Raw genomic sequence first — 72089 nt, 5'->3', positions numbered from 1 at the left:
CAGGAGGTAGACGATAGATGATATCGTGTAAACGACTGCGACAGGAGGTAGACGATATCGTGTAGACGACTACAACAGGAGGTAGATGATATTGTGTAGACAATTGCGACAAGAGGTAGACAATAGTATCAGAAAAGGTAAACGATAGTTTCAATTAAGTAGACGATAGGCAGTAAACGACAGTGGTGAGCCAACTTTTCCTTTATGATTTCTTGTATTTGAAATGTACATAGGTGATGTATTTATACAATATGGAATCCCTAATTTGGGAATGCAAAAATAACTTAACAAATACAAATGGTTAGATATTTGGTTGTAACCAACCTATTCCTTTGGTAAGCCCTATTCTTTTGGTAGATAGGCAAGACTTTATGTGTTGGCATCCTTAATATCCTTAACATCCCCCCTCAAACGAGAGGGTAGTTCTACTACACCGAGTTTGGATCGAAGGTGGAAGAACTGTGAGTGTGTTAAGGTCTTGGTGAGGCAGTTAGCGATTTGGTCGGAGGATGGTACATAATGAACATCAAGCTGACCATTGAGGACTTGATCATGAACGAAATGAATGTCGATCTCAATGTGCTTGGTCTACGCATGAAACACCGGATTGACGGCTAGAGCACCGATGCTGAGGTTGTCACACCATAGGACTGGAGCCGACTTATGTTTGACACCAATCTCAGATAGTAGTTGTTGCACCCAGATGATTTCTGCAGAGGCATGAGCGAGCGCTCTATATTCAGACTCTGTGTTGGACCGAGCGACAACAGATTGTTTCTTGGAGGACCAGAAGACAAGATTACCTCCAAGGAAGATGCAATAAGCAGCAACTTATTCTCGATCATCTATGTTGGCTACCAATCGGCATTGGAGAAGGCCAAAACAGAGAGGTCAGACCCATGTTGAATATAGAGGCCAAAGTGTTGAGTGCTACTAACATATCTTAGAACTCTCTTCACCGCTTACCAGTGAACGTCCGTAGGTTGCTTTATGTACTGGCTTAGATGATTAACCACATATGTAATGTTAGGTCTCATGGTGGTTAAGTACCGTAGGGCACCAATTGTGCTCCGATAGATATAGGGATTGTCAAAAGGAGAGCCATCAGAGATAGAGAGTTGCTTGTTTAAAACACTTGGAGAGGGTGCCAGTTTTAGATCTCTAAGGTCAAGGCGGTGAAGTAGGTCCTCGACATATTTTTCCTGATTCAGTAGAACTCCATTGGGGACAGTGTACAGTTGGACTCCAAGGAAGTAATGGAGTTGGCCAAGATCTTTTAGAGCAAACTTAGAGTCCAAGGCTGTGACAAGCTTGTTGATTGTCTGCTGATCGGTGCCGGTGATAATTACATCATCAACATATACTAGTAAGAGTATCAAGGCAGAAGTGCTCTGATATATGAAGAGAGATGTATCAGAATTGGCATTCTGAAAGCTCCAGCTACATAGTGTTGTTTTCAGTGTGTTGTTCCAAGCCATTGGCACTTTTTGTGGCCATATATGGCCTTGTATAAGCGATAAACATGATTCGGTAGTTGAGGATCAATAAATCCTTGCGGTTGGCACATGTAAACTTCTTCATCGAGGACGCCAATAAGGAAGGCGTTATTGAAATCTAACTGTCTCAGCTGCCACCCTTTGGATACCTAAGGCTAATAACGATCTGAATGGTGGATGCCTTTACCACTGGACTAGACGTCTCAAAGAAATCGATGCCCGGATTTTGATGGAAGCCTTTTGCAACGAGGCGTGCCTTGTAACGTAGAATGGAGCCATTAGAACTCCGTTTGATTATGAATACCCATTTATTGCCAACAACGTTCATTGACGGTGACAGAAGAACCAAAGTCTAGGTCTAATTGTTCATTAGTGCTTGAAATTAATCACTCATTGCTTTGTTCCACTGCGTGGTTTTGAGTGCATCACTGACTCGGGTAGGTTCGGTTAGGGACCAGTCTTTTTGGGTTTGGGAGAATAGTATTTTGGGTTTGAAAATGTCTGCCTTTCCTTGGGTAATTATGGGATGAGTAGACATGGGCACAGGGTGTGGGATAGTATCAGGTGAAGACTGGGCAGGGGACGATGAAGGTGAACTATCGGTGGGTTGGACGGCAGGCGATGGTGAGTCAGGTGGTAAACAATTGAAGGGTACACGATCGGTGGGTAAGTGGGTGGTGGGTAAACGATCGTTGGGTAAATTATCGGTAGGTGAACGATCGTCGGGTGAGTGATCGCTGGGTAAGCAACTGGTGGGTAGACGATCAACGGGATGGTCACTAAACGATAAGGGTAAACGATTGTCGGGTACACAATTGGTGGGTAGACGATCAGAGGAAGAAGGTGGGAAGGCTGGGTCGTTTGTAGAAGTATTAGCTTATGATTGGGTGTGGGTTGTTCTGACAGTTGGTGAGGGTGAGGTTGTGAATGTAGAGGGCATGAAGTCACTGTGCGGTGTGTTCTAACTGAGGGGCAGCCAGGAAACCGGGTGGACGGAAACTGTTTGCTTGGCTGGTCTGCAAGCTGAAGAAGACATCTGACAAGGAAAGTCTGTTTCATCAAACACAACATGCTGAGAGATGAATAGCTTGCCACTGGGGTTGAGCATTTATAGCCTTTGTGATTCACAACTGGACCGAGATAGATGCACTTCTCTGTGCGATAGCTCAACTTATGTGAACCTTAGTTTCTTTTTTAACATCACTTCCATTGGAGACTGTCCATTTAGGACAGGGGTAGGAAGGCCATTAATCAGCAGAGTTGAGTATAAGAATGAATCCCACCAATGATGTAAGGGAAGATTTCTTAGGCTAGTAGGGTTAGCCTCGTCTTAACTATATGTCTGTGCTTCCTCTCAGCCTTTCCATTTTGTGTTGACGTATATGGATAGGTGTATCTGGAAGCAATGCCAAGTTGATGACAGACTTTGTGTATCTTGAAAAATTCTCCGCCATTATCCGACTGCAGGGACTTGATCAGTGTATTGAACTGAGTTTGTACCATGGTGAGAAAGTGTTGAAAAGCTGCCAGTGTGTCACTTTTTAACCTCAGAGGATAGATCCATGTGTACCTGCTGTGATCATCAACAAAGATAACATAATATTTATACCCATCTGTTGACAAGAGAGAAGTTGGACCCCACAAATCAGTATGTATAAGTTCAAAGGTTGCAGATGCTTTTGAGTTAGAGTTAGGGAAGGCTAAAGAATACGATTTTTCATAGCTACAAGAATCACAAAAGTTGAGCTCTTCATTAGATAACATAGGGAGATTATAGCTTTTGATAATAAACTCTAGTGTTTTTTACGAAGGATGGCCAAGCCTTCTATGCCATGTAATCTTAGGCACCCTATGCTTCAAAGATATGCTAAGAGCAAACAGATCTTTATTCTTGTGCACTGGTTGTGATGGTACTCCATTTCCTATTGACTCGAGTTGACTTCTGCACCCTCTAACTGATACAGTCCATCTTTAAGCATTCCCTTCATTATCGTTTGTCCCGTACCCTTGTCCTTAACAAGACAGTAATCCGTGTGAAATTCAATAAACACGTTATTGTCTTTTGTTAGCTTAGATATACTGACCAAATGTTTTGCTATGGCAGGCATACATAACATATCATTCAATTTCAAATTACAGGCATCACTAGACAGACATACAGTTCCAACATGAGAAATTTCTAGAGTATTACCATTAGCTACAGTGACTGCTTCAGTACCTGAGTATTCAGTCCAATTGCTAAGATTGTTGAAGTCTGAGGTAACATGATTAGAGGCACCACTGTCAGCATACCAATTTGCATCAGTCATGTTTTCTTGTCTTGTCAGAAAGGGGTTACTTTCATAAGCAGTGGCTAGGGTTGTTGGGTGAGGTTGTGTGTTTTTGGTCTGATTGTTGGGGAAGGGTTGTCTCTTGTTTTTAGGAGAATTGGGAACAAAATCTCTGTTATACCTATTGAACCAGTAGAACGCTATGTGTCATACCTTCCCACAGACTTGACACACAGGTTTGTAGTTGTTTCTTCCCCTGCCTCGACCTCTACCATGGCCGCCACCACCTCGTTGTTCTCCCCCAGTAGACTGATTGCTGCTATTGGTCTTGTTGTTTTGGTTGATATGTCTAGTGTTTGTCATATTCACTAATGCATTACTGACTTGGTTGAAGCCTACTGTCGTCTTTTGGTTTGACTGATGTTCAAATCTTCTTTCATATAGGAGAAATTCTGACTGCATATCAAGCCACAACATGTTCACTCTCCCTTGGATCGTGGCCACGATGGCATTATATTCTTCATCAAGTCCTAATAGTACCTGTGAAACAAGAGCTCTTGGTGGCACAGGACTATCAGCTTGCTCGAGATTGTCAACATTCATTTTCATAGTTCAAAGGTACTTTTCCATTTTCAAATTACCTTTTCTGGTTGTTTGAAACACATGTCTCAGATAATCTTCTTCAGCCCTGGACTGAACACCAAAGAGTTGTTGAATGCTGGTCCATAGATCCTTTGCACATTCACATTCCATCACTTAAATGGCAACCTCTAGTGTCATGGAGTTATACAACAAGTCGAGGAGAAGTTGATCTATCGCCATCCATACTTCATATTGAGGATTTACCTCAAGTGCTGTCGACGAGCTGGAAGCACCACTGCCAGAGCTTCCTTCTGTGCTACGCAGAGCAGCTCTTGCTCCAGTCAATCCAGTCGGTATGCTCTCACCAACTGTAGGTTGCAGAAACATTGGGGAACAAACTTTTTGTCCGATCAGGTGTCCTACGAGTCGATAACTTCGAAGGATTGGAAGTGCTAAGTTTTCCATAAAAGGAAATTGATGCGATCAAGTTTAATGGAGGTTATCTGATTGAGGAGTTGGTTCAAGGGTGGGCCGCTGAAGTTGGCTGTGCCGAGGGTGGCTGATTGATGTTGGTCATTATTTGCTCTGATACCAAGTTAGAAAGTGAGGTTGAAGGATATGACTTGACTCATGCTGCGGACGATAGCACTTAGACAAGGTAAACGATAGCGTCAAAGATAGACGATAGCGTTTGTGGAGGTAGACGATAACGTCTGCGGGAGGTAGACGACAACTTTAAGAGATAGGCGATATCGTGTAGACGATTGCGACAGGAGGTAGACGATATCATGACGATAGCGTCAGGAGGTAGACGATAGATGATATCGTTAGACGATAATGTCAGAAGGTAGACGATAGATGATATCGTGTAAACGACTACGACAGGAGGTAGACGATATCGTGTAGATGACTACGATAGGAGGTAGACGATAGTATCAGAAAAGATAAACGATAGTTTCAATCAAGTAGACGATAGACAGTGGCAAGCCAACTTTTCCTTTATGATTTCTAGTATTTGAAATGTATGTAGATGACGTATTTATACAATATGGAATCCCTAATTTGGGAAAAATAACTTAACAAATACAAATGGTTAGATATTTGGTTATAACCAACCTATTCCTTTGGTAAGCCCTATTCTTTTAGTAGATAGGCAAGACTTTATGTGTTGGCATCCTTAATATCCTTAACATGATATAAGATGGAAAGAAAATGGCTCCCAAAATAATTCTTGTTTGTGGATTCATTAAAAATAAACATATGAGAATCGACTTTGTATGAAGAGGAATTCATACTATAGAGGTGTTCGATACTATTTCTCATTCTACTCGGTGTTAATAATATATGTCTTTTTTTAGTACAACAACAATGGAATGATCGAGTCTTCAACTTCAAAAGAAGGAATGCATGTGTTATTCTTTCTCTGTGGACAAAATTATATATACTAGTTGGGAGACACATGCGATGCATGCGGCTTAATATTTTTTGCCATAAATTTATATATTAAATTTTAAATTGTGATTTAATTGTTATTTAACATAAAATTTTGATTCAACTTTCATTAAGTTTAATTAGTAAATATTTTACATGAAATGAAGTAATTTTAAAATAGTGTAAAAAACTATATATTTCTTGTTTCAAGTTAATTTACAATTGATATGAGATATTTTTAATGTGGTTGAAAATTTGTGACACAAATTTTAAAGAAGAATAATTTTTTTTTAAATGAATACTTATAATTGAATTTAAAATTTAAATAGTTGATATGAAATTTAGAACTATAAAAAGAGAAAAATATATAAAAATATATAGATGAATAAAATTAAAATATGATGCTAATAAAATTTGTGAAGTAAAATTGATATAAAAGTGACATTATAACATATCATAATTATTATTTAATGGAGCAATTCTTTTATAGTTTTTCAAAGTAGTGACTTTAGGAGGGGAAAAAGTAAAAGAAAGTAAACTTTTTATATAATTTTTTAAATGAACCTTCTTGTCTAAAGAGAAAAAAAAAGAGGCAATAATTACATTGACTTTAGGAGGGAAAAAAGTAAAGGAAAGTAAACTTTTTATATAAAATTACATTATATCCTCTAATCTCTAATTCACAAAATCATAAAAAAAAAAAAATGAGGCAATAATTAAAATAGGAAAAATATACCTTGTATTAGGGAATAATCGTAAATTTTTTTATTTTTATTAATTAAAGAAAATGGAAAAAGAATTCAGTAACATGCCTTGTATTATTCAATGCCATAAATTTATTTTGTTAGCAACAAATAGGAGAAAATTTATATTATAGAATGAGATTCTGAAAAAAAATATTAAATAATATTAATAATCTCTTTCTAGATATTTTCTAACTCGTCTCTCTATATCTCAGTTTTACCCTATTTATCTTGTCCATAACTCTATCTTCCCTATATTTTCTATTTTATTTTGCATCTTGAATATCTTTGATAGAGAATAATTAAAAAAAATATTAGTTTTTTCCATTCTTATTTTTAAAAAATATAGAGTCTAATACAAATATCTTTTATTGTTCCTAGTCAAGATGTCGTCAAATTCACATAAGTTAGAATGAATTAAATCTAGAGGTTCAGATTCCCTAAGTATAGATTTATGCGGAGTCTTAATTATTTTAGCCTGACTATAATACTCTCGCATTTATCAAAATCATTCATGGACAACTTAGGTATCATTTCCAGCCTAATCATGTTTCTAATTAATTTCTTATTAATATGACAAAATCTAGCATGCTAAACATTCAAGGAACACAACATATAAAATGAAGTTTTCATTTTATTTATGTCTTTTTTAATCTAAACATTCTCTTAGTTGAATAACTCTTCCCTACAAATACATTATTCTTAGTAAGGGTATATAAATTTGCCTCGATTGTTTGAGTAACTCCAACCTTGTTGAGGAGATAGTCCGAGATCAAGCTCTTTCTTATCTCCGGAGTGTCCAGGACATCCTTCAAGGTGGAGAATCTTCAGTTGGAACGAACACATGCGCAGTAGAAGAAATTAAAGGATCTAAAATATTCTAATTAGGTTAATTTCAAAGAATAAACATGCAATTAAATTAAGAACAAAGGGATATAAGATATACAATCTTTGTAGTCTCAAATCTTCTCCCAACTATTCTCCAACATTAGAACGGGATGGTGGGATCCAGTGAGTGACTGTTCGTTTAGGGGCATACCTTCACTTATTATTTCATGGGCTATCTTATGCAGATTATGGGATTGGGCCTCCACATATTTGTCATCTATCATCTGGTTCTTAAGGTAACGATAGACGACATACTTTTTCGACCCGACCTCATCGATATCATACTTCTTCTGCAGGGCGTCCCAAACTTCTTTATTGTTCATTTTGTTGTAGCAATCATACAAATCATCAGTTAAACCATTTAATATGACATTTTTAAATAAAAATATTTTTATTTCCAATCAACAGCTTCTTTGATTTATTGTTCAGTTAGATCTTCATTCGAGACCGTTGGCTTCTCCGTAATACAAACGTCGACAACCTTTTTTACTGTGAGGAAAAACAACATCTTCTGCTTCCACCGTTTGAAGTTTGCACCTTCGAATCGAAATGGACAATTGAAGTCAGATGTCAAAATGTCATTCTAACTTGTAAGGGCCATCGCAACAGTGGTAGATGAAATGTCTTAAAATTGTTGGAAATGGTTGGAACTACTACCCTCCGTTAGGCAACATTTAACAGCAGCGAACAGTCAGAAATGACAGTCGTAAAAAATGGAACCTGCAAAACAGAAACTTGTTACAGGCTGAGTCATGGATCTGGTCGACCGCCAGATTCACCGTCGTTCATGAACCTACGCCTATGCAAATGATATTTGTATGCACCGAACTAACCTCTTATACTAACTAGTAGTACAAGTAGCAAGTACGGGGTCGAACCACAGAGAGCCGATTTGGATTCCTCAAAAGTTGAAACTTGTAGGAAGTAACCAGGGGGTGAAGAATTGTGAAATAAAATTGCAAAAACGAAAAGTACGCAATGCAAACGAATGTGTGAATAATCAATCGAACAAAATACTTCGCTTAGATAGTTTAATTCAATTATTTTCAATTCTATCACAGACTAATAAAAAAATACGTGAGAATGTTTGAATTAAACTTAGCCTACTCGATTAGAATCCTAATCGGTAGTCCATAAAATTAAGTTAATTAATAGGAAAAACGAGAATCCTCAACCAATCAATCAATTAACATGCATTAAGATATAAGGAAAAGCTAAGCCAAATAATTGATTCCCATCGTCTAACTAATGATTCGAGCGAGATTTATCTAAGTTAGAAAGTAACTACTTGTAATAGAATCCCAATTTAACACAATAAACTAACTTAACCCTTGCTTCTAGGTGACGACTACCTAACGATTACAAATTAGGGCCAATCAAAGCAGTCAATTATATATGCATAGGTAATTTGTCAGATTATCCCATACAAAAAAATTGAAGAATATGCTCGAGATAAAATCTCATAAATTCATAATAAACTCATAGAATTGCAATACAAGTCTCAAGAATCAAATTGGAATGAAATTAGACTAACTAACCCAAGCCAAGTTCTTACTCTTTAGCCATGAAACATGTTCGAAATCAATATAATGTTCAAAGGGGAAGAAATTATTACAGAATCTGGTGAAAAGGGGGTTGAAATCGAATTGGAACAAGGCAGTGACGCTAAAAATCCAATGTACTTAGTGCAGGAATGGTTGTCTTCATTGGCTGACCTAAATTGTCCTTTTATAAAACAGTCGTCGCGTCGCAATGCTAGGAAGAGTGTTGCAATGCTGCGATGCAAATTGACCGAGCGTCACAACACTGCCTTGATGTTGTATTACGCGCGCGCTGAGGTTGATCAATTTAACCAAATTAAGTAGCTAAACAACCCTGAGTTAAACGGAAGAAGATAGCACATTTCCAGTGCTATCAGGATCTCGCTCTCTTTAAAACGTTTCGTGGCTCTGGCCAAGTGTGCAAGCAGTTCTATAGAAGTGTCACGTCATCCTTAGGATAAAACAACCTAGAATATATAAAATTGTCTTCATCAGAGCTGTATTGGACTGATCAGAAACTCATAACATTCAGACTGACTTGCTTGGAAAACTAGAACAGAAGAAAGAAATGAGGCGAGAGAGAATATGGAGATGGAGTGTCGAGTTGGTCTGAATGCCAAAAAGGCTAAAGATCGTGCAATTGCGCAAAATGCGCGGAGCCACTGAACGTGCAGGCGCGCACCATACATGCAAAAGTCCTGACCGACACCCTCTACTTACGACACGTGGAGCGTTAAATGAGGAATTAAATAAAAGAAAATAATAATAATAATTGTATATTTTTAATAAAAAATAATCACACACACGCGACACTTGACCGACCAACCGTGGCGCGCATGTGGGATGTCCAACATATCTACATTTGTCTATCTTCTCACTCCCTCTAAAATATGGGTATCCTTTGGGGCCCAAACCCATAGCCCAAGGTGGGAGTATAAGAAGGAGATTCCTCTTCCAAAATTAAGATTCTCAACCAAAGTTTTTTTCCTTTGTAGGCAAGCTTGAGCCACTGCTTTTAAGAGGACCACCTTACCCTCAATTGAGAAAATATTGCCCCTCCAAACTGCAATAACTTTTTGGACCTTTTCCTTTAGAAATCTAAGGTCCCAACACTTTTTTCGTGAAAAATAGAAAGGGAGACCAAGGTACTTTCCCAAGTCGGACACCACTTTAACCTTTGAAATATTTTCTAACTGAACTTTGATCGATTGATGCACATTGGGACTGAATAACAAAGCAGATTTGCTAAAATTTACACATTGCCCTAAACCATTTTCATAAGTTTGGAGAATCTCTTTAATACAATTACAAGCATGAGCGGAGGCATGACTGAACAAAATGCTATCATCGGCAAAAAATAAATGAGAGACACTCGGATACCATTTATTAATACAACAACCCAACAAAGAATCATTCTAAGCCTCATCATAAATTAGAGAAGATAAATTATCCACACAAATGATAAACAAATAAGGAGATAAAGAATCACCTTGACGGAGGCCCCTTTGGGGGGAGAAACCTTTTGAAGGACGCCCATTGATAAGGATAGAAAAAGAAACCATGGAGATACAATCCATAATTCTATTCACCCATTACTCATGAAATCCCAATTTCAACATCAAACTTTCCATAAAACGCCATTCCACTCTGTCATAGGCCTTGCTCATATCGAGCTTAAGAGCCCCGATGCCTTTCTTTCCCTGCCTTTTATTCATAATATGATGTAAGCATTCTTGGCTGATTAAAACATTATCAGTGATTAGACGCCCACAGACGGAAACACTTTGAGCCTCGGAAACAGTCATAGGGAGAATAACCTTTAACTTGTTTGCAAGGGTTTCAGCCACAATTTTATAAATCACATTACATAAACTGATGGATCTAAAATGCGAAGACTTTATAGGATGACTTGTTTTTGGAATAAGCACAATATTTGTGGAGTTGAAGCTACGGACAAAGGCCTTGTTATTTAAATTTCTAGGCACGCACCAATAACTTTATGTTTGAAAAAATCTCAATGTTTTTAAAGAAAACAACGCGGGAAGCCCATCAATCCCCAGAGCCTTTATCGTCCCCATTTGGAATAAGGAATTTCTCACATCCTCCTCAGAAAAATCCTACAACAAATAAGAGTTCATCTTGTTTGTAACCTTACATTGGATCGTTCTTAGTGCTGGCCAAACACAACACATCAGAATTGAAATTAGACTTGAAAAGGCTAGAAAAATAGCTAACAAAAACAGTTTCCATCTCTTCCTCTTGAGTGACTATCTCCCTGTTCGTATTTTGAATACACTTGATCGTATTTTTTTTTACACAGTAGCTTTTCGATGAAACCATTTAGTGTTTTTGTCCCCTCATTGAAGCCAATTTTCTCTGGATCGTCATTTCCAATATATCTTTTATGTTGTTGGACGTCTCTCGAGTTTCAATTCAAGAGTGTGTATAACATTGAAATTTGGGTCATTTATAACACTTTGAATTTGGTCATTTAAAAATTTTACCTCAATCCTACATCATTTCAGAGTAATTCATGATAGCGTGTAGCAATTCCGCTTCTTTATCCTCCTTATTGAGAACACTTCTATGAGATTCATTCCAACTTTGAGCTATAACATAATCCTAGTCCTTCTCTTGAAGCCAAGATTCTTCGAACAGAAGCAGTTTCTTTTTAAACCATCTCCTATTAGTTCTCAGCTCGTCAGAACAAACCAGAGTAATTAGGTGATGATCGGAAAAATTCTAATTTAAAGGAGAAACCCTCCCATTCATGAAAAGGCTTAGGAATTCATTATTACCTAAAAGAGCTATCCAAATATTTCATAATTGGATTGCTTCTGCTCTATCTATTTGACCAAGTAAATGTGGGTCGTAAGTAACCCATATCTTGCAAATTTACATAAAAAATAGCTTCTCTAAAATTTTCCATATTCGGCGTATTTCTAACGGCTCTACCCTTCTGTTCACTTTCCCACATAGCTTCATTTAAATCACCACCAAGCAACCACGTAGAATCATCCTCATTATAAAACTGGTGAAGGAGGTTACATGTGTAAGACCCTAACACTAAATCTAAAGTGGGAGGTTAAATAGAGAAGAAAAATTCTAAGTAAGGATATTGCGGCAAAGAGTGAAAAACATTAATACTAAATTATCCAAAAGGTGACCAATGGGCCAACGCATATGGAAGGCTTAGGCATGTTAAATGCGAGAATGCATGGAGAATGGAAGCAAGAAGACTTGAAAAATGGCTTAGGACTTGCATACAACCAATGCAAAGGCATGCACAAGACATGCGGACATGGGCAGGAGGCATGCGTCGAGTGGGCATACCAAGCGCACAGGCCATGCGTCGAGGCCAAGTGCGCAGCCCATGCGTCGAGCAGGTATGCCGAGCACCCTGTCTATGCGTCGAGCGGGCAAGCCGGATGCCTATCCTATGCATCGAGCGCTGCCAAGTCTACCGAGCAGCCATGCGTCGATGCCTTATGTTAAGCGCATGCCCATGCAGCGAGACACTCCTATGCGTCCGAGCGCGCCTATACGGCCAAGCAAGCAAGTGCCTAGGTAGCACGCCCATGCGTCGATGGTCAGCGCCGTGTGTCCATGCCAAGCAGGCCAAGCAAGCATACCTAACAAGCCATGCGTCAAGGGTGAGTGGCCACCCTATGCGTTGGTGATGGCCGACTCATGAGATGGCTAAGTGGAATTTCAATGGAGGAAAGTTGATGCGTTAAGGACAAAGAGTAAGGCTAATTGATGAACGGAACTCCAAGAAGAGATGCCAATAGTTATACAATCATAAGTCTTAACAATTTAAATAGAGGAATATATTTAAGTACTTAAGTGATTTACGTGGCAAAAGGAGGTTCACACAAAATTCTAGTAGGAGGTTGACAAAGGAGATTTCATGCAATGGAGGTCTTATCACCCTTAGCAGGAGGTGGGTGAAGGAGATTACATGCAAAAAAGGAAATTTTGCCTGGTAAGTTGAGGTGAGAACAACTCAAGGCTAGACTGGAATAGGCTAAGTGTTGGCAGCTCCAAAGTGAGATAAATGGGAGTTGAGTTGTCACAAGGGGATGAGTTTGGAATGACTATAAATAGAGGGGTTGGGTGAGAAGGATTTATTCATACCATCACCAAAATCTTGGGTTGAGAGCATATTTAGAGTGTTACGTTTAAGTTATTAGGTTGCCAAGTTAATTAGAGTTCAAAAGAAACAAAGGTTGCGTTGGTGAAGCATTAAGCCAGCCCGGATGCACAGCCAGCCAGCGCATTTGGCACCTTGCGTGCACGCCTTGCAGCACTGCGTCCATCCAACAGCACACCTCGCTCGATGCATCCCGGGCGCTAGCCCACCCAGCAGCCCCACCGTGCGACGCATCACGCCCAGCGCAGCAGCCCCACCGTGCAACGCACACCCAACGCGTCAGACCCTGTGCAGCAGAACACGCCCACCCTACACACAGCCAAACGTCCAGCTACCTACCACAGTCCAAATAACCTCTAAAAAGGCTAATTTTAGGATTTTGGCTAAATTGGAGTAGGGTAAACTGGTACTTTGATTAAATAATGATATTTTGGCTTTTTTGACATTATTTATTGATATAACAAGTATTAATCGAGGAATTTTCATTGATATGGAGGAATTCTCAAGAAGGTATTCTTAGGGTGATTTTAGTGGAAAAACTTGCTTGCGGTGAGTGGTTATTTAGTTTTATACATTGATATGTGAATATATGCATATGTAAGTGCAAAATGCATGTTGATGATGTTATGCTGCTTACCATGATATTGTCTATGAAATTTCTATGGAAACCGAGATTATCCCCAGACTACATAAGTTAACATGCTTAAAAAAGGGTACTTGGCAGGAAAATATAGTCAGCCTCGGTCGGCGGGAAATAATAGTCGATGACGACCGGCAGGAAATATAGTCAAGTTACCTAAGCATGATTAGCGGAAAAAGAATTGTCGATGTGCACATTGGCGGGAAAAGTGGGTTATAGGAAAGTTTCCATAAAAATTTGTTATGAATAATAGTATGTACATGATATGAACATGCCAAGTATAGCATGGAACTTGAGGATGATGATTGAATGAACTTACACATGATCATGCATAAATTATACTGAAATTGTGATTATGTGATTGACTTCCCAAAAATATGTTTTGCAAAGTGATTATTATCTTAAAAGCATCACTCACCGGGCTTAATAGCTCACACTCTTCCAAATGTTTTCTTCTATTCCCTCCCTTCCCCCAGGTAGCAAAGCGGAGCGTTCAGGAAGAAGTCTACAAACCACCAAAACACCAGGACTTGGTGAATTCTCAGGACATGGCTCGGATCATGTGATAAATGAACATAGAAAATTGAACTATATGTATGAAACTTAGATAAATTATGGTAAATATGTTAAAGTCTTTAATAAATAAGGGGGGAAATGTTAAATTTAAATGTTATTTTGGAATACTACTGGTGTACCCTCATGCTCCCTTCCAAGTCTTGGGGCTAAGGCTAGGGAGGGGGTGTGACAACATGTGATCCACTTATTCTGTCCCTCGGGGCATCCATACATCTCAGTAAATCTTCAACACTTTCCTTCCCATTGCATCAAACTATCAATATGGCTTTTTGTGAAAGATTGAATAGATATCATCACCTCCTTATTTCATAACAAGTAAAGGCCACCACTCCGATCAACTGATTCAACTGTGAAACAATAATTAAATTTTTGCCGATACCTTATATTTTCCATTATGCTCGCACCATACTTTGTTTCAGATAAGAAAACAACTAAGGGATTTGAGTTGATCATAATACGCTTGAAATCAACGAAAGCTCTCGAACTCTCCAAACTTCAAGTGTTCCAGAATATTATTTTCATGACCTCGAAATTGTTAGCGTAAGATTCATGTAAATTGAGTTATCTAATCGAGTTGATTTTTCCACCATCATATAGTCACATCATGTTTATTTTGCCATAAGTTTTAATCAAATATGTATTAGTGAAAAATGAAAATAAATCAAATGATGGCAAGCCAAGACATATCATAGAAGAATTTAAAGATCTAGAATGATATGATCTCACGCTTTTTTTTAAGACATAGAATCAATAACATTCTTGTTTAGAATATTACAATGGATCTTTATCTTTATCTTTAAAAATATAAATGGGGGCATTGTTTCTTTAACCACTCAGGAGGCTCAATAATAATCAAGATATATGTCTTCACCCCTCTTCTAGGATTTTGTAATCTACCTCTAAATTACATAATATTTTAAAAAATTGATAAAATTTCGGTGTTAATTGTATGAGATTTCACCGAAAAAACTTTAAACAATAGATAATTTAGAAAAAGTTAAATTTTTATATAAATCTTGATGGTCGATCTCGAGTGAGATTGATAGAAAAAAGATATATTGTAACGAGTTTTCAAAAGAGTACTAATTTTGATTGATGAAAAATTTGGGAAGGTTATTTGTGAATATTTCTAAGATTCTAAATTCGAATGTTTACCTTGTTGAAAATAAATAAAACATCAAATTACAGAGTTGTTTAAGAGTGAAGAACAATTTGTTTGTGAATTAGATACTAATTTGACATGATTTCATAGCTTTATACACACAAAAAGAAATGCATCTGAATATGGGACATTTCGAGCCACTCAGACTGCAACCTCAAAATTCAAGATACATCCTAAAATTATGAAAATGAGAATATATATTTATATATATGTATGAGCTTAGAATGACTTCATTCTAAACAAACTATAATAATGTGTCGATATAGACGTCGTACATTATTATTGATTAATGTAAGAGAAGAGTACTCCGGGAATCAGTATCAACAAGGCTATTTCCAACCCCACAGTAAGCTTTGATAGCACAAGGGGAATTTTGGCCTCTCTCGGTGGTGTAAAAACGAAGGTAATCTTGATGATCAAATGGGTTAAACTGCTGAGGATGTTTGTCGTCCACCAATTCTTTAGGAATTTGAATAATCCCATCGTTGAAAGAAAATAACCCCACTGAATATCTCTCTTTGTTTGCACTCACTAACACTCTATGAGGTGGTGAGTAGATCCTCCCATTGCTCCAAGCCTGTCCATTAATTAATTAGTTAGTTAGAGTTAATTGACTTAATCAAATGTAATCTTAATTTGATAAGAAGATGAAGCGAAGAGATAGTATTTTAAAAATGAACTACTCACAAAGAATGCATCTCCGGCCATGACAATGAAAGACGAGGTTGAAGAAGAAGAAGGAGGATGGTATTGAAGCCATTTGTTATCTCTTGTTTTGATTTGCAGACCATTTACTTCATTTTGGTGAAGAATGGTGAGAAAACTCTTGTCTGTATGAGGAAATGCTCCCAAATTCATCTCCTTTTCCTTGGGGACTCTGTATTTTATCATTCTCATGAGATATTTGGTGGATTCCATATGGGTTTTTAACACCTTTCCAACCCCATAGCTTTCAAACACCATGCTCTTCACTCTCTCGTCTAATTCCGATACCAATTTCGCATACAACGTCACGTTTTCACTGCAAAGTAATTATATATATATAAAAATTGAAGATTAGATAAATATGAAGTTTCATCTAAAAAGTTGAATCAACGAAGGATAGAATTACCAGAAAGGGCGGTTTCCATGAGAAGGCCACATGAGATTGGTGAAGGAATGGATATTGGTGGGGAGAATGGGATGTTCGATGCCCATACTTTCATGGATTGGCATTAGAGGGTTTTGACCAAAGTAGCCATGGTATGGCTTTTCAGACACATTCTGAATCTTCCTCTCTAATGGAACATCGAACAATTGTTTCAAGGAATGAAACATGTTCGAACTAACATCCATTGAAACGGTGTCGTATAATGCCACAAAACATCCATATTCTTCAAGTGCTTCTCGAACTTTCTCCCTCGTTAAAACCCATTCCTTCCTTCCACTCTTCAAATTCTCTGAACAAAACTTCACAATTGGGATCTCACCTCCCATTTTCTTCTTTATTGTCTTTTTACAAATCTAATTCTTCACTTTTCTTTTTATTGCCTCTGCAAAACAATGCCACTAAACCACTCTATTTATAGCCAATACACAACTCACATCCCTTTTTTTTTTCTCTCTCTCTTTTAATAAATGTAATGTTGAAGAAATTAAAGAATAATGATAATTAACTGAAATGAAGAACGGGGTGTGCTTCTTTTGTTTTATTTTATCAAATCCCGGGTTTATTATTTATTATTTAGATATTTGACTTACATTTGAAATATGATTGATTAGTTAATTAATTAAATTACCGACCACGTATTTTTCAAACATTTTTCTAATCCAAACCTTTGTCAAACAAAACAGTTTGTTAATTTAGTTCATCGCACACAGTTTTCAGCCGTCCTGTTTTGTTTTTAATAATGAAATTAAACTTGTGAAATTAATCCAGTTTTTTTTTTGCTTACATTTTAATCCCCGTGTTTGACTTTGTGTTATAAGATAATCTAGAACGAATTTAGCTAATGAATGTTGGATTGGTTTATTATTAATTAGAAACACTTCTATTTCCAACTCTTTCTTATTGGAGATATATCTTCCCCTTAATTATTCACTTTCTTTATATGTACAACTTAGAAGTAGTTTAATCTTTAATGTCAATGATGTTAATGTTTTCCATTGAATTTTTATCGTGTCGAAAATATCTTTTGGTCACTATAGGTAGGTTTTTTATTTTTATTTTTATTATTATTATTATTTAAATGTAAAGATTTAAATATTTTATACAACGTGTTTTAATATATTTGTTGAAAATAATAGTGCGTGCATGTATTATTATTTTTTAGGTAATTGTAATGGGTAGCATTTTAGGGATAATAACCAAGTGTATAAGAGCATTTTTAAAAAATTGTAAATATAACAAAGTCTATCGATTATAGATTTGTATTGCTGATGATAGACTTTTATAAGTGATATGGTCAATCACTGATAGACTCCTACCAACAATATGTTCTATCACCGATATACTATCTAAATTTTGCCATATTGTAGTTTTTTGCATTATGCTATGTTTGTTTAGTTGTTTGGCATCTTTAACCAAATTAAAGTCTAAAACTTAAAACTTTGATGGAAATTGGTACAATAGGGGTCATCTCGAAATTTGGCCTCACTTTTTAATTTAATTGGCTCGATTTTTGGCCTTTTGTTGATGTCATCACTCTATGAATTTACCACTTTAACCCTTCTTCCTTCTTTCTTCTCTCTTTTGCAATTTTTTTTCTTTTTTCTTTTCAAATGATTTCTTCTATTTATGATACTCTTTGTTTTGAAGTGATTTTCCTTTTTTCTTTTCCGGCAATTTATGTTTATGTCACTCTTTTTTCTCATTTTTTTGGTGAGATTTCCTTTCCACCCTCTTTTTTTCAATTGTCCTTCTTTTTCAGTATTTCTTCTATTTATATCGACGTCTTCTTCTTCTTCTCAAATCAAAGATGTAAGTTGGAGTATGAATCAGAACGACAGGAAGAAACGAGAGGAAGAAACAAAAGTGAGAATTCAAATGAAGAAAAAAACTCAAAGGAAAAAACTACAAAATTGACGAAAAAAAGCTAGAGGAAGAAACGAGAGGAAGAAGCAAGAGGAACAATTCAAAATAAAGGAAAAAATCAAAGAAAAAAATGAAGGAGAACAATGTGAATTAGAGAACCAGATGAAGGAACGAGAGGAAAGAGTGAGAAATGCATCTGGCCTTGCGTGCATTTTGGAGTTAAAACAGTACTTTCACACGTGACTGACGTAAGTAGAAGACCAAAATTGAAATCTTTTAAAAGTGAGAGAAAGGACCTAAATAGGAACCATATAAATTTCCCAACTTTGATTGACTTTTTGTCTTTTTGTTATTATTATTATTTTTTTTAAGAGAAACGTTGTTTTGCTGAGATTTTTGTAGGTGCTATTTTCTTTTTGTTGTGTAAAACATTGTGCACAAAAATAGTTGTTAATAAAAAGTCATAGTGACTTATATATATGTGTGTCTGTGTGTCTGTGAATTTATTCGAGATTAAAAATATATTATATATTAAATACTAATATGAATTTAGGGTAAGTTTATGGAAGTTTAAATTTTATTAGAGAAAACAAATGTTAAATTTGGAAGGTTGTTTGGAATCCTAAATTTTTCTAGTCATCTACATAATAATAAAAAAACACAACATCAGAAGAGTTATAGTTATTACAACGGGTTGGTTTTAGGTTATTCAAATTATCTATTTTCAAATATTTAAATTCTTAGTCTCGTATTTTCAATAAATTAGTGATAAATGTATTTCTAACTTCTGTTTTTTTAAAAAAAAAAAATTAAAAAATATTTAATAAACTTTTAAAAATAGGAGGTAGTTTTGCAACAAAGTAAAAACTTCAAGAATATTTTATATAATTTAGCGAAAACAAAAATATATGTGCATGTTACCATATCTAATCATAATAACGTCGATTTTCAAAATAGAGATTTCATTTCATTTCATTTATTTTATTTTACCAAATTAAATATAATTAAAGATTTGAATTTTCGACTTTGAAGTAAATATTATATTTCATTTACAATGACTTTGATACTTATAATACAAATGACCTTTGCATTACATTTATCATATTATTTTATTTATAAACCCTATTATTTGAAGTATAGCTAATATAAACTCAAAAGTCAATGTTGAAGGGCACATTTATTATGTTAAAGCAAATGTAGAATTGGAATGTATATAATTTATTCTTTTTTCGAGATTTTCAAAAATAAAAAATAAGAAAAAAATATTTAAATAAATAACCAAATTTGATTATAGTTGTGATAGATAGACATTGAAAGAAGTCTATCAACATCTACTAGAAGCTGATACAAATCTACCACTGATAGTGTTGATATAAGTCTATTGGTGTCTGTCAGTGATAGAAACTGATAGAAGTCTATCATATTGATAGAGGTTGATAGAAGTCTATCAATGATGAAAACTGATATAAGTCTATTATTGATACTATGGTGAAAACTGAATACAAGTCTATCATTGATTGAGATTGATAAAAGTCTATATGTGTCTATTAGTGTTTTTCTTTTTTTATTATTTTTTAAATAATTTGACATTTTTTCTCTTTGTGAAAATTTCATTTTTAATTTTTTTTAATTTTATAACTCTGTAATGGAATTTTTGCTTGCTAGTAACCAACCAAAGTGTGTCCTACATATACCTTTTAGTCACAAATCAAAGCGTAACAACAAGACACATAGGTTTCTCAAAAACAACAAGAAGTACAACAAGGTATTTGACCTAATTTAAAGTTTTCTTTTTTAATATACATTTCATATATATTGTAAAAATGATTTAAAGATTGTAAAAACTTGTTGATGTCAATTTATTCAATAAATAATGCTTTATATTCTAATATTTGTTTTATTCTATGGAGCTATTTTTAGGAAAACTTTGTTACCTAAGATCTTTTGGTCACTTTATGTAGCTTTGTTAGTGTAAAGATTTTTATGTTTTTTTCATTGTATTTTGATTTAACGGTAGAAAATAGTATTGATGTATATTATATATTATTTTTGTACTCTACCGTTATTATTATTATAACTATACTGTTTATTTAAAAGTGCACATTATTTAGTCAAATTAAAGTAACGAACATGTCCCACGTTAATCTGTCATTATCAAAATCAATGAATAAATTAAAATAAAAAATATATGTTTGACAAAAAATAGAGGAAATAAAAAAGCATCAATATTTTTGTAATTTTTAATGAAATTAGAATTTCAATTTTCATATACTGAATTTGCTATTTAACCTTTATTTTTCTTGGGAACAATATGAGAAGTTTTGCTCAATGAAGTATTAAAACTTAGAACTTTGATTGAATTGTTTTTTTTTTCTTTTATAGATTTTGTTTTGGTAAGATTTTTGTAAGCATTATTTTCTTTTGCTGCACAAAAATATTTGTTGATTCATAAAAAGTCAATATATATTTATACATATGAGTAATTATTTTAATGATAAAATTATTAAAAATATTTGTAGGTATAGTAAAATGTCACCGTTATCCGTAATAGATAGAAAATTACGTTAGATTTGTTACAACACAAAAGATTTATGGAACCAGCATTTTTTCTCACACCGACGACTAGATGTTTAAGAAAACTGGCTTTTAAAGATAAGCTATAGGCCAACTCTAAAGGAGGAGGAGGAGGATTGATGATAAATGAGCTTTAGGCAATGAATTGTGTTAGTTTATTTTAGTCACACAATATCAAATATTTTATTTTAAAAAATAATCTAAGCAAATATGGGACAACTAACATATAATATATGTTATTAATAAAAACAATACTGAATCAAAATTAGAAGTGTTTATGGATTGAGTTGATTTAAAATATTTTTTGAACCCAACTCAATCATTAGATGGTAAATTTATTCAACTTCAACTCAACCTAATTATGGAATATTTGGGTTGAGTTGGTTCGGATTACTCAGATACTTATTTAAATTTTTATTTTAAAAAGAAATAACGTGTTAATTTGAAAAAGAATTTGTTTAATTATTCTTACATATATATTAAATTAAGATTAGCAAATCAATTTCAATGTATATCATGAAAATTTATTTAATTAATGTTAAAAATTATTCTTAATAATTGTTGGATACTAATATCTAAAAAAAAGTCAAGAAATCAATTAAAATAAAAATTAAAAAAATATATATAATAGCATTGTAAGTAACAAAACACATACTTTTTAGAGTTAATAATAAGTTGGTTGATTCAGGTTAATCTAAATGAATCTATGAACTAATCTAACTTATAAAATTTTAATTTATTTGAACTAAATTCAACCCAAATCGTACGGGTTGAGTTGGGTTTATTGGTTTTCTCGTCATATTTTTTGAACATCCTAATTGGAATTCTCTTATTTTATCAAAAAAAAAAAAAAAATACATTTTTTGGTCTATAAACTAATAGTTAAAGACTTTATTATCTTAATTTTTAGTGCAACATAGAATATTTAAATATTTGACTTTAAAAGAGAAAGTAGACGTGTCGATTATCATTTATTTTGTTAAATTTGGGCAATTATATATATATATATATGACTACCTTTTTATTACATTTATCATATTATTTTATAAGTGAAACGTGACATTTGATGTATAGCTAATATAAACTGAAAAGTCAATAATAGAATTGGATTTTTGGAGGTGTTGTAAGGGCACATTTATTATATATATTATATTTAGTTGAAATTTTGGTTGCAGACTTCGTGAAAAGGACTTCATACCATACCAAACACCTGAAAGAGCGCTCTACATTTCTTTTAGCTAGTGACAAATGGAAGTGTGTCCTATATATATATATATATATATATATATATATATATATATTTTAATGTCAAACTACAAAGTGTGACAACAACAAAAGAAAATACAATGAGGATGATCATGTACTTGAAAATCAAACATCATGGAACGCTTCATTTTTTATGCAATCAAATTATATACTATTCTCATATAGTATGATTCTGAATAATAAAAACTTACTACAATAAAAAAATATATATATGAGAAGTAATAATATGATGAAACAAAATTAATACCTCGGTTTTTTTAATTTTTTAATTGTATTAATTAAAATTAGAACGAATAAATGTATGCTAATTTTTATTATAGGGTTGACATAATTTATCAAAGATTTGATTTGATTTGAACCTAATTGTCAAACGCCTAACCCTAGTAGTTGAGCATTATGGTCTTCTCGTATATTCAATTTTTTTTCTTTTCTAATTAATAACTTTTTTTTAGTAAAAAACCTTTTTTATTACAATAATTGGAGAATGAGAGGTTGACTATTTACATAAACTAGTTATGTCTTAATAAAATTTAGTTTGACCCATAAAATAATGGGTAGCTGTAATTCGTTGGACTTTTAAGATTGGCTAATACGCCTAATAGTAAAGTATATAACAACATTTATAAAGAATAATTAAAAATATAGCAAAACCTTTCGGTGATACTCTATTATTGATTAGACTCCTAGTAGCGATATGAACTATCCTTGATAGACCTTTAGAGCTGAATCTAAATTTTACTATATTTGTAAATTATTTTGCATTGTGCTATATCTGCAAATACTTTGGGCTTTATCGCTATATTTTCAAATATTCCTAAAACAAACATAATTTTTAGTACAACAACCGTGGAAATAGAGGATCGAACCTTCAACTTTTAAAAAAATAGAGAAAAAAATCATGTCAATTACTAAGCTTCCTTGACCATAAAATAAATATGGATGGCATACCTTTATCATGAGGTAGGATTAAATTAATAATATTAGAAATCTCTCACAATGTTTCCTCTAAAATAGTAATAATAAACTTTGAAATTATACATGGGGCAAATGCTTAAATTTGGGCTAAATTTATGGGTCAAATTCATTTTTTAATTACTAGCTTGTTAGTAATACATGTTAAAGTTTTAGATATTGTATTATTATTATTTCATAAAATAGTTCCCAATTTTTAGCCCAAGAAACTTGAATTTAGTATTTTCTTTTTAGTTTGTGAAATTTCAAAAACAACCATTAGTAGTTTGACAGAAAATGAAAATAAAATAATTTTGCACAATTTTGCACAGTGTAGAATCTAATTATGTCTTTTTTTTTTTCTTTCCTTTTCTTTTTTTCGAAGAAATTTTTATGTAATATGAAAAATGTGACATCCACTTCATTATAATTGATTGTATTTACTACATTTTGCAATGAAAAAGTATGTGAGTCCTACCCAAAATCATATTCATATCTAGACATTATCCCATTCATTATATTGAAGAGAAATTTCAATCTCATTCTCGTTAATTATTACATATGTGAGACTTATACTATCCTTAATTTTTTATTTACATTCCACAATTTTATGTCAAGTTTAGCTATTATTCTTCTTATATTTTTTTAGTGCAATAGAGGTATGAAGATTCGAACTACAGACATCTCGAAGTCGTAATATTTGTTAGGATGAGTTATGTTTGTTTTGGCTCATATTCTTTATACTTAACAAGAATGTTGAGTGAAAGTTTAACTTCATGTGTGGATTATGACTCATAATTTTACATTTGTTTAGAATATTGATTGATTTATGAAAAATAATATCTATCCAATTATATTTTATTTAACATTTTGAAAGCTACTTTTATTATTTTGCAATTTTTGAGTTAGAGAAGTTTCAAGGGACGACTTTGATGGCTTCCTTTCTAAAAAATATTTAGGTGCGTGGTACCAATAAGATAAGAAGAGTTTATATTTTCTAATGTCTATGCTATTTGTTTTATTATATCTGTCCATAACATTCCAAATACTACATGGGGTCTACCATGCACATATGAAGAAAAAAAATTATGTCAAAAGCCCCTTTGATTGTTCAAAAAAATTCATTGGGGTTTTTTTAAAATCTGTATACATAATACCAGCATTCTATAAAACTTTATAATAAAGTCAACATTACATTATGTGTGACTGCAAATTGTAGAGCACTCTTTTTAAGTATTTGTATAGTATGGTATAATGTCCTTTCCATAAAGTCTGCATGTAAAATTTTAAACTAAATAATTAAATCCCTATTATTATTAGTAGTAGTAGCAGGAGCTGACAAAATTATGATTAGATATGGGGATATTTACCTAGGGAAAGACAATATTCTCTTTTTCTTTTTAAAAGTAAAAGAAAATAGTTATTAATATAAGAATTAGTCATTACCTTCTAAAGTCAATAAGAATATTCAACTTTTTCATCACATTTTAAACCCTAATTTTTTATTAAAAAATGAAATTAATTCTTTACCAACAAAAAAAAAAAAAAAAAACCAACATGATTCATTGTCTAGCTTATCTTGAAAGCCACATTTCCTCAAAATCTTGCAGTCGGTAACCAAAAAATAAAAAAAAATAAAATTGTTCATTAGCTATGGTTCCATATTCATGAACGTGAACCTTCTGTTTTTCTTTTTTCTTTTTTTTTTTTTTTTTTTTGCTAACTTGATTTTATTTTTTAAAAATAGAAATTAAACAATAATTCGCTATCCAAATTAAATTAATAACAATTCATATTGACTAAACTATATAATTAATTTTAATTTCAGCCGGCCGGGAGGGAGAAACGGCTAACCCTACTTTGACTTTTTAGTGAATTAACAATGATTTTATGCATAGTTTTGTTTTATGATGAACATTTTCTTTTCTTACTTTAAAAAAGAGAACAAGAAAATTAAATTAATATAAGTGAAGAAAAATAAAGTAAAAGGATATTTCAAGGTAAAAGAGGCTAAAATTGTAATTTGACTTTATTTTTCTTTTGATAATTAGCATAATAATGCTGAGATTAATATGAATGCTAAAATGTGTAAATTCTGCCCAATAAATCACTCTTCAAGTACTACTAATCATATCATGAATTAGGATAGAATAATGCCCAAAAGAATGGCTGCAATAAAATTGCTAGAATATAAAACTCTTTTCATTTTATTTCAACAAATCAAAATATAACACTAAATAATGGTCTATAAATTATTATTTTATTTGTTGGAATTGTTTTCGTTTTTAAAAATTTATTTCAATATTCAAAAAGTAATTAAAATAAATTACACCAATAAGAAGTATTAATATAACTTTTATTATAACAACAATTATATTAATATAAAATATAACTATGTATTATTGTTATGATATTTAATGACAATAAATTCTATTTGAATTATTGAACTGTTATTAAGAAGGAAAAAAAGAATGAATACTTTACGTCAAAAGAAAAAAAAAAAAAAAAAAAAAAAAAAAAAAGAAAGCAACAACAACAATGCATACCTTACCTTTAAAAAATTAATGACTGTATAAAATAAAATAATATCAATTAAGAAAAAAGATATAATAAGTATTTAGACAAATTTGAAAGAAACCTATATATTTATACCCTTAAATTTGGGTCGTATAAATTGAAATGCAACAATAATAATTGTATCGATATAAATCTCAAATAATAATTGTATCGATGTAAATCTCAAACATTTGTAAACACAACAATGTACATACCATCTATTACTTTTCATTAAAAGAATATATATTTTTTGTGAGACTTATAATTATATCAATTAAATACCAATACTTTCATTAGTGAATCAAACACTCGATCAAGATTTCATTTGAGAATTGCCCATACATAAACTTTAATTGTTTATCTTGTGGAACTTATATTTAAAGAGTCTACAAATGTGTGAGAATTGATGATAGATGATTTTTATAGATAATTATAATGAAGAGGCTAAATATAATCTTAAATCATCGATTGACCAAAAATTTAAATTAATGAGTAAAGACAAATTTAATTAAATTACCTAACATATAATTTTTTTATAAAAAAATTAAGAGTTAAATTGATACAAATGAGAAGTTAACACAAATTCATTGTATAGGTTATTTCTTGGTTAAGTAGCAAGCAAGGAAGAGTAAGAAAGAAAAATATCTAGAGATGAAGTGAAAATGGAATGATTCTCTAGAATAAGTGTTTCTAATCCATATTAATCCAACATCCTTTAACTAAATTCGTTCTACATTATCTTGAAACAGAAAGTCAAACGCGGGGATTAAGATGTAAGCTAAAGAAAAATGGATTAATTTCACAAGTCTAATTTAATATAATTAATAGAATCTAATTGAAAACAAAACAGGACGGCTGAAAACTGTGTGCGATGAACTAAATTAACAAACTGTTTTGTTTGACAAAGGTTTGGATTAGAAAAATGTTTGAAAAATACGTGGTCGGTAATTTAATTAATTAACTAATCAATCATATTTCAAATGTAAGTCAAATATCTAAATAATAAATAATAAACCCGGGATTTGATAAAATAAAACAAAAGAAGCACACCCCGTTCTTCATTTCAGTTAATTATCATTATTCTTTAATTTCTTCAACATTACATTTATTAAAAGAGAGAGAGAAAAAAAAAAGGGATGTGAGTTGTGTATTGGCTATAAATAGAGTGGTTTAGTGGCATTGTTTTGCAGAGGCAATAAAAAGAAAAGTGAAGAATTAGATTTGTAAAAAGACAATAAAGAAGAAAATGGGAGGTGAGATCCCAATTGTGAAGTTTTGTTCAGAGAATTTGAAGAGTGGAAGGAAGGAATGGGTTTTAACGAGGGAGAAAGTTCGAGAAGCACTTGAAGAATATGGATGTTTTGTGGCATTATACGACACCGTTTCAATGGATGTTAGTTCGAACATGTTTCATTCCTTGAAACAATTGTTCGATGTTCCATTAGAGAGGAAGATTCAGAATGTGTCTGAAAAGCCATACCATGGCTACTTTGGTCAAAACCCTCTAATGCCAATCCATGAAAGTATGGGCATCGAACATCCCATTCTCCCCACCAATATCCATTCCTTCACCAATCTCATGTGGCCTTCTCATGGAAACCGCCCTTTCTGGTAATTCTATCCTTCGTTGATTCAACTTTTTAGATGAAACTTCATATTTATCTAATCTTCAATTTTTATATATATATAATTACTTTGCAGTGAAAACGTGACGTTGTATGCGAAATTGGTATCGGAATTAGACGAGAGAGTGAAGAGCATGGTGTTTGAAAGCTATGGGGTTGGAAAGGTGTTAAAAACCCATATGGAATCCACCAAATATCTCATGAGAATGATAAAATACAGAGTCCCCAAGGAAAAGGAGATGAATTTGGGAGCATTTCCTCATACAGACAAGAGTTTTCTCACCATTCTTCACCAAAATGAAGTAAATGGTCTGCAAATCAAAACAAGAGATAACAAATGGCTTCAATACCATCCTCCTTCTTCTTCTTCAACCTCGTCTTTCATTGTCATGGCCGGAGATGCATTCTTTGTGAGTAGTTCATTTTTAAAATACTATCTCTTCGCTTCATCTTCTTATCAAATTAAGATTACATTTGATTAAGTCAATTAACTCTAACTAACTAATTAATTAATGGACAGGCTTGGAGCAATGGGAGGATCTACTCACCACCTCATAGAGTGTTAGTGAGTGCAAACAAAGAGAGATATTCAGTGGGGTTATTTTCTTTCAACGATGGGATTATTCAAATTCCTAAAGAATTGGTGGACGACAAACATCCTCAGCAGTTTAACCCATTTGATCATCAAGATTACCTTCGTTTTTACACCACCGAGAGAGGCCAAAATTCCCCTTGTGCTATCAAAGCTTACTGTGGGGTTGGAAATAGCCTTGTTGATACTGATTCCCGGAGTACTCTTCTCTTACATTAATCAATAATAATGTACGACGTCTATATCGACACATTATTATAGTTTGTTTAGAATGAAGTCATTCTAAGCTCATACATATATATAAATATATATTCTCATTTTCATAATTTTAGGATGTATCTTGAATTTTGAGGTTGCAGTCTGAGTGGCTCGAAATGTCCCATATTCAGATGCATTTCTTTTTGTGTGTATAAAGCTATGAAATCATGTCAAATTAGTATCTAATTCACAAACAAATTGTTCTTCACTCTTAAACAACTCTGTAATTTGATGTTTTATTTATTTTCAACAAGGTAAACATTCGAATTTAGAATCTTAGAAATATTCACAAATAACCTTCCCAAATTTTTCATCAATCAAAATTAGTACTCTTTTGAAAACTCGTTACAATATATCTTTTTTCTATCAATCTCACTCGAGATCGACCATCAAGATTTATATAAAAATTTAACTTTTTCTAAATTATCTATTGTTTAAAGTTTTTTCGGTGAAATCTCATACAATTAACACCGAAATTTTATCAATTTTTTAAAATATTATGTAATTTAGAGGTAGATTACAAAATCCTAGAAGAGGGGTGAAGACATATATCTTGATTATTATTGAGCCTCCTGAGTGGTTAAAGAAACAATGCCCCCATTTATATTTTTAAAGATAAAGATAAAGATCCATTGTAATATTCTAAACAAGAATGTTATTGATTCTATGTCTTAAAAAAAAGCGTGAGATCATATCATTCTAGATCTTTAAATTCTTCTATGATATGTCTTGGCTTGCCATCATTTGATTTATTTTCATTTTTCACTAATACATATTTGATTAAAACTTATGGCAAAATAAACATGATGTGACTATATGATGGTGGAAAAATCAACTCGATTAGATAACTCAATTTACATGAATCTTACGCTAACAATTTCGAGGTCATGAAAATAATATTCTGGAACACTTGAAGTTTGGAGAGTTCGAGAGCTTTCGTTGATTTCAAGCGTATTATGATCAACTCAAATCCCTTAGTTGTTTTCTTATCTGAAACAAAGTATGGTGCGAGCATAATGGAAAATATAAGGTATCGGCAAAAATTTAATTATTGTTTCACAGTTGAATCAGTTGATCGGAGTGGTGGCCTTTACTTGTTATGAAATAAGGAGGTGATGATATCTATTCAATCTTTCACAAAAAGCCATATTGATAGTTTGATGCAATGGGAAGGAAAGTGTTGAAGATTTACTGAGATGTATGGATGCCCCGAGGGACAGAATAAGTGGATCACGTGTAACCTCCTTCGCCGATTTCATAATGAGGATGATTCTAAACCTAATTCAGCTCCATGTAAGATAGCCAAAGTACGGTTTTTGTGGTGATTTAAATGAAGCTATGTGGGAAAGTGAACAGAAGGGAACAACCATTAGAAATAAGCAAAATATGGAAAATTTTAGAGAAGCTATGTTTTATGTAAATTTTCAGGATATGGGTTACTCAAGATCCACTTTTACTTGGTCAAATAGATGGAGCGGAAGCAATCTAATTATGAAACATTTGGATCGCTCTTTTAGGTAATAATGAATTCCTAAGCCTTTTCATGAATGGAGGGTTTCTCCTTTAAATTGGAATTTTTCCGATCATCACCCAATTACTCTAGTTTGTTTTTATGAGCTGAGAACCAATAGAAGATAGTTTAAAATTAAATTGTTTCGGTTCGAAGAATCTTGGCTTCAAGAAAAGGACTAGGGTTATGTTGTAGCTCAAGGTTGGAATGAATCTCATAGAAGTCTTGTCAATGAGGAGGACAAATAAGTGAAGTTGTTACTTGCTATCGCGAATTGCTCTAAAATGATGCAGGACTAAGGTAAATTATTTAAATGACCAAATTCAGAGTGTTATAAATGACCCAAATGACCCAAATTTCAATGATATACATGTTGGGGTTGATGCCCTAAAGTCTCGTGTCCTATAGTTTGTAAACAGTTTGTACGAACGCTTGTGTTATATAATATATGATATTTTACCTCACTTTATGATTTTGCTTAGGTGTTTGTTTTATTTTCTTTACCACAAACCAATAAACATAAAATCTCTGGTTATTTATATGTAACTTAAGCATGTATGTGGTGACATACAAGCGGATCATGCCTTGAGTGATAACCAAAATAGTCTATAGTATATGGATATAGGAGAGAAACCTTATCCTCGTAATGCTACGGATGCGGCCCGCTTTGTGGAATTGTCACAAGTGTTGTGACTTGTCACAAATGGTCTGATCCTGATCATTCGTGTAGGGGACATACGAGCGGGGGCGTTCTATACAAAGAGTTTGTATAAGACCTGACCATGAAGTATTAACGTCTCATTATATAACACCGTTCATGAAAGAGACTTCACTTCACTAGGATAACCATAGATAACATGACCTCAATCCTGAGTGAGTTAGGAACTCTTGCCATTGAGGGTGGTCTTTTGATTTGTATGGGTGCGAGTGGCCAGGTCGCCACTTCAAATCTACCATTTTGGGAATTCGTCTGATTTGGGAGCTGGGAACTTAGCTACACAAGATGGAATTCACTCCTTCCCTGAGGCAGGGACGAGTAGATAGATAGCTCCCTTAAGGACTGATTCCAGGACTTGAACGATGTGGCGCCACACACCTTCTTTTGGCTTGAGAGGTCATAGTTGGACTATGTTGTATTGTTCATTAGAGGAATCAATGGTACTTAAGGAGTGAGATGTAACTACAGGGAGAAAATGGTAAATTGGCCCAACTGTACTTACGAGCATCTGTGAAGGGTCATCGTACTTATGATTGGTTATATCCGATGGACACAAAAATATATTTATGGTAAGAAGAGTTCAGCTGTTGGTCTTTAGTGGAATGTCTGGCAGTTAACGGATGGTGGATCTCATGGCTAAAGAGTTTAGTCAGCTATTCACGTACCGTTGGTGAAGGAAAGCGAATCCGAGATTTCCATAAGCAGCGGAAAAAAAAGATAATTCCAAATTACAATCATGAATGAACATTACAAATTACAGTCGTAAACAAAACATACAGTTACGCAATCAATACAGAAATTACAACATGAATAATCAAATAAACAAGGAGAATGCTACGAACGTTTGTCGACTTGTCTCCACGCTCCTTGCTCACGAACGCTAGAACACAGCAACCTCGAACGCTCGAACAACACGACCGCAACACTGCACGAACACTTCCCGCTCGTCCTCAGTGATCGCCTCGGTCACGAACTCCCCAACAACATGAACGACCTCTACAGAACCTCGACGGTGTCGAGTTGAGTATGACACCACCAAGAAGGTTACCTTGGTATTCTCGGTGTGAGAATCCAAAGGGTGGGTTCTATGTGGACTTGGAATGAGGCAGACGAAGAAGGAAAGAACAATTGTGTTCACGATTGGGCAAGTGGGAGAAGACAGAAACCTATCGCATAGGTCGATGCCCAATCGTTTAGCTAAAGCTAAGCGATCGTCTAGAAAAAGTTAAGCGATCGTTTAGCTCATCACTTAGTACAGTGTCTGTGGCCTACAAAACACTACACGATCGTTTACTCCGCTTAAGTTGTCGCTTATTATCTTCTCTAATTTATGATGAGGCTTAGAATGATTCTTTGTTTGATTTTGTATTAATAAATTGTATTCGAGTGTCTCTCATTTATTTTTTGCCGATGATAACATTTTGTTCTGTCATGCCTCCATTCATGCTTGTAATCGTATTAAAGAGATTCTCCGAACTTATGAAAATGGTTTAGGGCAATGTGTAAATTTTAACAAATCCGCTTTGCTATTCAGTCCCAATTTGCATTAGTCCATCAAATTTCAGTTGGAAAATATTTCAAAAGTTAAAATGGTGTTCGACTTGGGAAAGTACGTTGGTCGCCCTTCCTATTTTTCACAAAAAAAGCGTTGGGACCTTAGACTTCTAAAGGAAAAGGTCTAAAAAGTTATTGCAACTTGAAAGGGCAATATTTTCTCAATTGAGGTAAGGAGGTCCTCTTAAGAGCGGTGGCTTAAGCCTTGCCTACATATATGTTTGTGAAAATTCAAGTTTTTTTAAAAAAAAAAGGAAAAAAAAACCTTTGGTTGAGAATCTCAAATTGCTTAATTTTGAAAGAGGAGTCTCCTTCTTATACTACTACCTTGGACTATGGGTTTGGGCCCTAAGGGGTACCCATATCTTAGTGGGGTGAGATGATAACAAATGTAGGTATGGTGGACATCCCACACTTGTCGGTCGATCAAGCATCGCATGTGTATGATTATTTTTTATTAAAAAATTTATTATTATTATTATTATTTTAATTTAATTTTTTCTTTTATTTAATTCCTAATTCAACGCTCCACGTGTCACGAGCAGAAGGTGTTGATCAAATCTTCAGCACGTTTGGGGCGCGCCTGCACATTCAGTGGCTCCACGCATTTTGCACAATTGCACGTTCTTTAGCCTTTTTGACATTCAGACACAACTCAACTCTCCATCTCCATATTCTCTCTCGCCCCATTTCTTTCTTCCGTTCTAGTTTTCCAAGCAAGTCAGTCTGAATGTTGTGAATTTTTTATCGGTCCAATACAGCTCTGGTCGAGACAGTTTTATATAATCTAGATTGTTTTATCCTAGGGATGACGTGACACCTCTATAGAACTGCTTGCACACTTGGCCAAAGTCGCGAAACGTCTTAAAGAGAACGAGATTCTGATAATACTGGAAACGTGCTATCTTCTTCCGCTTAACTTAGGGTTGTTTAGCTACTTAATTTGGTTAAATTAATTATTTTGTAGGATTCGAGTGTATAAGCAGTCGGATTAAGCGTTCGGGACAAAAAGGCATTAAAATGATGAAGTTATGAGCTAAATTGATCAAATGACAAAGGAATGAAGGATGTTGCCCTGTCGAACGTCGCAACGCTCTAATTAAACCTAAGTCCAACTCTAGCTCAACACTACAACTCCAGCGCTCTAGGATAGAATAGGCAGCTTGCAACGCTACATGGTTTTACAAATATTCATAAAGAGTTAAATAACATGCGGCGGAAGTATCAAGGATCCATAAGCATTCAAACTCACTAATTTTGGTAGAAACTATAGCATGCTCTTCTAAAAAGAGGGCTTCAAGATCAAACCTTTGATGAACTCTCCAAGAATCCGAACGTACAGCAGCAGTCTTCACTAGAAATCACCGTGAACCACCTCAAAGCCTTCCCTACTAGCCTCTTGGAGCTTTAGGCAGAGTTGTGGGACTCAAGAACAGCTTGAAAAAGTGAAGAACAATGAAGAACCCATAGCAGCCGGACAAGAAGAACGGTTTCTTCTCACATAAATTTTTCTCTAGAAAATTTTGCATTCATTCTCTCTCAAATGACTCCAATCTTCTTTATATGTTACAGATGAACATGCAAAGAGGTGAAGTGCATGGCTTGCAGCTCATGCTTGGAGAATTAATGAAGAGAAGTTAATGGCTTTTATGTGAGCATGAAGATGAAGATAATGGAAAATCTGCATTCTCCATTTTGTGCAACATGCAAAAACCAATTTTCATTTTTCTTTTCAAAATCACAAAATGATTTCAAAACTATTTTTATTAATAAAATTTGAAAAATGATTTTCTATAATTAATTTCATGAATTAATTTAAAATAATAATTAATTTAATATCAAATATTAAATCAATTTCTGCACAATAATCATCTTCATATATTTAAATCATATTTAAATATATATTCTCTTGTTCCGTTTAATTTGAACGTTTCAAATTAATTTCTCAAGCTACTCTAAAGCTTATCCATTTACGAGCTAGTAGGGGGACCTCGCGGACCTACAGATCATGGGCTCCAACGATTCGAGATTAATCGGCTAAATTCATTAGTCTGATCTAACCTCGTTCCTTAAGTAATGGAACACTCCACTATAGCCCATAGTTGAACTTCCCTCACTGTAGATATACTATGTCCACTTAATAACCATAATCAGTAAGTCGATCATTTCACAGGTTGTTCGTAATCACAGCTAAATCAAAAATATCGTTTTACCCCTGTGAATAAATATTGTTCCTTAAGTTCCTACTGATCCTCAAATGAACAATTCCGATTCATGATCTCTATGAATCAAAACCTTTCTCTATCATGAGAAGGCGGGGTCTCAATCGTTCAAGACCTGGAGTCAGTACTTGAGAGAACAACCTATCTGCTAACCCTAAATAGGATAGGAGTGAGTTCCATCTTGTAAGGTTATGTTTGAGCAGTGCTGTTGGACTACTCTCACCGTTTGCAGATCAAAGGATAATCCCGAACAAACACTGAGATTCTAAATATTTGTGTTTTTCTCGGTGAAACCTCGGATAAATTAACATCAAGATTCTTTATATTTTTCCAAATTTTAATTTTTTTTTATTTGTAAAATTTGATCTTTTACAAAATTTTAGAATCATAATACACTTGAGATCCATCTGAAAAATCATAATTGGTAAATTTATTTGGAAATTCATAGAATTGTGAAAATAAAAATTAGAGTATTTGAACAATTATGTAAAAATTGATATAAGATTAGGTAAAAATAATTGAACTTGAGAAAATTTGAAAAAGATATAAGAGTTTTTTTATAAGATTTGAAAAGATTATATAATATTTAGAAAAATCAACCGAATCTGAATGTTAATGATGTCTTGGATTTCATCGAGAAAATCCAAAATAATCTTTTATATTATTATAATTTGCTTAGAATGACTTTTTAATTTCTTATTGAAAAAATGATTTTAAGCAAACACTCGAAAAGGAAAGAAAAAAAGAAAAAAAAGAAAAAGAAAAAAAGTCATTCTAAGCTGATAAATATATTCTCATTTTTATAAGTTTAGGATGCATCTTAAATTATAGTCGTTAGTGACTTGAAATACCCACTTTCATCATCTTTTTTGGGGTGTCTTTTTTCTTTTTATGTGTATAATGTTGTAAAAATGTATAGCTCAAAGTAATACTTCCCAAGAAATTGTGTAATTTGATCTTCTATTAGTTTATTTAACTAGTATGGTAGTGGAAGATCAAATCAGTAATCTTTAGAATGATCATTTTTATTTTATTCATCAAATTATTATACAATCAACTTAGTTTGTAAATTTGAAAAATGATTGATCCTTTAAAAGAAGGGGATTAAATTATAAATTCCCTTTCCTTAATCCAAAAAAGAAAAAATCTCATTCCTCCAATTTGATGTCTGACCATCATATAATTTAATTTTTAAATTTTTAGTAAGTTATACGACACATTTTAAAAATATAAATTTAAGAATGTTAATATGAAAGCAGTGTTGTAATTTGTTGTATATTCAAGTTGTCTTTGTATAGGTGTTACCACTTTTCTTTTTCATGTAATCATCTCTAAACAATAAGTCAATTGGAAAATAGATTGATAGATAATTTACCAATCACCACTTCAAAAAATCGATTATCCAACCCCCACATCATACACCAGCATATTATTATACAATTTCGTTGGAAAGTAAATATTAATTAAATAAATAATATAAGAATCGATATTTATAAGATATGAAATCGTTCCCATGCAAAGTCCCATAGTATAATTCAATTATTTAAACTTCAATATTTCTGGTAATTCATGATAAGTTTAAATATTACATTAGTTTCTATATCAAATTTTCAATTTGATCTATTATTTTTAATTTGGTTCAGCTTGATCCATGTACTTTCAAAATGTCCAAATTCTATATACTTATAAAGAAAATGACCATTTTGTTAATTACATATAACAACAATTCCGTTGGGATTTGTCGAATCTTGAACACAATGAAAATTGGGGGTGGCTTCCAGTAAAAAAGCACTTTATATAAAAACCGATAGTGTCTTACTATAAATTACTTCAAATCCTAACATTAAACTTCTTTTATATGTATGTAGCAAGAAACTGCACTAAAACAGGCAAATTCTTGTCATATTAATATGAAAATGAACTCGATACCGTTACGAAGCACAGCTTTACCTCCTACTTGTTCTCGTCGTACGGTTGGCAACATAACTCCTTAAAGAAGGGGACTGAGTGAGACCATCTGGGGCAACTGTTGTGTTCACGATACCATTTTTCTGCTGCATTCTTCTCCTTGCTATGTATCCTCTGATCCAGGGAGTCACATCTTCATTAATCTTGATCATTATGATGAAGATGAGACGGTAGATTACTATCATGCTAAAAAGAACACTGAGGTCCACCCATTTCGATCGGTTCAAGTCGATTTGAAACACTACTTTTAGGATATACTCGCCCGGTAACTTTGGAAGAATTGGTGACTGATTATCGAATGACAAGCCTAGTAGATCATTTTGGTACTGACCCTGAAAATGCATTGTGTTTGTTTATATATCAATCAATCATGAAGCCTTATTTGAAAACCAACAGAGAAATTGTTGATTATTAAGGTGTTTGTTTGTTGATTTACCTGCAAAGCCCAGAAATGGAAGCTGATAAATGACATCGGATAGCGCCAAAATGGCTTCGGAATGTCATTCGGTAGCCTAAAGTATCCAGAAACTAACATGAAAATACCCTGCCATGATCATACAACAAATATAAGATGAAGAAATCGAAATGATTACACAACACAACATGAAATTACCTGAATTCCAGCACCAATGATAATGCCCATGAGGAAGTTGGGGACAACACTGGCAATGGCCATCATCAAGCTTTCAACTACAGTGACGCTAGCATAAAGGCACAGCACAAAGAACAAGTAATGCTCGAAGCCAGGATGAAGGCGAACCATGAAGTAACAAATAGTTCCAGAAAGGAAGGTGATTAATATAAGGAATGGCATGGCTGAGATTGTATTGCTGATGACAAATGAACCAACACCATAATGACCATTCAATCTCTCCCTATGGAAAACCTGGGAAAAAATAGTCATGTTCAAAATTTGAATCATTCAGATGATGCAGAATTGTCAGTGTGTTTCACAGTGGATTTTACCTTCATATCCTCGGCAAATGACGGGAATCCTCCGATCGACATAAATGTAACGAAACCAAAGACGAAAGATGCACAAGATCCTCTTGCCTACACCATATATAGCAGATCAAGATACATGAAGTCATGAACTTGTTAGTATTGAACAATGAACTTGAGTTTATTTTTTGTCATCATTGGTTTGTTTATAGATAGTCTTTTGAACAGAACAATCAAACCTGTTTGTCCTAAAAAACATAGGCTTTAGAATGGTCATTTTAGATGCACCATAATCTAATCTTAGTTCTTAAAGTAATCTCTATTCTCTCACATTCAATATTATACAATTGGAAATTCTTAGAAGAATGATAAGGTTGTAAAGAAAAAGAAGGCGCAACGCAGAGTAAACAAAATCAAATACCAGAATGGAGTTATAGCCTGTTCCAACGTTGAGATAGATGGTTCCAATGCAGATTGTTACAACAACATAAATTACAAGCCTGAGCCAATAATAACCAAAGTCCCTCGACATGTTGACAAAGGAACGCTTTGTCAACGTAAACGCCTGCATAAAGAAACTAGCTTGACTCCCTCCCAAATCTAACACGGTTCCTTTCTGCAACATGATGGAATTTGTCAGGAATATTTCAACTTGAAGATTCATTCATTGAAATGGGAATAATTTGGCAGTGGATTAAACAAGCTAATTGAAGACTTACAAATTTAGACATCTCTTCAACTTTTTCTAGTGCCGCATAACAGTGTTGTGATGAACGATAGAAGTCGATAAGAGTTCGCATAGCTTCAGCCGTAGTGATTCTCTCCAAAGGATCATCACTAGATTCAAACTGAATAAAGCACATGGATTAGAAATTAACAATCAGCATTTTAGTAAAAGGAAAATGAACTACAAAATGTGGAGTCACTCAATTGTCCTTACTTAGCACCAGTATTTTCAAAGCGCAAGGCGCACCTCAAGCCGACACGTCCCTTGATCGCCTCAAGTCGAGAGGCGACAAAAAGGCGACGCCCGAGCGAAGCGAGGCGCAATTAATAAATAAATAAATATATAATATATAATATATGTAGAAGAAGAACATAAGTTTATATACAAATGTCAAAGCCTCATATTAATAATAGTAATCTAATAAATAAAGTTGAATATGAAAAAATATTTAGAGTGTCGAAAATGAAAAAAAGGGGAAAAAACCAAGTCTACAAACTAACCTTTTTGATTGCTTTTTCTACCCTTCAAAATTGCGGCTGAAGAACTTGAATGGGAAAAGTTGTAGAAAATGTTTCCTTTTTTTTTGAAGAATCTCAAAATATTAGGAGAAGGAGAACTTCAAACTTGGAAGATGAAAAAACCAGTCCAAACGTGGAGAATAGAAAGAGACAATCACGTTTTTCTATATTGATTTTTTCTTTTTCATGTATAGCTGGCTGTGTAATTTAATATTAGGTTGCATGGATTTGGTGGGCCTCTTTTTACTTGGGTTTACATTTATAATTTAAAAAAAAAAAAGAAAGAGACGGAAGGACAAATTTCACCCAAGCACACGCATTGGCCAAGGCGCAAGGCGAGCGCCTGCTTCAACCTGCACGCCTCAGTGACAGATGAGGCACAGAGGGTTCCGGTCGCCTCGCCTCTCACCTCAGGCGCGTGCCCAGAGTCGCCTCAATAACACTGCTTAGCACTAAGCTTGACAAAGCGGGGGACATTAAATGATTAAATCTTCCTAATTCCTATATACCAAATTAGCATACACGTTTAGAGACAAAAAAATATGATTTAGCCTCAATTTTTCTCACTGTTATTGTTTATCTCAGCAACTTTAATTAGGAAAAACATGATTTGCTATCATATTTAACCCATAGAACCTTCATTGGAAAAAAAAATATACCCTTAATTTCATAGAACCTTTCAGAGTGGCCTTCACTTTATCAAAGTCTGAATTGATGCATCTAAGAAAATGGTCAGAAGGGTTCCTCAAAGCAGGGCAGGGAAAGCCAGCTTGAGCAAAGAACTGCACAGATCAACAATTCAATATTAAAACCCCCAACAATGGCGAAACAACTCGACTCTATAACTCGCATTAGCTCAAAAGTGGAAGAATTCACACCTCATAAGCCTCTGAAGCCTGACCAAAATACACAGTTTTGCCTCCTGAAAGCAAGTAAAGTTGATCAAACAGCTCAAAAACTTCACTACTCGGCTGGTGAATTGAGGCAATCACTGTTCTTCCATCTCTCGATAAAGCTCTCAGCGTTTGAGTAACAAAGAACGCAGAAGCACTACCAAAGTCACATAACCCACATTACAAATTTAAGCAATTTTCGGTGATGATTTGATTTCTAGGGTTAGGGTTTCGACTTACCTGTCGAGTCCACTAGTGGGTTCATCGAGGAAGAGCAATCGAGGTCTCATGAGAATTTCAATGGCAATACTAACCCGCCGCTTCTCGCCGCCGCTGATTCCACGCAAATGCCAGTTCCCAATGACCGTATCGGCGCAATCTTGAAGACCCATCTCGATAATGGTGCTCTCTATCAAAGCTCGTTTTTCCTCCCATGGCATTTTGTCCGGGAGACGAAGCCTAGCTGAATAGGCTATCGTCTCCCTCACCGTCAATGTGCCGATTAGGTTATCATCTTGAGTCACGTAAGCCTGAGAGAAGAAAATTGAATCATAACAAATACGAAATCACACTTGAGTATTTCTGTTTGTTTCCCGAGAAAAAGCAAAAAACGTTCCCAACCGTTTTTCATTCAATAATCATCCACTTAAGGAACACCCATGTAATTCTAACTCAATATAGTGAAGCCCTATCGAATACACAATCATAATCATGTTTATGGGAAATGATTACCTAAAAACCCCAGTAATCAAAAGAGCCAATAGTAAAGCAGAACAACGTAAGACGGAGTAAACAGAGCAAAACAGAGGGGAACAGACGCAGTAATCATCCACTCAAGAAACGCCCACGTAATTCTAACTCGATATAATGAAATTAAAACACAACTTTCAAAACCCTTTGGCTAATACACAATATTAATCATGTTTATAAGAAATGATTACCTAACCACCCCCCCCCAAAAAAAAAGATTATCAGAAGAGCCAATAGTAAAACAGAGGAAAACAGGGAAAAACAGAAGAAAACAGACCGCAGCGCCGAAGGAGAGCTTAGTTTTGCGTCCATTGAGGAGAATCGTACCAGAAAGGAAAGCATTAGAAGCGAGACGACTAGAAAGAGCATCAAGAAGAGTAGATTTTCCAGAACCAGAAGGTCCCATTAAAGCAGTGAAAGTTCCAGGCTCAGCATAACCAGTTAATCCTTCCAAAACTTTCTGAACTTCTCCATTGCTTAAACTCACCATCACCGTCAGATCCTTCCATGTCAATCTCGCTGAAACATCCCCAACAATCTCCGTATTCGTCTTCTCTCGCCATAGCGTCTCACTCAAAGGACTCAACCCAATCCCCACCGCCCCATTCCCCGTCGACTTGCTCGCCTCAATCTCCATCTCCGCCACCACCACCACCACCGCCACTCCCAATTCCTCCAATACCCTTCTGTTTTCCCACCCAAAAAAAGTGTATATATATGAAAGAGAGAGAGAGAAGTGGGAGAGTGAAATTAGTGAAATGGATATCGTGTGAGTTAGATTGAGAAGATTCGTGGGAGAGAAAAAGGAAACCCCATGCAAAAAGAGCCTGAAAGTAGTGAAGATTACGAATCGTATGAACGATGAAAAGTTGAGTTGAATGAAACTTTTGGAAGGAATTAAAGAGAAAACAGAGTAAGAAGAAGAAGAAGAAGAAGAAGAAGGAGAAGGAGAAGGAGAAAGATCCCATACTTGTAATCCGTAATTAATGGGAACTGGTAGATGTTGGTAGGAGCATTGATTGCTAAGGCCGACAGCTTGCTCCTACCTTCAATGGCGGAACAGTGACCTTTCTCTTTAAATCAGTAACTCTAACTCAACCACATATGTATAGTATAGATATGAACATAAACCAAACTTTCTCACTTATAATGCAAAATTTTCCAAATTTAATTTTGAGATGTAAAAGAGTCAACCGCCATTTAATTGCAGTTAGTTTCGTTGCAGGCAGCAGGAGGAAGGAGATGGGCGTTGCAGTCTATCTTGTCAAACCTCACAAGCCACACTACATCTACATACCAACTATTAATTCATCGCCTCTAATTACAAACCTTAGCCGCTTTGCATTAAAATTTTAAAACCGTACCCCATTCCACATCCTATGTACACTACACTAGTATGTTTTCCTTACGATTTAAATATATTAGTCCGGAGACACGTGTATAGCACATGTTCAAAATTTTTAAAACATAAAGTTCAAAATAAATATATTTTTTTAATTTAAATTCAAAATATCTAACATAAAATTTAAAAGTAATAGAATAGATGATGATTAAGACTATATTTATATTTTATTTAGTTAATTTATAAAATATATGAAATATGCTCGATGTAGTTAAAAAGATTTGAAGCATAATTTCATAGAGTGAAATGTAAAAGGTTGAACCAATATAATTTTTGTAAATATGTTTAAAAAAATGAAAAGATAAATTGAAGTGATATATTTTCATTTATCATTTTAAATGTTGGTATGAAAATAAATTATTAGAAATTTTAATAATGGTATATACTTGAGAATCTTTTTAATATCAAATTACATTGTATCTACTAAAATATTGTGGAACTTTTTTGTTTTGATTCTTTCCAATAAATATTAGCGCTTCGAAACAAAGAAACTAATATTCAATTTTTTTAAAATTTACTTTACTGATTTTTTTTAGTTTTTCAAAATATTAACAATTCAAAAGAAACGAGAAAAAAAAAATCGAACATAATTTAAAATAATGTGAATATGCGATAGAAGAAATTGTTAAAATATGTTTTTAAATAAGATACCAGAAAACCATTATTTTTTTTAAAAAAATAAAAAAGTAAAACAAAATAGAATTATTTTTATGTATCATCTAGTTTCTTTTGGAAAGAAAAATTGAACATTCACAAAATATTATTAATAAATTATCTACGACTTTTTGGAAGGAAAAACACCATATAGTTTTTTTAATGATATTTATATGGGTTCTCAAATAAGTAATTAGTAAATAATTATATCCTCTTAAAATAAAAAAAAATAAAACAAAACAAAAAGAAATTGGTTAAGAGTAGGGAAAATTAAAAGGATATTATCATTTTAGAAACTATTTAGGAAAATATTGTTGTTTTCAAACTATTTGTAAAAATATTGTTATTTTTTTTAAAAAAAATAAGTCGAGGGTTGAAAATTCGACCTAGATGGGTTGAATTTTGAACCCTCGACCTTCCCCATTCCCTTTACATTTGCACGTCGAACTTTGAACCCTTGACCTTGCCCTAATATTATTATTGAGTCTGTTTAATTATCATTCTGGAGTCCTTTCTCATAATTATTTGATGTGGAGAGAACGAAAGACCTTCCTCATTTTGGAGACCTTCCTCATAACACTCATAATTATTTGATGTGTTAAAAATAATTTTGTATTGGGAGAGAACGAAAGAGGGAAGAGTAAGAGAGAGAGATTATGAGAGAGAGCGAGATTTTGAGAGCGAGAATGAGATCTTGAGAGCAAGAGCGAGATATCTGTACAATTTTTTTTTCTTTTTTTAATTATTATACATTCCACCTTCTTCTTTCTTTCTTCCTTTCTTTTTTTTTTTTTTAATTTTTCATTTTATAGCAACAATTTCTAAAAATATTTTATTATTATTTATAATTAAAAAAAAAACTCCATCAAAATCTTGGTACCAAATGTATAAAAGGAATCCAAGATCATTATTGTAAAATCTTTTAAACTATTGACCTCACTACTGTGATTAAAATTTATGTTCTTTATATCAATAATACAGTCTTATTTATAGACTTGCATGTGAAGATTTTGAGTGTTGATTTGATTTATTATGTCCCCAAATTATTATCTAAAATATGTAAATTTGAATATTGAAGTTTTTTTTACCTAACTTTTTAGATTTAGACTATCTGATGTTATTATTTATGTCAGTGACATTTAAAAGCTACTATATCAAAATAATTACTATTCATAATATATAAAAAGAATAAATTAAAAAAATAATATCTCATAAAAATAAAAAAAATGTAAATTAAATATCTCATTTATATAAAAATAATTACAAAAATCAATGTGTCCCATAAGGCGGATGTCGTCGATTTCGAGCTGGTTGTCGTCGTCGACTTCGAACTTGAGGTTGCTCGGGTTCTTCTTAATATTGCTCCGATACCTCTACAAGTGCTTCATAATATAAATATTCATTATGCTCTCCACAACCCTGACCATGTTATGCACATATGAAGACGAAGGACCAGCCTCTGAGTCATAATGTCCTGAACCAAATGCTGACATCATCATTAGATTAATCAGTTTGACTCTGCGTCTGCATCATAGGGGGAAACTCTTCCACATTATGTGCAACCTCATCAAACTCATCCTCTTCCCGAACAGGTCCTCTACGTCTAGGAGTTGGTGGAGGAACAATAGGTATATCGTACATATAATGAATTTCCTCCATATAGCTTTGGTTGTCACTACATATAGTGGTTCGGATCATTCGCAACCTCACAGAGTCTATGGTTGTTCGATCTCTATGAATTATAAAACAATTAGACAATATTTAAAATAAATTTAAATTAAAAATAATTAGATAATATTCATTTACCAGATGACCCACAGCTACTCCCGGACGAGTGACGTAGCGCCTTGTGATATTATTATACCAATGAATATATTCTGGAGTGACATCTGTGTCAAACTATTCAAGAGAAACCCCCACTGCAATAAACCTTGCACGATAGTGTCATCTACCAAATGTGCAACTTTTTCAAACCAATCTCCAGTCCTTAGGTCAATATCATGCAGTACGAGTTCAGTATTACAAGGCGATGGGACATTCTGTTGAAAATCGAATTGTCTCATCACCCTGTCAGGAAGATGCCACTCACCAATGTGAAAACATATGAGAGGACTCATCGTCTACCATATGTTTTGACCATTCGTATAAAAATTAGGCAAAGTATGCATAATAATTTTGTACGGCTCCCAAATAACCTGAAACACAAAATATTATATTAGAGAATATTAAAGATAAATACAATAAAAATGTGTATAAAATAATCAATTAGGTTTAGTGTAATGTACCTGTTCAGGTTGAAGCAGATCAAACATGTATCTATACTGGCTGACTACATGTGTGGTTGTCCTAGTCACACAAAATTTGTCTCTCCACCTAAATTTTTAAATTGATAATTTATAATTTAAATTAACTAGATCGATGATATAAAAATTAAATTGAATTCAAACAACATACCGAGAACCGTAGGCTCGTCCAACCAATTGAGCGTCATTAACATGTTGTAGATATGGAGCCATTGTTGGAAATCGCTCCCAAGCCCATAGTTACAAAAGTATGAGAGGCCCAACTATCTATCAAACCTCAGGTCTTGTTGACTATCTATCAAACCTCAGGTCTTGTTGATGCCAAGCATGCTCCACCCCAAGGCTGTGATCAGATGCCAGTCCAACTGAATAAATCCTAATATGGCAACCCCATAGAATCCAGATATGCGCAGTAGCGGTAGTATTCGAGGGTGGAGCGGGATAGTACGCTGGAGAACTGCCTCTCAACGCCTGCAAGATATTTCTCCAATAGTACAATTTTGTCATACAACAGATGATCGATGAATGGACTGGTCGTATAAAACATCGGGATCAACAGGTCATGTGTTTAAAGCCATGATCTAAAAAAATATATATATTTATTTCTCAACTAAAAAAATATTTGTTTCTCAATTAGAAGAATAACGTACAACTTAATTAGAAGAATAATGTACAAGTTAATTAAAAGAATAATGTACAAGTTAATTAGAAGAATAATGTACAAGTTAATTAAAAGAATAATGTATAAGTTAATTAAAAGAATAATGTATAAGTTAATTAGAAGAATAATATACAACTTAATTAAAAGAATAATGTACAACTTTATAATAAAAAAAAATTAAATATACAATAAATTTATTTACTTTCCATAGAAATATATATATATTTATATATACATGACCAATGAGAAAAAAAGCTAGTAATCATTAATGAAAAAAATAACAACAATAGCAGAATTTTGAATTGTAAGAGAAAGCGAGATTGAGAACGAGATTGTAAGAGAGAGCAAGATTGAGAGCAAGATTGAGAGAGCGAGATTGTGAGAGAGAGCGAGATTGTAGGAGAGAGCGAGATGCATACATTCCATAGACGTTGGAGATTGTCCCATCCTACAATCTCGCTCTCTCCTACAATACGTATACATTCCATAGACGTTGGAGATTGTCCCATCCTACAATCTCACTCTCTCTTACACTCTCGCTTGCAATCTCGCTCTCTCCTACAATTTCGCTTTCAATATCACAATCTCGCTCTCAATCTCGCTCTCTTTTACAATCTGCTTCACCCACTAATCTTCCTTGTCGAGGGTTGAAGTTTCGATTTAAACTAGCGAGATTTTCTTTTCCTTGTCGAGGGTTGAAGTTTTGAATTATGTATGTCGAAACTTCAACCCTAGACAACCCTTATTTCCAAGTTTTTCTTTGTTTGTCGAGTTCTCAACGTTCGACCTCTACATTAGTCGAATCCTCAACCCTCAACTTCTAGCCTCGAACTCCCAAAACAACAATATTTCTCTAATAAGTTTCAAAACAACGATATTTCTCTAATAAATTTTAAAAACAACAATATTAATATTAAAGATTCTTAAGAATATTTGTTGAAAAATCTAATGCCAAAAGGGAGGTAAAATTAAATGAAAAAAAAGATAGAAAAAGAAAGAGATGAATGATGAATAAGGCATGAAAGAAGAAAAAACAGAACAAAAATGGATAGTACATAAGGCATGATGGGGCGTGAGTTTGGGGTAAAATGGTCTTTATTGAAAAAGTTATGGACAAAGAAAAAAGTTAAGGACCTGTTTGATAAAGAATTTGAAAATCGAAATTTGAAAATAAGAGATTTAATAAAAAGTATTTTATGTTTTCAGATATGTGTTTGATAGCAGATTTAAAAAAAAAAAGGATTCTAATTTAAATAATTGTTTAAAATGTGATTCATAATATATTTATAAATCATAAACTTTTTTTTTTTAAGGAGAATGAGATTAAAAAAACTAATCAAAATCTAGTCTCTAGAACACCTCGGATTTTTCCCTCCGCCTCGGGGGACATGGTTGCTCGAGCAATTCTATGAGCAACTCCGTTTGCCTCACGTGGGGCACCAAGCAAAGGAGAGCACCCACGGACAAGGAGGGAATCTGCTCAACATAATCAACCAACTAAGAAATATCACTCCCTAAATCATAAACTTGTTGTAGTTACAAAATATTAATTGACAACAAACTATTATTTAATTTATTTATGAACATGTTTTATGTTCAATTTTTTGTGTAATTATTATTTTGTAATATTATATAATTTATGGTACATTACATAATACATAATTTACTTTTCAAACTATTAGTTGAGCTTATAACGTGACATTTTGTAGTTCTAAGTGCTTTTATTTTTATTTAACATAATTCACTCTAAAATTCAAAATTCAAAATCTGATTATAATGAAAAGACAAAAATATTGTTTTCACAATTTACATTATTTGGATTACAATTTGAAAATAGTTTTCAGAAACATAATCCGAATTGTTTACCAAACACATATTTAACACAATAAATCTAAAAATATAAAATAGAATCTAAATTATCTACTTAATATGTCATAAAAATTTCTCTCTTAGCCCCTTTTAACATAGTATATAGGTATAGATTTTAATTATATTCAACAAAAGGAACATCAATTTTTAATTACCCTAACCTCTTAACCCGAGTTGAGTTAGTGAGTATGAGTATGTAATTGCTTAGTTAAATAGATGTTTGAAGTGAAGTGCAAGGATATATTATATATTTAAGAAATCTGTTTAGGGACACATAATTGTTTGAAATTATGAAATTCTTACTTTTATCTTTGATATTCTTTGTATGTATCTTATAAATATTTCAATCAAATTGTCCCATTATAACAAATTGGATTTAGATTTTTTTTTTTGTACATTACTTGTTGTAATGTAAAATTTTTAATTTTACCAAGGGGACGTTTGGTGCACAATAAAAGCAGTTGAATTGGTAATTATTATCTAGGGAGTTAAATTATTGGAGAGTTATATTGTCTGTATTTGGAGTATCTGATCCAATTTTTTTTCTAAATGAGATTGGTTAAACATAACAGATTCTTTTCAAAAATTGTAAAAACTCTAATTCTTTTCAATTTGTAAAATATACCACCAAAATACATGTCATATTGCAATAAAATGAACAACCTTCCTTCTATTATTTATTGAATATATATTAGGCTTATTTTCATTATTTACTATGTCAAAAGATAATATTATTGAATATATTTATATATGACGTAATCAAAGGTTAACTTAATTCAAATGAATAATTATAATAGTTGAGATTATTGGATTTTTCTAAGATTTATTTCTTATTCTTTATCTCCAAGAAAAATTCGGACAAATCTTTTCCATCCTTCACATCTTCATAAAAAGAAAGTGCTCAACTTTGATGAAGAGTGCTTAACTTTATTTATCGAATGTGAATTTTATTTTGTAATAAAATCTTAGTATAAATAAATAAAACATTATATCATCTGTAATTTAAATTAAGATTTTAAATATTAGCATGTATTTGAAAAAAAAATATTCAACTAAATCAATAGTTTTGTCTATTTACAATTATTTTTTTGTATAGAAAATATTTTTATTTATTTATTTTCTACCTATTTGCAATTTTCTTTTTTTATTTTCTAGAAAATAGGAAGACGAAATGAAATGAAATAAAAATTTAGCTGTCTTAAAATTATAAATTGAAAATGTACACAAAGAAAATGTCCCCAACAATGTCAATATACATGTGTAAAAATACAAAATTACAATACATTACAAATCTTCTCAAGTCAAGCATCACAATACACTACAAATCTTCCCAAATCAAGCAACAAAAAGCAGCCTATAACAAAGAAGTTACGAAAGGTATGTTAGACAAGTTTAGGCCCTATAAAGAAGAAAGAGAAGTATAGATAGATCATAGGGTAAGTCAATACGAAGTCCATAAAATAAAGCTACTAAAAAAGAGTGAGAATAAAGACGAGACGGCCTCACGATTTGGTATAACTCTTCCTATTGAAACGAATCCAACTCCAAACAAATAAAATAATCAATTGCAACCTTTGTAAAACTAAAGTTTAATTAATTTAGTTGAATATTGCCGACATTTCCAATGGAACAAAAAAAACCCATTGATGAGATGAAAAGTACCAAACAAATAGACTATGTATGGAGGAAAAAAATTACAAAACAGTCTACAAAACATAAGGGAAACAGAGATTGCAATAATTTGAAACCAAAATAAGAATGCAAATTTTTAATCCAATCACCGAAATGAAGTAAAATCGAATATTAAATTGTACAAAAAAAAAATAGAGTAAATTTAGAAATAATAATCATGAAAAAGAGGGGAAAAAAAACCTATTTGTGGGGTGGTTTGAACTCCTAAACTCCAATAATATGTTTAGTATTCCCTACCAAAAATTTGCTCGCCAGCCAATTAATGGAAAAGTAGAAAAAAAAAAAGACAAGTGAATGACACATTGTTTATTATTGAAGTGACAAGAGGAGATCTAGAAAAAAAAGTAGTGAAGACAGAGACGAAACATAATAGATATCACCAGGGAAAGAAAGAATACACATGGAGAAATTAATAGAATAGAAATGAAAAAAAAATATCAGAGACTTGGTTGTAATACCATAACAAAAGTGGAAATAAATTATAAAAAACAAAGAATAAACACATATAATGATCGAAAGAGGTAGCACACCCTAATCATAAAATGGAAACCAAAAAATCCAAATAAAAAAAAAATCTCACACAATAGATCTTCCATATGAACCATTTTCATAAAATCGAGCCCATATCTGGAAAAAATGGAAAACATGTAAGGACGAATAAAACATTGGGAATCCAGAACGTACAAGTCTAAACCCGGAAACCAAATATTCTAAAAGATTTTAGATCTAAAAAATATGAAGTAGAAAAAATAACCGAAGAAGAGAAACAAAGGGTTCAACAAAGAAATAGATAGATCTACCAAAAGATGCATTAGAACAACAAAAAAATAGTTAGACATAAAAAAATACTGTTCATATCTACTAGACCTACCTAAAAATAGTCATACAAAGAAAACCGAAGAAGAAAAACGCAAGGTTCATCAAGAAAATGCAAATATGGAATTAAATCTGAGGAAAATACAACCCATATGAGCCAGAGGGAGAAAAAGGAGACGAGATGAAGGAGGACGAACCGAACGGTGAAAGAAGAGAGAAAATGAGAGGAGGGAGAAATGGGCGAGTAAAGGAAAGAGTAATGAAAACTGAAGGAACTCTTATTCAAGAGAACCATTGAGCGAAAGCAAGATCTTTCCAAGCCCATTGTGAAAGAATAAAGCATTTACGAACATACCACAGTTATGCATTATAGAGAAGATTACAACATACTTCCTTAACTTAATACAAAGGGAATCAAGTGACATACCTTTGAAGAACTCTTCTTCACGTATTCCCTCGATCTACACTGGTTAGGCGTCCCAGCAAAGTCTAAACGATCACGAACGCAACAAACAACCAATTTAATCACGAACTGTCTGATCCTCAAACGGAAACCCTCGACACTACCACTCAGTTACCTTGGTATTCTCTGAGTGAAAATCCAGGAGGTGTGGGCTCTGTATGAATTTGGTAGAGGGAAGGAGGATGTATACGATCGAGTTAAACAATCAAGTAAGTGGAAGAAAGTGTTAGTCTATCGTATAGACACTGGGTACTCAATTGTCTAGAAACAAGGAGCAATCATCTAGTAAACTGCTTGGTCGTTTACTCTCTCGAAAGGGCTATCGTATAGCTTTCTTTCACACGATCAATTAGTATGCGATAATGATGCGATTATTCAAAAAATGAAAACTCTTTTCATTTTATTCTTTAGTTATTAAAACTGAAAATAATCTCACATTCGCACAGTTAATGGAGAAAAGAAAATAACCAACTAACAATTATCTCATAATTGTTTTTATTATAAATAAATATAATAACTAATTTATCGTATTATATTTATAATCTATAGTTTTAATATCACATCATATGTAATATTTAAACCATAGTTCTTTTCTCCTTTATTTAATATAAATCATATTTATATTAATTTCTCCAATTAATGTATCTAATACATCAAATCAATTATATCACATATAATTGAACCAATTTAATTACATCATACATAATCAAATTCCCTTTTGTTAATTTGAACACTTCAAACTAACCCAAAAACTGATTCTCAACTTGAATCCATTGAGTTACTAAGGGACCTTATGGATTTGTAGCTTGAAGCTCCAACGGTACGTGAATAACTAACTAAACGCTTTAATCCCGATATCCACCATCCGTTACCTGTCGGGCACTCCACTAAAGACCGACAGCTGCACTATTTTCACTACAGATATATTTTCTGTGTCCATTGAATATAACCAATCAACAGTACGATAACCCTTCACAGATCGTTCGTAAGTCAGTTGGGCCAATTTATCATTTTGCCCTTATAGTTATATCTAACTTCTTAAGTACCACTGGTTCTTCTAATGAATAATACATCATAGTCCTACTATAAGTGAACACTTATCGGGCCATGAGAAAATGTGCGGCGCCACATTGTTCAAGCCCCAAAATCAGCAAACAATCTATCTACTTACCTTTGCTTTGGGAAGGAGTGAATTCCGTCTTGTGTAGCTGAGTTCCCAATTCCCTAATCAGACGAATCCCCAAAGTAGTAGGTTTGAATCGGTGATTTGGCCACTCGCACCCATGCAAATCAAAGGACTGCCCTCATAGGCAGGAGTTCCCAGCTCACTCAGGATTAAGGTTATGTTACCTATGGTCATTCTAGTGAAATGAAAGTCTCTGTCATGAATGATGTTATATAACGAGACTAAGCATTTCTTGGTCCGTTCTTATACAAACTCCTTTGTATAGGATACCCCGCTCACATGTCTCCACATGAATGATCAAGATCAGACCATCTGTAGCATTTTATAATACTTGTAACATCTACAATGTGGGTCGTATCCATAGTGTCACCATGATAAGGTTTCCCTCCTATATCCATATATTACAGACCATTTAGGTTATCACTTAAGGCATGATCCACTTGTATGTCTCCACATATATGCTTAAGTTACAACAATAATTAGAGATCTTAGTTTATTGATTTGTGGTTAATGCAATTAAAATATCTCATATTTCATAGACAACAGTGAAGAAAATATCTCATATTATTACATCACAAATGTTTGTTCATACACGTGTTTACAAACTACAGGATCCTACGAGATTTAGAGCAACCCCAACAAAACGTGTAGAAATGTTTGGACAGTAAAACGATGGATTATTAAACCTATCTTTTCTTTTAATGAGTCAAACAAATACTTGGTGGGTTTAAAAAGCCCACCCAACCCAATTCTCTTGGACTACCAAACGCACTCTAAATTTGAAATAAAATTGAATGTGAATATAATAAATCTTCTTAATTTGAGATTAATAGTATGACTTGTATAATTAAGTTATTGATCATTAAATGATTTTGTCAAAACTCACATAGGTACACACATACATATATAAGGCATGATCTGATGATCTATTTAGAAAAACAAATGTGCAAGACGTTAATAAGTAATAATATGCTTAAATTGACAAAAAAAAAAAAGGAAAAAATTAATGTTAATCGTGTAGGGTTTTGATAAAATATTAGATGAGTAGTTATCTCACATTGAAAAAGTAATGGGCCTCGAGCACATAAAATGAACTCATGTTTTTTTTGCTTCAAATGACTTCAGTCAGAAATATTTTTATGTTTGGGTGTGCTAGCTCTAGTTGTATTATCTAGCTTGGAAATGAGATTAAAAGACATACTTTTCTACAGTAAAAGCAGGAGACATTTTCCGACAAATCATCATGTTTAATAAGTGATTGAGAGGATTATGCAAAAATGCAAATGGTGTGAGGTTAAGTTTTGTAGCTAGAAGAGTGGATATTAACGTATGAAAGAGATACATCGATAGATATTTGGTCGTGTCAAAATGATATTTCATCTAATTTTTCAATATATATATATATTTATATAGGGTTTTTCTTGTCAAAAACACAAATTTTATTTTTAATTTTTAAATGAATACTTCTTATTTATAATGCCAAAGGAGCATAATTAGTACAAAAGTCCAGCACAGCTAGTTTGGTTATCGAATCAGAAAAAATGGATAACCACACATAATCACCCACATCATCTCTAGCTACGTTTGCTACTTGATTGGCTACCTTATTACAGATACATGGGAAAAATCTGAAACAAATGGTCCATAATTTCCAGCCTGAATTAGTAATAATACCCAGCTCCTCCTTTCAATTAGCTTGAATTTAGAGCCATCCATTTGTCTTTAAAACATTCATTAAAATCATTCCACGTTAAAGGGTGTTTGAAAATGAATTCTCAAATACTATGAGACCCTTTACAGCCAAATAATAATGGCATGCTCTCTAGAATAAGTTCACTATCACGCTCGTTTATCACTTGAGTTTTAAAAAAAATTGTTTTTATAGAAATGTTCTCTACTTTTTCTATATTATTCTCGTACGTGAATTCTCGTGTTCATGAATTTCAATAATATGTAGTTAAATTATAGTAAAAAAAAAAAAAAAAAAAGGTAAAAAGTAGTGTATATGGGATTGCATAGAGCATTAAAAGAAATGGAAAAAAAAAGGGAAAAAATATATTAAAATTAGGGATAGAAAAAGACTATAATAATCAAAATAGCAAAACAAATCGAGATAAAAATTTTCAATTTGTTATATAGATGTTATATTAACGACATATATATTATGCTTAAAAAATTACGTCTACGTGTGTGTGTGTATCTATTATATCATGTGAACTTAAATAATTTTACAAAAGTTTCTTTGAAAAATCAAGTCAGATATTTATTAATGTGTTAATTGTTTAAGTGAATATAACTTTAAAAAGGGTTAAGTTAAAGACAATAACTAATTAACTAGAAAATTATGGATATAAAAAAATGAAGAGAGAGAGAGATAATGAAAAACATAATGGGCTTCATGAATGAGGCCCATCACGCGGCCTCAAGGGCTAGCTTAATTTAGCCCATCTCATTTTCAACAAAGGCCCAATTCAGCCTCCAAAATTATAGACAATATTTTGAATGAAAAAAAAGGAGTGCTATTTTTAACCTTTTTTTTTTTTGACAATAGTTAACATTTTCACTATGGGGTTGTTGCTCGGTAGTCTCATATCAGAATATAATGCTTCGATCAATTATAATGAAAACTAATTCAAAATTATAAAATAAATATTTTATGGCCTTAAACTCTATCTGCTATGTCGATTAAAATAAATATTATTTGCATCAATTAAAACTAATTTATCATAAATGAATCCATCTAGATCCAGATGATCTATTTGAAATTTATTCTATTTTTGCTTGAATTTCTTGTAAAGTAAATTCAAAATTATTTAAATAATATTATTTATCTTCCAAAGTTTAACCAAAATAGGAATAAAAAGCGATCGTCCTTCATTTCTTTTCCTTTTGTTTTTTACGGTTAAACGTAGAAAGGGAATGTTAGGATTGTGGAGGTAAAACTCGACATTGATAGAATATATATAAAATATTTAGATCAAAAGTCAAAATTGAAAGAAAAAGTAAATGGTTCCCGTTTTATTGGGCTTAAGCCCACCATGTGTGTGTATGTGTTTTTAACTGAGAGTTGGCAGAGCCGCAAGTGACAAAGAGAAACAATTTCGAAGTTACAGCAGACGGCAATTGTGAAGAACCATTCGACTTGAAGTTTTTCATCTGTGTCGTCCACGCGGCAGTGAGCGAAATTAAAAGAAAATAGTGTGTATTTCCTTTAATTGTGAGTGTTTCTCTTATTATTTATTCCAAGGTACCGAGTTGTGGTATTTTAGTTAAAATAGTTCGTGTTGGATTATTTGGAGAAAAATTTGTAGCACAAGTTTTGAAATTTTTTTATCATTTTTATCATAGTAGAGCCTGCAGTTGCAAAAAATTAGACGTAGTCCCGAGTTTGAGTGAACCAGTATATTTTTTTGTGTCGCTCTATTTTTCTCTTCTCTTAATTATCTATTCTTTTTATGATTGATAACTTTTTTTTTTCTCTAATATGTGGAAGTGAGAATTTTAGATATAATTTTTTTATTCCGCATTTATTTTATATCTTAGTATAAATTCTCAAAAAGCAATAATAGAGCTTTTGGTTCAGGAGTCATAGGATCATCAGAGCCAAGAGGTTTCGGGAGAATCATGAAATTTGATGGAAAAATTTTTGGGTATTGGAAGATGTAGGTTAAGAATTTCTTAACTTAAAAGAAATTACATAAGGCATTAAAGGAGAAACTGAAAGGGATGTCAGATGAAGGTTGGGAGAACCTGAATGAAGAAGCAGTTGCAATCATCAGAATGTATCTTTCAATGAACGTTGCTAGTCTTGTAGCCAATAAGACTAATGTAGTGAAGTTGATGGAAGCACTAATAAACAGGTATAAGAAACCATATGCCAATAGTAAGGCTTATCTTCTTAAGAAGTATTTCAACATGCAATTGCTAAAGATGCTTCCATTAATTCCTATATTAATGACGTTACCAATTTATTAATCAATTAAAATCTATTAAGATATAATTTACTAATGAGGTATATGTTATTTAGTTATTAATTTCTTTACCTAATAGTTGGGAGACCATTATAGTATCTAATTCAATCAAGGATAACACTGTTGGGGTTGATGTCCTAAATCTGGTAATCTTGTAGTTTGTAATTGTATTATACAAACTTTTTATTTATCTAATAAAATATGAGAAATTTTATTCGATATTTAGTTGCATTAACTCACAAAAACTAATAAACTAAGGTCCAGGGCTATCTTCTGTAACTTAAACATGTATGTGGAGACATATAGATGGATTATGTTTAAGTGATAACCTAAACGGTCTACAGTGGATGGATAAGGTTAGGTACTTTATCATGGTAACACTATGAATACAACCTGCTTTGTAGTTATTACAATTGTTGTAAAGTGCTATAAATGATTTGATCCTGATCATTCATGTGGAGATATGTGAGCAGATGTATTATATACAAAGAGTTTGTATAAGACCGAACCACGAAATGAATAGCCTCTCTATATAACACCATTGCTAGAAGAGATTTACATTTCATCAGGGTGGCCATGAGTGACTTGACCTGAATCTTGATTGAGTTGTGAACTCTTGCCTATAAAGGCGGTCCTTTGATTTGTATGAGTGAGAGTGACCAGTGTCGCCTACTCAACATGCTACCATTTGAGGATTCGTCTGATTGGGGAGTTGGGAACGCAACTACACAAGAAAAAATTCACTCATTCCTTATTGTTAGGATAAGTAAGGAAATTGCTCTTTTAAGGGCTGATTCCGGGACTTGAATAATGTGGCGCCATACCCTCTCCTAGCTCAAGAGGGGCTTGGTTATAGTTGGACTATAACTTATTGTTCATTAGAGGGGATTAGTAGTACTTAAGAAGTTGGATGTAACTACAGGGAAAAACGGTAATTTTGACCCAGTTGTATTTACAAGAAATTTGTGAAGGGTCAACACACTATTGATTGGTTATATCCAATGGACACATAAGTTTATCTATAGTGTGAAGAGTGCAGTTATCGACACTACAGGAAATCTGACTTCTTCCGACGTCACATTTCGTCGAGAAAGTGTGGAAAATTCGTCGAGAGAGGAACTCCCAACGCACTTTTAAATGGCGTTGGGAGTTATAGGGGAACTCCCAACACATTGTAGTGCGTCGGGAGTTTTTGGAACTGCCGATGCCTAATATACAGCGTCGGGAGTTCCATCATAACTTCTGATGTCGTTTTAAAGTGTGTCAGGAGATCCTATAAGCATGGGGAGTATTAAAATTTAATATATTGTTTGTAATTTGTTAAAATTTGATTTGAAAACCTGTGAAACATATTATACCAAATAAAGATTCACATAACTAAAAAACGAAAATGAAGTTCATATTATAACAAGTAAAAAATTACAATATCCAAACGAAGTCGATACTAGAAATTACAATATCCAAACGAAGTCGATAAATATTCATATCATAAATACATAAAAGAAGTAAAATCAAAACAATATCTAGAACACTTCTCGAACATAGCATCTTCAACAATTGTCCCAGCTCATCTCCGAACAACATTCTACAATAAAACAAAAACATTGAAATGTTATATCAATAAACATCCACAACACGTTCAAACTTCAATACGGGTGGTAATGAAACTCTACCCACCCCCCACGATAAACATGTAACCTCCCGAACATAAAAAACACACAAAACGCCTCAAGAATGACCAACACATAAAACTCAAATTTGTCCTCAAAATGGTTTATCTTAATCCTCTTCCACCCCCACCCCCACCCCCACCCCCACCACAACACATTAAACTTTGTAAACATTCATAAATACACAAAAAAGTTAAGATAATGAAAAACGTAAGAGAAGAGGAAACTCACAGAAAGCGAGAGGCAAGGAGAGAGCAAGATACAAGGAGAGAGCGAGAGGCAAGGAGAGAGCAAGATACAAGGAGAGAGCGAGAGGCAAGGAGAGAGCGAAAGGCAAGGAGAGAGCAAGAGGCAGGGAGAGAGCATGAACTACTGTAGTCTATCTTCGATTATTTTCAAACACACCATAAAGAATACAACTGCTTATGTTTTAAAGTACAGAGCCCTAAACACAAGGGCAAAACAGTAAATGAATAAATAATATCAGTGACATGTATCACTCTTCAATAGAAGGCCATTCTATATAATTGGCTGGTTGGGATAGGGCCACATCACTTGTTGACATGGGCTGGTTGAGCTTGTTTTTCTTTGTCCGTAATACAAAATAGCCAAGTTCAAGGAAAGATGGGTGTAATGAAACTCTACACACCCCCCACATAGAACCTCCCGAACATAAAAAACATACAAAACGATAAACAATGACCAATACACATAAAACTCAAATCTGTCCTCAAAATGGTTTAACCCAAATTTTACACTCCTCCCCCCTTTCCCCCTTCCCCCCTCACAATACATTAAACTTCGTAAACATTCATAAATACACAAGATAGCCAACAAAAAACACATCAAAATCCAGTTGTTTAGGGTTATGAGTCTATTCATGCGTGCAAATATGATTGTGTATTGTATTGGAAAGAGTTTGCAGATTAACAACAATGCCCTGTTTGAGGTAAGTCTCGGTACAAAGTTAATGATTGTGTATTGTATTGGAAAGAGTTTGCAGATTTGTAACATTATTTGGTCGTTTAATATGTTGCTATCCTGCAGTTATGGTAGCAAAGTTTAGTTATGTCTGGAGAGAACAAGAGGCAGGGAGAGAGCATGAACTACTGTAGTCTATCTTCGATTATTTTCAACACACACCATAAAGAATACAACTGCTTATGTTTTAAAGTACAGAGCCCTAAACACAAGGGCAAAACAGTAAATGAATAAACAATGTCAGTGACATGTGTCACTCTTCAATAGGAGGCCATTCTACAGAATTGGCTGGTTGGGATAGGGCCACATCACCTATTGACATGGGCTGGTTGAGCTTGTTTTTCTTTGTCCGTAATACAAAATAGCCAAGTTCAAGGACAAGACAGGTGTAATGAAACTCTACCCACCCCCCACATAGAACCTCCCGAACATAAAAAACATACAAAACGATAAACAATGACCAATACATATAAAACTCAAATCTGTCCCCAAAATGGTTTAACCCAAATTTTACACTCCTCCCCCCTTCCCCCCTTCCCCCCTCACAATACATTAAACTTCGTAAACATTCATAAATACACAAGATAGCCAACAAAAAACACATCAAAATCTAGTTGTTTGGCTACTATAATTGCAGGATAGCCAACAATTCTTTAATTATCATAAAGCTACTTAAGACATAATTAAACTTTGCTACCATAACTGCAGGATAGCAACATATTAAACGACCAAATAATGTTGCAAATATGCAAACTCTTTCCAATACAATACACAATCATTAACTTTGTACCGAGACTCACCTCAAACAGGGCATTATTGCAAATCTGCAAACTCTTTCCAATACAATACACAATCATATTTGCACGCATGAATAGACTCATAACCTAGGCCTAAATCACGCAATTTTCGCTTGGCTTCATAAAAGAAAGTAGGCAGAGTGAGATACAGGGAGAGAGCAAGAGGCAAGGAGAGAGCAGGAGGCAAGGAGAGAGCGAGAGGTAAGGAGAGAACGAGATACAAAGAGAGAGCAAGAGACAAGGAGAGAGCAAGAGGCAAGAAGAGAGCGAGATATAGGGAGAGAGCGAGATACAGGGAGTGAACGAGAGGCAAGGAGAGAGCAAGAGGCAAGAAGAGAGCAAGAGGCAAGAAGAGAGCAAGATACAGGGAGAGAGCGAGAGGCAAGAAAAGAGCAAGAGGCAAGGAGAGAGCGAGATACAGGGAGAGAGCGAGAGGCAAGGAAAGAGCGAGATACAGGGAGAGAGCGAGAGACAAGGAAAGAGCGAGATATAGGGAGAGAGCGAGAGGCAAAGAGAGAGCAAGATACAGGAAGATAGCAAGAGGCAAGAAGAGAGCGAAATACAGAGAGAGAGGGAGAGGCAAGGAAAGAGCGAGATACAGGGAAAGCGCGAGAGGCAAGGAGAGAGCAAGAGGCAGAGAGAGAGCGAGATAAAGGGAGAGAGCGAGAGAGCGAGAGGCAAGGAGAGAGTGAGATACAGGGAGAGACCGAGAGGCAAGGAGAAAGAAAGAGGCAGGGAGAGAGCACAAACTACTGCAGTCTATTTTCAATTATTTTCAACACACACCATAAAGAATACAACTGCTTATGTTTTAAAGTACAGAGCGCTAAACACAAGGGCAAAATAGTAAATGAATAAACAATGTCAGTGACGTGTGTCACTCTTCAATAGGAGGCCCTTCTACAGAATTGGCTGGCTAGGATAAGGCCACATCATCTGTTGACATGGGTTGGTTGAGCTTGTTTTTCTTTGTCCGTAATACAAAATAGCCAAATTCAAGGACAAGACGAGTGTAATGAAACTCTACCCACCCCCCACGACAAACATGGAACCTCCTGAACATAAAAAATATACAAAACGAGTAAACAATGACCAACACACATAAAACTCAAATTTGTCCCCAAAATGGTTTAACCCAAATTTTACCCCCCCCCCCCCCCCCTCTCTCCCCTTCCTCCCCCCTTTACAACACATTAAACTTCGTAAACATCATAAATACACAAGATAACCAACAAAAAACACATCAAAATCCAGTTGTTTAGCTACCATAATTGCAGGATAGCCAACAATTCTTTAATTATCATGAAGCTACTTAAAACATAACTAAACTTTGCTACCATAACTGCAGGATAGCAACATATTAAACGACTAAATAATGTTGCAAATCTGTAAACTCTTTCCAATACAATACACAATCATTAACTTTGTATCGAGACTCACCAAAAACAGGGCATTGTTGAAAATTTGCAAACTCTTTCCAATACAATACACAATCATATTTGCACGTATGAATAGACTCATAACCTAGGCCTAAATCACGCAATTTTCGCTTGGCTTCATAAAAGGAAGTAAGTATAGAGGTGCCAACTAGAAACGCTACTTTTAACAATTCCAGCAACATGTCAAACGATTTGTTACTCCAGCCGTTCAGAACTTTGATATGCATCAACTTCACTAAAAAGTTTAAGGACGAAAATTGCGAACACCCAGGGTATAATTCATTATGTGCTTTGGTCACTAAATCCTCGAATAAGTTCGTGGTATCTCTTTCTTGACCATTAAAGGATATTTCATATTCTCAATCCTTCCTTCATTTGCATTTTCGTTTTCAATTGGAACTTGTAAATCGTTTATAAGATTCAACATCTCATTTTCTTCGACAACATTACTCTCTATACTATCTACTTCAACATCCTATATTGAATGACTTGTATGACTTCTAAATAAGTTTATTGGCTCTCCATGATATACCCATTCACAATATAAAGGAGATATTTCATATGTTAATAGATGTCGTTCCACAATATCTATCTTTTCCCAAATTGAATTCATACAATTCTTGCATGGACATCTTATTCGTCCGGAATCATTAACATGAAACCTTGCCATATGATACTCCTTCTCTATACTCCACTGATAACTTATTCCTTAGTTTAATCCATTCTTTATTCATCCTTAAAAATAAATATTTTCTGACCAACATGTAATCCAAAACAATAACCTGGATTAGAGGATAAAGTACAAAGTATTATTAAGCATTGAGTTCCATAATTTTCATTTCTTAAGGCAAAATAAACACATAGGTCCCTAGACCGCTTAAATTGTCTTAACAATTTTCAAATGTTTTATTTAGTATGTCTCCAAGCTTTCAATTTTGTGTCTAATATAGGCCTTTCATCTATTCAACATCTTCTAAAATTTACAAACCTATTGGACATAAAATTTAAAGTTCAATTTTCTATTAGACACAAAATTTAGTTTTATGTCTAGTAGATTCTTTAAACTATTTTAAAATATTAAATGTGTTAAGTACCAAATTGGAGGTTTAAAGATTTGTTTTATATTTTTTAGATTAATATAGGCCTTTCATTTATTCAACATCTTCGAAATGTTAAATCATGCATGCTTAGGCTTCAAATAACCAACATCATATGACATGTTCGTTATAAAATTACTCTCAACAATTTCAGAGAATTGTAAAACAAATATATTCTGCAAAATTGATGAGATTTTAATGGGCATGATTTGTACAAAAAAAAATCAGATAAGATTTTAATGAGCATAATATTGATGAGCATGATTTGTACAACAATTTCAGAAAATTAACAAAAGCGAATACAATATTTAACACATTTTAATGAGCATTTCATATATGATTTAAATAAATATACAAGATAAAATAAAATGAGAAAATTACTGGTGAAGAGACGACGGCGACAACAGCAGCAAAAATTGATGGAAGAAAAGGGAGAAATGGAAGAAAAATTTTATGAGAAAAATGGAAAATGTAAAAGGATGGAAAAAAAGGGAGAAATTGAAGAAAAATTTGATGGAAAAAAATGGAAGAAAAGTTGGATGGAAATAATGGAGAAAATGGGAGTTAAAGTGTAAAATGATGGGAAAATGAGGAGAGGGAGGAAGAATGGTGAAGAAAAATGAGGAAAATTGGAGAAAGAGGGAAAAATTTGAGAGGGAGAGGAAGAAAATGGGGGGGAGGGGGTGGGGTTAGGGGTTTTTTAAAGAGAGAGGAAGAAAAAAATGGGGGAATGGGGAAGAAGAAGGAGTCTGGTTTAAACCAAACCCCTCTCCCGACGCCGCCTGACGGGCGTCGGGAGATCCGTTGGGAGTTCCCCCCGACGCCGGTGTCAGGAGTTCCCTGGGGAACTCTCGATGGTCCTTTACTTCGTTGGGAGAGACCGTCTCTCCCGATGACCTATTTAGGCGTCGGGAGAACTCTTTTTTCTTGTAGTGCGATCTTCAGTGGATTGACCAATAGTTAATGGAAGTTGATTAATTCAATAAAAGAATTTAATTAATTAACCAAATACCATTGGAGCTTCAAGCTATAGGTCCAAAATGTCCCCTCGTTAGCTCAATTGGGATTAAAGAGAATCTAATTAATTTGGATTAATTTGAATAGTTCAAATTAACAAAGGGAATTAATTATATAAGATATAACTAATATAAAATTATTTATATCAGATATAATAATATAAAGTTTTATTTGAGAGAAAATTAATATTTCAATATGGTTCAAATATTAAAATTAATATGAATTTGATTCATATTAAATACTATAAGATAAATGAGAAAATATTAAACTATAGGTTATGTGTTATATTAGATATAACATATATATTATTGGGGTTGATGCCCTAAATCTCGTAGGGTCTCATAGTTTGTAATTGTAATGTATAAACATTTTATTTATGTAATAAAATACGTGATGTTTTATTTCAAAATTAGTTACATGAACCACAAACTAATAAGCTAACATTCAAAGTTATATTGTAGCTTAAACATGTATGTAGAAACATATGGGTGGATCATGTTTAAGTGATAACCTAAATGGTCTGTTACTTTATCCAAGTGACACTACGAGTATGGTCCGCTTTGTAGATATTACAAATGTTGTAAAATGTTACAAATGATCTAATCCTGATTATTCATGTGAAGACATGTGAATGGGGACATTCTATACAAAGAAATTTATATAAGACTGGACCACAAAATATTTAGTCTTATTATATAACGTCGTTCATAATAGAGACTTACATTTCACCAGGAAGACCATAGGTAACATGATCAGAATCCTGAGTGATTGTGAACTCTTGCCTATGAAGGCGGTCCTCTTATTTGTATGGGTGAGAGTGGCTAGTTTGCCGACTCAACAAGCCTACCATTTTGGGGATTCGTCTGATGGTAACACTTTATAACATTTGTAACATAGCTACATAAGAAGGAATTCACTCATTCCTTAATGTTGGGGCAAGTAGATAAATTGCTCCCTTAAGGATTGATTCCGAAGCTTGAACAATGTGGTACCATAACTTCTCTTGGTCCGAGAGGGATTTTATCATAGTTGGACTATGATTTACTGTTCATTAGAGGGATCAATGATACTTAAAGAGTTAGATGTAACTACATGGGTAAAACAATAATTTTGGCCTAGTTATACTTACGAACAATTTGTAAAGGGTCATCATACTATTGATTGGTTATATCTAATGGATACAAAAATATATCTATAGTGTGAAGAATGCAGTCGTTGGTCTTTAGTGGAGTCCCCGACAGTTAACGGATGGTGAATAATTTAATTAAAGAGTTTAACTAATTATTCACGTATCGTTGGAGCTTCAAGCTATAGGTCCATGAGATCCCCTTAGTAGCTCAACGAGATTAATGAGAATCAGTTTTTGAATGGTTCAAATTAATTGAGGAAATTAATTATATGTGATATAATTACTATAATGCATTTGATACATTATAATATTAACTATTTATGAGAGGAAATAAATATTTGAATATGATTCAAATATTAATTTTATGAATTGGATTCATCTTGTTAAATTTAATGTAAATGTCATTTATATTAAATGTCATTAGTGAGAGAAAAGAAACTATAGATTATATTGTATATGATACAATGTTAAAACTATAGATTATATGTTATATTTTATATAACATAGTTTAATTTATATTATATGATAAGATGGTTATCATATTAATATATATTAATATATATTAATTTTATTAAATAAATAAATAAATAATATATTTATTTATTAATTTAATTTAATTAACTATTTTTTAAAAATTAATTAATGGGAGGGAGTTGCAACTCCTTCCCCCCACTTTTCTCTCCACTTCACGTAAGTGGAAAAATGGTTCCTGCATTTTCTTCTTTTTTATCCTACAAAAAGAGAGAGAAGGTAGACAACAGAACAGTTATGTGAACAAAAAATTCCCATCCTCCTTCATCTCTTCCTCTCAATTCTCCCTTCCCTCACCAAAATCACCAGAGCACCACACATTCCTGGGTTCTCACTTGAGATTGTCGAGGTTGCGTTCGTGGTAATGTTCGATTGAAGATTTAGATTTCCTTTTGAAGAACGTCTACAAAGGTAAGAGTTTCTGAAACCCAATTTATTCTTCTATAATTTCTGAAACCCAATAAAACTACTCTTGATTGAGTGGAAAAGTTGATGCAATTGCTGAATTGCTGAGTTTTTTAAGATTGAAGAAGTTGTTCCTCAACAAGCTGAAAAACCAGAAATCCTCTCCTCCAATTCCCTCAGTTCAAGCTTGTTTTGAGTCCACAACTCAATCTAAGGCTCCTAGAGAATATTAGAAAAACTCTAGTGGTGATCATAGCAAGAATTAGAGAAGATTACAACTCAAATTCGTATTTAAAGAGGAACTCTAAAGGTATGTAATGAAACCCTCTTGATACCCCATGAACATGCTTATTTTGATGTCAAAATTGAGGAATTAGAATGCTTATTGATCCTATTTTCTTCCGCTGCATATTTATGTAAACCAATAATTGATATCAGAGCATCATTTAATCATTTAATTCAAATTAATTTTTGTTTGGTGGGTGTTTTTCATAAGACTTATGAAAATGGTGAACTGATATGGTTTTTTTTTAGTTTTGCCATTGAATTCTCTTCAATTAAGTTGTAATTCTTGTAATTGAATCTTGATTGATGGGCCTTAATGTGTTATTAAGTGTCTGCAATTCGATTAGAGTCATTAGAGTTCCAATTATGTTGTCATTGAAGAAAGAAGTGAAAAAAGTCGAGCAGTAGAAACTGGATTTTCAGCCACTACCCAATACTCGATGCACGATGCCATACTCGATGATACTTCATGGCATTATTTGATGGTATTTTGGTAAATCCTCGATGCACGTTGGTGCTCGATGGCATATTCGATGCACGATGCCATACTCGATGCTCATGCCTGATGGCATACTTGATGCACAATGGCATACTTAATGCTCAATGGAATACTCGATGCTCAATGGCATACTTCATGCTCATACTCGATGGCATACTTGATGCACAACAACATACTCAATGCTCGATAGCATACTCGATGCTTGATGGTACTCGATGGCTTTTTGCCCAGTTCAGCCTAATTTTGAGCATTGGAGGTTCGGTTTAAGAGGTTTGGGTTTGGTTCAGGACAGTTCGAGCGGTCCAGAAGTGTTTTGGAGCCAGTTTTGATGATTATTGGAATAATCTAGGCTTTTGTTTGCTTGAGAATGCCAAAACTAAACCATATCGGTTTGTGTTTAATTATTTATGCATGTGATGTATGTTATAATTAAACAAATCTTATATGTGCATATCAATGGTATATACAAATTTCCATTATATGAAAAGGTGAAAAGTAATCAAAGAAGGGAGGGGGGATCCATACACGCCATAAACACAAGATTCAGATCTATCAAACCTATAATATAGATTGAAAAAGCTATCCATCGAAAACCCACACCACCCAACACCTTACGCGCCCAACTCAAGACTTTCTTGCTCCCTCAAAGCAATGAATGCTTTAAAAAACACGCCATAGCACGAGAGAAAGTTTTCGCCCGACTGAAGACAACATTGAATGGTGGTACGTATGGCTTAGAGCTAAGGCATTCATAGGTTTCCTTCCTATCAGAGCTCTATGACGGAAGTGATAGCGGAAAAGGCAAGTCTTCCTAGGTTTAGAACAACAAATGGGAAGGCTCTTTCTCCTCACACTCACGACTCTCATGTATATTCTTCCCAAATCCTAGCGTCAGCTACCATAAAAAGCTAGGCCTTCTTGCTCAAGCTGTTAGCGCGTAGTCTGTCTTATATGCCTCCAAGCGCGGTGGTGGTTGTAGTACCGCACATGAAGGCGGTTGAGCGCTTAGACCAAGATGGCGACTCTGACCCGTATGGTTAAGACATCCTTCCCCTCGGATTGTGAGAAGTTGAATTTTTCGATCCCTAAATCACTAAATTTTTACTAGATATGACTCCAGACCTATTGTAATATGTTCCATCAGTTTCTCCTATGAGAAGGCTTTTGGTGCAAACTCAACTTTTTCTTTTCAATCATGGAGGGGGTTTTATCTTAGACTCTCAAACTTCTGTCTTGTTTACAAGTAGGATGGTTTTCGTGGAGTCGGGTGTTTAATATTTAATGTTCTTTTTTAAAGCATTATTTTCAATTTCCATGATGGTTTATTTGCTAAAATTAGGTATTTATTAATCATGCATTCACGTAGTCTTAATCATGCCTTAGAAAATTGGATTTTCCTTGATGACGTAGGGGAAAGGCGAATATTTTATTGATCCATGTCATGCATTACAATATCAACTAGAAAAAAAAAATGGGAATTCACCCATATACTATTTCGAACAGCGACCAAAGTGGGCTTACTCGTATGCAACCATTTTTGCTTCTTGCTCAGTAGCCTCCTTTCTTTCACATCCTTAACTTACCTTTTTCCTCGGCTAAAGCTAGCTTTGTGATCTGCTTTCTTTGTTCACAAGCTCTGCTCCTCTCCCTATGGTCGAGCTTAATTACATCTATCCTTAATTTAACATCGAGTTACTCCACCAGACATTGAGAGAGCTGTTTCTGATGTGAGATTCGAGGAGACTCGACTTGAGCCCCAAAACTAGGTTGGGTGCAGGGGATCAATCTTGATTTTATTACTCAGAGTGCTTCAGATCAGGTTCTTACAGCTGAACATGCTTCGAGACATCCAAATCTTCAATCTGGAAGCAGAGTTGGTGCATTAAGCCAACAAGACATGTATAAGATCATATGCCAGTAAGAAAACTAGGTATGTAAATACCTCTGCGGGTGGTGCTTTACCTGGAACAACGTCTGAATCGACTGGTGATATCCCTGCTACTGATGATACCCTCTGATGGATGTTGTAGGGTAAACTGGTTAATATAGATCTGTTATCTCGAGCCCTGTAACCTGGCTATGCTCTTTTTGCGTCTGCTACTAGATATGCTTCTGAGTTTGCCATTTCTATGGATTTTTATAGAATTTTGTCACTATCCAAATTTGATTTGTTATGTTTATAAGGTCTCTTGATTGTGCTTGGGCTCTTATCTCGGGGGAGCCCTGCGCTCCCTATGCTTACAAGAATATTCATTCTCCCCTATTAAAATAATAATTTATTTCTCAAGATAAAAAGAGAAAGCGAAGCCTTACGTGATAGGGGCGCTAACCAGACTGACAAACCAAAAAACAAGGGTGGTCGTAGATCACAAGCTAACCGTACCAACAAGCTGATCAGCCCTCTGGTGCAAAACTAAACCTCAAAACCATAGAAAAGGTTAGACATTCGAAGAACGGTGAAGCTCGAAGTGCATATTTGAGAAGCGATCTTTGTGAGATCCACTGTACTTTTACTTTGACCTTGGAAGAGCGTGAGGTGATAGATAGGGTTTGGTCCTTCTTCTCACTGACTGAAAGGCCTCTGACTGACTCGTAGTAAGCCAATATTTGATGTATGTCATGTAGATTTAAAATCCCACCATAGGAAGCGTTTTACATGCATTTAAAGTATGTTATAAGGTGTTATTATATAGAGTATGCATGTTTAGGCTTCAGATATTTTAATATAAGTGTTATATTAAATCACGTATTTGATGTATGTTATGGATTTACATCATGTCTAAAGTTTTATAAGTTGTTATAAAATTGGGTTAGACATTTAAATCCATAACAAAGATAAACTACATGCTCACGTAGACTAACTACTTGTTTTAATAGTTAAAATAGATCGTTATGTTATAAAATTTTGGTTACAAACTCAACCAGTATATAATCCTGTCTAAGGCTGCAGGTATTTAAGTTGACGATCTAAGGAACACCTCTGACTGGAGATTATGGCCGAATAATTGAGCCTTTTTAACCAGTTTTATAAGCAATACGTGAGCGGTGTGAGGTTTTAAAACTGGTTTATCACCTAAACATCGTAGGTTAAATCCAAATATAAACGTTATACTTGGATAAACACCTAGTTTTACGTTGTTTAATTAGCCGAAACAAACCTGAGTAAAGATATACCCAAACAAATATCATGACACTTTAGTAGGAGTTTAAGAATACTTCAGTGAGAGATTGATAATATATACGATATTTTATTTTTAGCTTCGTGTCCCTAAGAATTCACATCGAGATTCATGCTTCGGTTTGTGTCGATTATACCTCGATTACTCCGTTTGAAAAGTGTTGGCATGAATCAAGATCTAGGTGAATAGAGGAAGTTGTTCACAGTAAAATCAAAAGTGATGTTTTGATTTTAAATCTCATGTCCTAAGATGTTCACACCATGAGATCCATGCAACACTTTGTGTCGATTATACCTCGACCATTCCATTCGGAAAGTGTTTGTATACAATCAAGATTAAGGTGAATGAAGGGAAGTTGTTCAATGTAAAATCAAATATACAATATATTGATTTCAACTTTCACGTCCCTAGAAATTCTGAGGTTCATACAAGGCTTCGTGTTAATTATACCTCGACTGCTCCATTCGAAAAGTGTTTGTATAGGTCAAGATCAAGGTGAATGGGGGGAAATAGTTCATGGTAAGTGGGTTAAGGATATGTGTCAATGTATCTTGCGGTCTCTTCCGTTGGTTTGGATCATGAGATTCTTATGTTGCGCCTTCTTGTCATCTTTGAGTCACCCTTGCTAGTTGTTTAACGATGGCTATCCCCTCGGAGGGTTGTAACATGGGATTCGAAACAACTCAAACTCCAAAAATGGATAGGATTTCTTAGGTCGTTTTCCAACCTTGACTTTCCAATTCTTAGTATCGTTGGGGCCAACCTTTGAGGTATGAAAATAGAGGGTTACACTTACGAAATTACTAAAGTATTAGTAAGTTCTTGACTGGAAACGATAGCTAAATGACTATTGAAATATGAGTTATTCTGGAAATAGTATTTAGTCAATAATGTCTTGCTTTAATGAAGGAGTATTTGACTGCCCCTCAGTAGCACTTATTCTAACTCACTATAGTATCATTGTAAAAATAATGAATGTTGGGTACATTATTACGTTGCTAAAATATGATTGGGTTTAAGAGCAATTCACTAACAAAGAATTTGTTTATATTTTCAAAATGACTAGTTGATTAGTACAATTATTGGCTTCGGATAAATTAACTGGGGACAATTATGCTACATGAAAATCAAAATTTGAACACAATACTGGTGATAGACGATTTAAGGTTCGTTTTGACAGAGGAGTGTCCTCCCATCTCTAGCCCAAATGCAAACTGAACTGTTCGAGATGCATACGACAAATGGACAAAGGCGAATGAAAAAACCCATTCCTACATTCTTGCCAGCATATCTAATGTCTTGGCTAAGAAACACGAAAGCATGGGTATTGCTAAAGAGATTATGGAATCTCTACGAGGGATGCTTGGACAACCGTCCTTCTCCCTGAGGCATGATGCTATCAAATATGTTTACAATTGCCGAATGAAAGAAGGGACCTCTGTTAGAGAATATGTCCTGGACATGATGGTCCATTTTAATGTGGCAGAGATAAACGGAGCTGTCATAGATGAGAGAAGTCAAGTCGGTTTTATTGTAGAGCCTGTTCCGAAGAGCTTCTTGCAATTTCCCACTAATGCGCTAATGAAAAAGAAAGAATACAACCTAACTACACTTCTCAATGAGCTGCATGCTTTTCAGTCCATTTTGAGAACAAAAGGACAAGAAGCGGAGGTTGCTGCTGAGAAAAGAGGATCGTCCTCTAAAAAGTATGATGTTGCTTCTTCTTCTAAGAATAAGAGTATTCCCTTGAAGAAGTACAAGGGGAAAGAAAAAAAGAAAACTTCTACTGGCCGCAAAAGCAAGGCCAAAGCTGCAGACAAAGGAAAATGTTTCTACTGCAACGAGGAGGGCACTGGAAGAGAAACTATCCACAATACCTTGTAGAGAAAAAAACGGAGAAAGCAAAACAAGAAAACTAGTTCCCGAGGATTACTTGCAATGAGATAATGCTCCAGGTTGTGAACATGGGAGAATATCTCAGAAAGACTAGTGGGAGATTTTGGAGTTGCTGACAAAAGATGAATCCAGATACTTTTATTAATGTAATAAATGTTGTTTTATCTTTTGAAAATGACATGTTGTATATAATATTTTGTTATAAATAAAATATTCATTAGAAAAAGTTACATTTTATATTTGTTCTACTAGAAAGTAACTTCTGTTAAAACCAACCAAAGTTCAAGGTCATTTCAAATATTTAGATATTTAAAACGGCTGAAAAATAATAAGGTAAAAGATGTATTCTAGTACTTATCTTTGGTAATTAAGATTATTATCACATCATGTCTTAATAAGATTAAGAAGATTAAAAGTAGTCATCTAAATAAGTTAGAACAGAAATCTTTTAACTCTTTGTATGTCTTATCTTGAAAATAAGATGATCAAAAGAACAAAAAAAACCCTTAAATGCTTATACATTCAGAAGACAAATATTTTAGTAGTTATTCTAAAGTATAATTGAATTTACCTAAGTTGTAAGTTTAGAATACTTGAAAGGTTCAAGGTGTATACAACTTGTTAGGTAAAATAAGCAAAGCACTTCGATTAGATCGAAGTAAAGAGTACAGAGAATAAGAGATTTCCAGGGCTATTTTGATAGAACATGAAATTTAGTGACAATTCTCTACATCTAGTTGTCTTAATCGTTTTGAGTCATTTCATTTTAAGATATTTCGGAAAATCCATATGAGATATGGAGAGCTCATAAAAGCTGTTTGTGATATATAAAAGATGTTTACATAGTTTAGAAATCAGAAATAGATCGGCACCTGTGTTAGTGTCGAAACTTTAAGTATTGAAATACCGTTCAAATAACTTGTCTATCCGTAGGCAACCCAAAAAGTATACTTTTCATGTAAAAGAAAATCAAGTGTTTGTGTTGACAAATGCTAAACTTTTCCTAGAAAAGTATACGATACCACCATGTATTATTTAGTTTCCATAAAAAGCAAAGTATATATCAATAAAGAGTTATTGATTAAAGCTAACACTGTAACAAAAGTTGTTTGAACATGCCAGATGCATCTTACTCAAAGAGTTTAGAATACCTCGATGTAGTGGGAGGAATGTATGACAACCTAGGCATAATTTGGATTTAGTAAAAACTCAAGTCATCAGGTCTTAGTGGCAGTATCTAGAAACAAGAAGTTGTGAAAATAAGATGCATTCTCTATATTATTTTGAATCGAAGTCCGCTATATACTAATATATTCACAGCAATCCTCTCGGCTAAAGTGTTTGAGGATCACCTAGTGAGACTAGAACCACGAGTTGTATAACCTAGGGCAAGTGAGAGAAAAACCCATGGGTATGTGATACCTAAAGGCAAATCATGGGTATATGATGCCCTAGTATATTGTATTTCTCTATAAAACTCAAAACTCAATGTATTCATATGTATGAACCACTAGAGTTTTAGTCCAAATGGGAGTTTGTTGGGTTTTATGTCCTAAAACTTATGGTTTGTAAACATTGAACTCATTCTATAAATCGATAAAGTTGTTATTGAATATATTAATTGCTTATTTCGTTTTAGAAATAAATCCAATAAACTAAATATCCATGACTATTACATGAGTACTTGAACTTTATGTGGAGACATAAGAGTGGATCAAGTTCGAGCAAATAGCCAAAATGATCTATAATATACGAATAAGGTTGAGTGTCTTATTCTTGTAACATTATCGGATGTTGCCCACTTTGTGGTCGTTACAAGAAGTTGTAAAGTGCTACAAACGAATGGATCCTAATTCGTTCATGTGGTGACATGAGGAGTGGGGGCATCCTGTACAATGAGTTTTCATAAGATCGGACCAAGAAATAAGTCACTCTTACTTTGTAACGTTGTTTATTGTTTAAGACTAACTATTTCAAAACGATGATCTAGGTAACTTAACCTTAATCCTGAGCTAACTATGAACTCGT

At 33.6% G+C, this 72089-nt stretch overlaps 3 protein-coding genes across 3 annotated transcripts; 1 reads left to right on the top strand and 2 right to left on the bottom strand.

The window, feature by feature from the left end:
• Nucleotides 1–15531: 15531 nt before the first annotated feature.
• Nucleotides 15532–16965, bottom strand: LOC120082470 (putative 2-oxoglutarate-dependent dioxygenase AOP1). Its single transcript, XM_039037652.2, has 3 exons — nt 16594–16965; nt 16170–16503; nt 15532–16059 (listed from the first exon to the last, which is right to left on the bottom strand). Exons 1-3 carry the CDS (start codon nt 16956–16958, stop codon nt 15769–15771), a joined length of 990 nt encoding a protein of 329 aa, XP_038893580.2. The 5' UTR covers nt 16959–16965; the 3' UTR covers nt 15532–15768.
• Nucleotides 16966–27081: 10116 nt separating this feature from the next.
• On the top strand, nt 27082–28385 carry LOC120084049 (putative 2-oxoglutarate-dependent dioxygenase AOP1). Its single transcript, XM_039039949.2, has 3 exons — nt 27082–27453; nt 27544–27877; nt 27988–28385. Exons 1-3 carry the CDS (start codon nt 27089–27091, stop codon nt 28276–28278), a joined length of 990 nt encoding a protein of 329 aa, XP_038895877.1. The 5' UTR covers nt 27082–27088; the 3' UTR covers nt 28279–28385.
• A 7707-nt stretch (nt 28386–36092) lies between these two features.
• On the bottom strand, nt 36093–41087 carry ABCG11 (white-brown complex-like protein). The gene is made up of 10 exons (XM_039038832.2): nt 40397–41087; nt 39610–39899; nt 39355–39526; nt 39136–39258; nt 37951–38079; nt 37653–37847; nt 37256–37342; nt 36903–37175; nt 36726–36833; nt 36093–36621 (listed from the first exon to the last, which is right to left on the bottom strand). Exons 1-10 carry the CDS (start codon nt 40754–40756, stop codon nt 36268–36270), a joined length of 2091 nt encoding a protein of 696 aa, XP_038894760.1. The 5' UTR covers nt 40757–41087; the 3' UTR covers nt 36093–36267.
• Nucleotides 41088–72089: the final 31002 nt, after the last annotated feature.

This window comes from Benincasa hispida, chromosome 8 (assembly GCF_027475165.1).
Source record: "Benincasa hispida cultivar pf3 chromosome 8, pf3_genome.v1.1, whole genome shotgun sequence".
In the NCBI taxonomy this organism is placed as follows: Eukaryota; Viridiplantae; Streptophyta; class Magnoliopsida; order Cucurbitales; family Cucurbitaceae; genus Benincasa; species Benincasa hispida.
The sequence above is the reverse complement of the archived record's forward strand: the minus strand, read 5'-3'. Positions and strand labels throughout refer to the sequence as shown.

Excerpts from the sequence above, each read along its gene's own strand:
- LOC120082470 (XM_039037652.2), bottom strand. The coding sequence starts at position 16,958 with ATGGGAGGTGAGATCCCAATTGTGAAGTTTTGTTCAGAGAATTTGAAG. Across the intron at positions 16,504-16,593 it reads CATGGAAACCGCCCTTTCTG|TGAAAACGTGACGTTGTATG; the intron begins GTAATTCTATCC and ends ATTACTTTGCAG. Across the intron at positions 16,060-16,169 it reads TGGCCGGAGATGCATTCTTT|GCTTGGAGCAATGGGAGGAT; the intron begins GTGAGTAGTTCA and ends ATTAATGGACAG.
- LOC120084049 (XM_039039949.2), top strand. The coding sequence starts at position 27,089 with ATGGGAGGTGAGATCCCAATTGTGAAGTTTTGTTCAGAGAATTTGAAG. Across the intron at positions 27,454-27,543 it reads CATGGAAACCGCCCTTTCTG|TGAAAACGTGACGTTGTATG; the intron begins GTAATTCTATCC and ends ATTACTTTGCAG. Across the intron at positions 27,878-27,987 it reads TGGCCGGAGATGCATTCTTT|GCTTGGAGCAATGGGAGGAT; the intron begins GTGAGTAGTTCA and ends ATTAATGGACAG.
- ABCG11 (XM_039038832.2), bottom strand. The coding sequence starts at position 40,756 with ATGGAGATTGAGGCGAGCAAGTCGACGGGGAATGGGGCGGTGGGGATT. Across the intron at positions 39,259-39,354 it reads AGGCTTCAGAGGCTTATGAG|TTCTTTGCTCAAGCTGGCTT; the intron begins GTGTGAATTCTT and ends TGATCTGTGCAG. Across the intron at positions 36,834-36,902 it reads TCATTGGTGCTGGAATTCAG|GGTATTTTCATGTTAGTTTC; the intron begins GTAATTTCATGT and ends TGATCATGGCAG.